General features: G+C 38.9%; 4 protein-coding genes and 1 long non-coding RNA gene across 11 annotated transcripts; 3 read left to right on the forward strand and 2 right to left on the reverse strand.

The window, feature by feature from the left end:
- Positions 1-1,993: 1,993 nt before the first annotated feature.
- On the forward strand, positions 1,994-17,484 carry cip2a (cellular inhibitor of PP2A). The gene is made up of 22 exons (XM_028004398.1): positions 1,994-2,139; positions 2,358-2,460; positions 3,069-3,216; positions 3,304-3,416; positions 3,975-4,069; positions 4,141-4,237; positions 6,037-6,159; positions 6,426-6,571; positions 6,639-6,714; positions 8,314-8,553; positions 9,006-9,168; positions 10,320-10,467; positions 10,623-10,722; positions 10,795-10,913; positions 11,432-11,609; positions 12,761-12,835; positions 12,937-13,047; positions 14,618-14,814; positions 15,786-15,899; positions 15,990-16,072; positions 16,481-16,620; positions 17,141-17,484. The coding sequence occupies exons 2-22, from the start codon at positions 2,359-2,361 to the stop codon at positions 17,285-17,287; spliced, it is 2,715 nt and encodes a 904-aa protein (XP_027860199.1). The 5' UTR covers positions 1,994-2,139; position 2,358; the 3' UTR covers positions 17,288-17,484.
- A 1,949-nt stretch (positions 17,485-19,433) lies between these two features.
- On the reverse strand, positions 19,434-27,487 carry LOC114136454 (beta-1,4-galactosyltransferase 2-like). Its single transcript, XM_028004462.1, has 3 exons — positions 27,434-27,487; positions 23,987-24,515; positions 19,434-20,493 (listed from the first exon to the last, which is right to left on the reverse strand). Exons 2-3 carry the CDS (start codon positions 24,413-24,415, stop codon positions 19,831-19,833), a joined length of 1,092 nt encoding a protein of 363 aa, XP_027860263.1. The 5' UTR covers positions 24,416-24,515; positions 27,434-27,487; the 3' UTR covers positions 19,434-19,830.
- On the forward strand, positions 27,439-37,960 carry chrnd (cholinergic receptor, nicotinic, delta (muscle)). 3 transcript variants are annotated; one of them, XM_028004428.1, is made up of 13 exons: positions 27,461-27,552; positions 28,938-29,102; positions 29,482-29,627; positions 30,751-30,795; positions 30,867-30,976; positions 31,443-31,598; positions 31,665-31,774; positions 32,689-32,889; positions 33,834-33,945; positions 35,242-35,356; positions 36,312-36,522; positions 36,615-36,733; positions 37,050-37,960. In XM_028004428.1, exons 1-13 carry the CDS (start codon positions 27,495-27,497, stop codon positions 37,233-37,235), a joined length of 1,734 nt encoding a protein of 577 aa, XP_027860229.1. In that variant the 5' UTR covers positions 27,461-27,494; the 3' UTR covers positions 37,236-37,960. The 3 variants fall into 3 exon arrangements, with proteins under 3 accessions (XP_027860230.1, XP_027860229.1, XP_027860231.1); XM_028004430.1 differs by having other exon boundaries at positions 36,972-37,060; XM_028004429.1 differs by lacking the exon at positions 28,938-29,102 and having other exon boundaries at positions 27,439-27,552.
- A 2,109-nt stretch (positions 37,961-40,069) lies between these two features.
- Positions 40,070-40,694, forward strand: LOC114136479 (uncharacterized). 5 transcript variants are annotated; one of them, XR_003593804.1, is made up of 3 exons: positions 40,070-40,294; positions 40,376-40,546; positions 40,583-40,694. It is a non-coding gene; the product is annotated as an uncharacterized LOC114136479 (long non-coding RNA). The 5 variants fall into 5 exon arrangements; XR_003593802.1 differs by having other exon boundaries at positions 40,376-40,582; positions 40,637-40,688; XR_003593801.1 differs by having other exon boundaries at positions 40,376-40,564; positions 40,637-40,686.
- A 16,185-nt stretch (positions 40,695-56,879) lies between these two features.
- On the reverse strand, positions 56,880-59,920 carry LOC114136456 (butyrophilin subfamily 1 member A1-like). The gene is made up of 5 exons (XM_028004465.1): positions 59,603-59,920; positions 58,377-58,685; positions 58,003-58,266; positions 57,374-57,661; positions 56,880-57,271 (listed from the first exon to the last, which is right to left on the reverse strand). The coding sequence occupies exons 1-5, from the start codon at positions 59,667-59,669 to the stop codon at positions 57,147-57,149; spliced, it is 1,053 nt and encodes a 350-aa protein (XP_027860266.1). The 5' UTR covers positions 59,670-59,920; the 3' UTR covers positions 56,880-57,146.
- Positions 59,921-70,690: the final 10,770 nt, after the last annotated feature.

Below are 70,690 nucleotides of genomic sequence, written 5' to 3' on the forward strand. Positions count from 1 at the left end.
GTTACAATCATGCAGCAAAGTGCATGAGAAGAGGCTGAAGTACCAGTGGACCAGAACATAACCACACATCCTGCCTGTTTTCACAACTCTTAGCTACGCTGCATTCAAGCCCCTTTTTTGTTTCTCACAGATCTTCTCTCAGCCGAATCAAAACGTCTGAAAACTAAGGCTTCAGTTTTACTGTTTAGATTGTTTTCAGGCTGCACATTTAAAGGCAATTAATATTTTATTCCTAATACAACAAGGGGAGAGGGGAACTCAAAGTTAAAATGAGAGAGGCTGTCAAACTGTAGATGTGGTTAAACCGCAGCTTTTTCAGTTTGATGTGTTCAGATGAACCAACAGCGATCGACTGACGGGGGATTTTATTTTCATTCTTCTCATTTTTAAAACGGGCATATTTACTGTTTTAGGTCAAATTAAACAACATACTATTTTCACATTATTAAGGGAAATATGTGCTTGCTTATTTTTATCAGCAAAACAAAAATGAGGAGGTTATCAGTATATATTGACACAACGGCATCAACTCATTTTAATAATTTAATTTATTTAATTTTTACTATTTTTTTCTAGGCCAGTTATGTTTAATCAGATGTTACAATGGAAATATGTTTAAAAATGTAGCAGATGTATTTTTTCAGATAGGTTTAATTTTATCTATAAATAATAAAAATAACCTTCTTTAACGTAATTATGTTGTGCTATTATGTGGACTTAGATACTTAGTGACAATAAGATAATTAATACATTTTATTTAAAATCTAAAATTGCAGAATATATGGTCATATTTTGTTTTATTTGTTTTAAATTGAATTAAGCATTTGGTTTATCTGATCAACCTTTGCTCTCATTTAATTTCATTAAAATTTTTAAGTTTTATTCTTCCTTACATAGATTCTCCTCAAAATATGAGGCAGATAATGAGAAATAAACAGAAGTTGGGAGTAACTTATAGTTACATTGAGTAACTTTTTGGAAAAACAAATCTATTAGGAGTTTCACTACACCATGATTTTTACTTTTACTTGGGTTATATTATTATGAAGTGTTGCTGCTCTTAAAAATAAAGTACAATTTGTGATTATATGCAAGTAACTTCTCTGAATGAAGAATAAACATGTTTCAACCAAACGTACACCAGACACAGAGACACACCGACGCTTTATGGTGAGTGAGACCTCCTGTTCGTACAAAAGATTTGTTGTTCTGATGTCATTTTCGATCTGCTCCAGCCCTTTAGATCATTTCGAGATCAAAAATATACAGTAAACATTACATATTGGCACTGGAATTACTTTACCCTGTTCTAAAATAAATGTCTTCATTTTAGTCTTTAAAATACAAGAATTTGCACGCAGTGTTATGTTTGAGTTTATCTCATTGTCTCAATGATCAGATATTTTGATCAGCTCTGTACCTATGTAATCTTTTTACCAAATACTTTTTAATTCTTACATGAATAATTTCTTGGATGGTAACTTTTACTTTTACTTATGTAAAGATTTGTTGAAGTAGAGCCACTCTTTTGCTGTATGATACAAGTGGACTCCAAAATGAGATATATGAAAAATTAACACTAAAGCAAGAGACGTTTCCCAGGCCTGTCAAAACAACGAGTGTACAAAATAAAATTTTACTTTTTGTACGACTTACCGTAATATAATTGAATTACTTGTACTTTTTCCGGTCATTTTAATTTGTAAATAAATTACATTTTTAATCATTTGCTTTTTGCTTAAGTTTGTTTTGTTTTATGCTTCATTCAAACTTTATTAAGTCATTTTAACGTCAGCGGCTGCTACACTTCCGCATGTTACGTACTTCCTTCCTACTGAACGACAGAAAAGAGAGGGGGGGCTCTGCCAAAAAACGGCTTTAGTTTAAAGGACAAAACTGTTTTTAGTCATTATAATAATTCAGATTTCAGTGGAATATAATATTGTTTGAATATAATTGGCTTTGATAACAAATAGAAGTAAAATTAGACTTTTAAGTGAAAATGAGTGAGCTCGGTCTCCCCCCCTTTTTCCCTACATGGTTCGTTCCTTCCCAGTTCGAAGCAGAAGCGGGAGGACGTTACTGCCGGGGAGACTGTTGATGTTTCCCGAAGACAGAAAAAAAAAACTGACAACCCAGGTACTCAGAAACAAGCACACAAAGATTTACTGTGACACGTAAACACATTAAATATAGTTATTATTTAACTACACTCCTCGTTTCGTCTTATGTTGTGAAAATGTAGGGTAATCCACAGACTGTTAGCAGCTTGAAGGATCAAAGATGGACGCTCGTTGAAACGAGTAGTAGAATTTTGGTTGTTAAATCGTTTTAACTGGCGGTTTTTCCTCCTACAGGATGGACATAGCGACATGTTTAAAGTCTCTGCTGGTGGCCATCCAGCAGTACAGAGACAGCAGGACCGTTCAGCACACTGCGCAGCTGCAGAAACAGGTGGAGGTGAGAGCTAAGGGGGATTGTTTTGGACTTTCTCTGAGTCAGATACCTACACACACTCTCACACACACGTCTCTTATCAAGGTAGAGAGAGAAAACAAATACGTTTTATAGCTTCATAGTTCTGGAAGTGTTCTGCTCATGGTCACAGCATGTTAAAGTAGATTTAAAGAGGAGCAGCAAAAGCAAAGGAGGTGGATTAGCAGAGCTGCCAGCCACTGATGGTGTCACCTAGGACATCTGTGACAGATGAACCAGTTACGGCTGTTCGTTTAAAGGTTATTGTAGTTTTTAATAATTCTGTCCTGCTGAATTTATGCAGGATCAACATAAAGTTTCAATGTTTATCAGTGCATTAGCTTATTTTTTATAACTACTGAGCAGCTTTTTGTTTGTTTCCTTTTCTATTTAGTGATGAGCTCCAGGTTTTCAAATGGACCTGATCTTCAGCTCCCTGCACAGATCAGATCAGTTTCAAACCAGGACTCTGTTTGTGTTGCTACAAAAATCTTAACTTGCTTCTAATCGCTGGCACCATGTTGGTGAAATGAGACCTGGCAGGAGGATGAAAACCTTTGGTTGTGATTTCTGAGCTGCTGTTTTTGTTTCAGGAGCTTTCCGGCCTGAAATGTGACGGCCTGCTGTCCTCGGGTCAGTTTTTACCCACAGAGTGTGTGAGTGGGCTGGTGGAGCTGGCAGGAAACCCGAGCACCAGTCCGGCCCTGACCAACGCCATCATCTCCCTGCTGGCCCAGCTGGGTGAGTTCTGCCACAGCCGGGTCGGGTCTGTTCGGGTCTGATTCCTGCTCTCTTTCTGCATCGCTGCGTTTCATTCTCCTCTCTCAGGGAGCGATGACGCCAGTCGGGAAGTTCTCCACAGCAGCTACAACCTGACCAGCACGCTGGCTGCTGTCATCCATCACCATGGCAACACCCCTGGAGATCCTCTGGTGCTGCAGGTAGAGACAAACGGCAGCAACATGGAGAAACTTTTAAAATAACATTTAAAATTCAACACTTCTTAAAGTATTAACATATTAACGAGAAAATAACCTGATTTTGTTTTTATTTTGACTCATGTTTTGGTTTTTACACCTTTAGATTTCATCATAAAGCAGGTTTAGCGTAAACAGAGTTTATTCTCGTTTTGCAAATCAAGAGGGACTCACAGTCAGCTCTGTAGAAGCTCCGTGTTAAAGTGGCCATTTTTTACCTTTTACCATTTTAACTTGTTTAAATTAGCATGTCAGCACGTTGAGCTCTGCTCTGCAGTCAAACTGCAGTAGATCTGCAGAGCTGTAAAGAAACCATCTGAGCCGCACTTTGGGGACCTCTGACCTAAACGGTTCACCAAAATAAGCTGGAATATTCCAAACCTGTTAAGTTCAAATGCATCGAGTTCTAATTTTATTTATTGTGTTTGTTTAACGTAGAGTCAGAGTGTCTCTGTTCTGCTGTCTCAGGCACTAACTCTCTCCATATGTTGTGATTTTAATGGTTTAAATTTTGTTTTTCAGTGTCTCCAGGTGCTGCAGAAACTGACGTACAACACTCGCACCTTCCAGTTCTCAAACTACATCCGCGAGCTCATCGGTTTTCTCCTGACCAACATGTAAGAGCCGTAATCTGACGATGAAACGTGAACAATAATCTTCTAATCTCGTCATCACCGTTTCCCCTCAGCCAGTCGCAGAAGGAGGACGTGGTCATGCCGTGCCTCGGCCTGCTGGCCAACCTCTGCCGGGACAACCCGTCAGTGCAGAGCCACATCAAGTCCATGGTGAGCTTTCAGCGCCGCTCAGCTTTCTGGATTAAAAATATTACAAAACTGTGAGAACAGCTGGCATAGAGCTTCACACGACAGATTAAAACAATCATTTCCGCTTCTTGAAAGTTCCTCTTCTGTTGTTTTAGACCACAGAATATTTTATCAACATGATTCTGGTGAACTTTGAGTCATTCAGCAGTAGTTCTGGCCTTTGAACACTCCCATGATAAAAAAAATAATATGTTTTCATTTAACCACTTAAATTCACACAAATTTCACAATAACAAATTTTTCTGGACAATAAATTGCCCCAGAAGTTATTGTGATAAACGATAATATTGTTGTTCTTAGACTATTTTCAACTGATATAATGGTAATAATGACATAATAATGCAAGAAAACATTCTAAAAGATTAATAAACTTTACATTCTGACAAACATTTCTCACTGGAACTGGAAGACATTTTAAATATCCAAAATAATTAAACAAAACAGATACAACAAATAAAATGAATTAAACAAAATTATCCTTTAAAAAATGTTGAGTTGAGACCAAAACCCCAGACTGAAAACTTTTATCATCCAGTTTTTGGTAGAAAGAGAAAAACAACACATTGTGCAAATGAAAATTATTGACCTGGACAGATTAATCGATTTATTGCTTATTGTGACAGACCAACACATACATTAAAATGCAAATAAGGAAATAAACATTTTATTGGCTAAAATGCAATAACAGCATTTCTTTAGTGAATGTTTGTTGCAAAGCAGCTAAAAAAAATCCTTGTAATACCAACATGTGAAAAAATCTCAGGCATTTCTGCTGGATTGAATGTAGGGATTATTTTTTGGATTAACAGATTAATTAATAATTTTATATAAAAATGTGATTAATAGAACATTTCTTTAGCGAAATGCCAAATACATGTGATGTGATGTAATAGTTCATAAGACTTAACAGGAAACAGAAAACTGAACTGATCGACTCATTTGACCCAAACAGACGATAAAGATTATAGATCTGATATTAATATCTGCATTGGCCCTGAAAACAATTTGGTGACAATATTTCTGATCCATCAGGGCAGATCTATTCAGTCTAATTCTATGCCCTGAGTGACGTCATGCTTTATTATTTATTTTACATTATATTTTTTATTCCTGGTTTTACTTTCTGAAGCATTAGAAAAGTTTGTTGAAGTTTATTTTTACATGTTTGACCAACGTGATCAACCTGTTGTTTTTGTCAGTTTGTTTCTTTATTATTTATTTTAAATTGGCTGTTTTATTCCTAATTGCTCTGATTGAACAAATTAAAGTTGTTTTTGCATATTTGACCGAACTTGTGAAGCTATTGGTGTTTCTAAATGTTCTGTACTGCTGCAGTAAATCATTAAATAAATGTGTAATTCAGTATTTACATATATGTCTGTGTTTAAAAAAAGAAACATTTTAAGTCAATTTATCGGCTGATACTAAACCTCAGATATCGGTGTCGGTACTGGAGGTGGAAAAAGTAGATCAGTGCCTCTCTAATGAAGATATCTAGAAGGGAGACCAGATTCAAACTTTCTGCTCTCCTACAGACTCCAAGCTCACAACAAGATGTTAAATGTTTTTATTTATGCTAAAAAAATGTTTTTCATGGAATTTAAGACGCATTTTGAGAAGATCATTGATGATTTAGCTGCAGTTAGTTTTATATTTATGTGTAAATCTGGAAGAAGAACTGGCCTCGCTGTTGTTTTTAGACGTTTGGTTTCCTCATGTGTGTAAAATGTGTATTTTTAAAACTTATTTTTACTGTAAAGGAGAACGTGAGGCAGCTGTACCGAACTCTGATCAACTTCCTGGCTCACAACAGCCTGACGGTGGTGATCTTCACGCTGTCCATCCTGGCCAGCCTGACTCTCAACGAGAAGGTTGGCCAGAAGGTGAGTAGAAATCCTTCTGATTTTCTAAGGTAAATAAAATCCAGTTTTACTCATTTTAAGGTATTTTTGGATCCTTTACTGTTTGGTTTATGATAAATGATGCAGCTGAAAGTCGTTTCTGGTTAAATGTTGTTCTATCTGAATGCGTGGAAATTGTCCCACTGTCTTATTTTTATTAGTTCAGCTTCCTGTTTCTGTTTCTTGTCTGCATCATAAAAAGCTTCTGGTTGTTTACACCTGGAACTTGTTATGTTTTTTGTCTGCAGCTTTTTGAGGCGAAGAACATCCATCAGACTTTCCAGCTGGTGTTCAACATCATCGTGAACGGCGGCGGCACGCTGACCAGGAAGTACTCCGTCGACCTCCTCGTCGACCTGCTGAAGAGCCCCAAAGTAGCCGACTACCTGAGCAGGTGGAGTTGATCTCTTCAGGCCCAGACGTTCCCCGCCGCCCTGTCTGACCCGCCTCTCTGCTTCCAGGTATCAGCACTTCTCAGCCTGCGTTTCTCAGGTTCTGGGGCTGCTGCACCTGAAAGACGCCGACTCGGCAGCCACGGTGAGACGGACAGACACTCTGAGTCCAGAAAGTTTATTTGTATAGCACATTTCAACAACAATTAATTTCAGTTTATATCAGAAAAATGCAAAAATACAAATTCATAGAAGGCACAGTCAGTTATTGAAGCGTTACATTTTGATGAGCGCCGTCGTTACATATGAAAATATTGATTAGTGTTTCATTTATTATGTTTCAAAACAAGTTCTTATCCTTGATTTAAAGGAACTCAGACTTTCAGCTGTTGTGCAGTTTTCAGGTAGTTTGCTCCAGATTCGTGATCATAGAAGCTGAATGCTGCTTCTCCGTGTTTGGTTCTGGGCCTGAGAGGTCTGGCAGGTTGATCCAGCAGCAGCAGATCTTCAATCCGTTCAGTGGTTTATAAAATACCGACCGGGTTGATGTTTCTGTCCTCCTGGTTTTAGTCAGAACGCCAGCAGCTGCGTTCTGGACAAGGCAGATCTGTGAATGACACTTTGTTCATCAGGCCTCTTATCTCAGCCTTTGCATCAGTTGACACTTTTTCTGCTCTCGTGGCTTTAATTTGATCAGACATGAATCATCAGAACAGGAAACAGTTTGTGGTGAATTGCTTCATTTAAAAAACAACAACTGATACATGCATCTAAAAACGGTCTAAAGCAATAAAACCATTCATATGTGTGCAGATATATTATCTTAAAACACTTGCTTATACTTTACCACCTTTACACATAAATATTAAGCATTGATAATTATTTACATAAAGTGATTATGTAAATAGTTAGTGAAACCTTTACGTTAAGTTTTCCTGATCAAACACGACTTTGTTTTTCTCCAGATGGATTCAGGTTGAATGAGAGTCGTTATGCAGCAGCGAATAATGTTTCCCACAAGAACTTAATACCTAGAAACAGTTGGTTGATTTATAGCAGAAAATTGAAGAAAGGAACTTTGTGGTCCAGATGTGAGGCTTATCACTCATTATGTTCTGTATGCATGTAATGTTTCAGGTTTTTATCATGTATAATCTTGTTTTATTGTGACTTTCTCCATCTGTAGATTCAACGAATGCAGAGGGAATTGTTTCTCTCAATTTTGATAATTCCAATAAACCCATTAATTTAGTTTCCTTTACAACCAAATCAAATATTTTAAAAAGCAGGAATGTGTGGCTGTGAGCAGTCAGGTTCATTTTCATAGAACATTTCAGCAACAAGGCAGCAACTACTTTTAATAATCAGTTATGAAACAAGCAGGAAATATGACATTTAGTCAAAAACCATCATCAAGCATATTGGTCAGTATTCCAGTTATGAATCAAAAGCAGCTCTAACCAGGTGGGATTTAAAGGAACTCAGTGTTTCAGCAGTTTTACAGTTTCCTAGAAGTTTGTTCCAGAAAACTGCTTCCGAAAGAGCAGGAGCTTCTTAAAGAGACAGAGGCCCAATTTTCAGGTGCTAAATCAGGAAGTCAGATTTCTTTTAGATCATATTTGATACATGAAACATTTTCATAATAACTAAAGTTAAAATATTTACTTGATTGTGCTATAAAATGGCTCCATGTGTCTGGAAAACATGATGCAGCCCCTTTAACGCAGCCTGTGTGTCGCTGCAGGTGCTGCAGCTCCTCCTGTCCATGTGCAGCGTCGCAGCTCTGCGCTCGCAGCTCTGCAAGGTTGTCTTCCGGCCGGCCGGCGCCAAACTCAGAGCCGCCGGCCACGGACAGACGGGCGAGGCGAACGGGGGCCGGAAAGCCGAGTGTGGGCTGGCTCTGGTGCAGTGGCTGACCTCGCCTGTGGAGGGCGCCGAGAAATGCTCACTGCAGACGCTACAGCTGCTGACCGAGCTGCTGGAGGTATCATGACTTTATTAATCTGATTTCACTCAGGAAACATAGAAAATTGATACTTCATAATAAAATTACTAAAATTAGTTGTTCAAGTAAATGTACCTGAGTAAATGTAACTGGTTACTACTAGTTATTTACTAGGATGTATGGATATATGTATGGAAATATGTTGTACTCTAAGGCCAGAATAGTTTAATGACAAACAGGATAAAAATTAAATGCGTTCAGCAGCTTTTTTAAAGTGGTACTCTGCCCCCTAGAGGACAAACTGCATATGCATAGGCACCCTCCAGTTTGTCTGAAGCTCTTACTTTAATCCACTGCTGTGTCTTCCTCAGTAAATGACCTGAAATCTGAATGTTGTTGATGCACAATAAAGATGTTCTTTGTCTGTGTGTGTGTGGACCTTTGAGTCGACCCGTCCTCTTCTGTCCTGATGGCCATTTCTGTGCATCCAGGAGTCGCTGGGAGCGGAGAGCGTGTCTGGATCCACGCTGAACTTCGTGGAAATGTTGCTTCCAGTCGCCTTGGGGCTGCTGAAGGGCCTTGATCCTGCAAAAGGAGACGCTCACCTCAGGAAACACTGCCACCGCATCACCCACGTCTGCACCCTGCTGCTCAATATCCTCACCCACCGGCCTGCATGCGTGTCTGTTAGCGCTGTGATGCTACCTGGGGGATTTAAAGCCTTAAAATTTTGCATTTTTTAAATTAATGTGTCTAAAGATGAACAGTCATGACAGAAAAAATATGGGGTTCATCTTCACCTTGTTATTCATTCAATAACTGTGACATTATGAATGTCACAGTTTTAAACTAAATATTTACTAAGAAAGCTCAATATTTAGTTTACAAAATATTGAGCTGCAACTTAAAAATTACTTACCAAAATAAACATTAATTAGTAAGCTAAATGTCAGGTCTAAATACCTATTAAAACAATTTAAACAAACATAGGAAAGACAAGAGAGTTAAATTCTTTTTGTACTCGCGAGGAGAGCAGACAGAGAGGTGCTTTCAGTTACAAATCTCCGACTGCTCTGAAAAACACATCTCCCGCTCCTCTGTTTTATTGATTTTAGGAACCCTGCCACACGGGGCGCTGCAACTCTAAAATGGTGGAGGGGAAAACAATTCACATAGTTGCAGCGCTAAATGATAATCACTAACTAAACACATGTTATCTACAATCTAAATCCTTCTTGCTCCAGGCACGGCGTCAAACAGGACACGTTGTATAGCTTCAAAGCAACGAAGAACAAAGCAGAGTTCTTTGCAGGACTGTAAAACTCAGCTGGGAACAACTAACACCTCCATCTTCCAAGGAACCCCGCAGAGTAACAAATCCTGAGAATAGCTGTCACCTCTCTCTCCCAAAGGAGGCCTTTAGGAAAGAATCAAACTTATTTACCACACAGAAACATCACTTAAAACAGAAGGAAAAGAGTAAAAGCATATAATTTAACATTATCTAAAGGTAACTACAAGGCTACATGATACAACGAATATTTAATAATTACTAAAATACAATTTATCCAACACTAAATATTTGGCTTCAGGCTAAATATTGAGTTGGTAAGTTAAATTAAATATTTAGTTAGCAAGCTAAATATCTATTTAGCAAAGTAAATATTCAACTCCAAGCTAACTGTTTAGTTTGCAAGCAGTTTCAAAACAAAAGTTATATATTGAGCTAGCAAGATTAAACAACTAACTAAAACCAACTTGAGCTAAATGGAGAGGAATCGGGTTGTTTCCTTCACCTGCTCCACCCCTCTGCTGCCAGGACGCCACCAGGTCTCTGGTGTCCTCTCAGGTGAGCGCTCAGCTCTGCCTCTCTCAGGTAGAAATTCTCCTCTCCTGTTGCCATAGCAACAGTCCCCTGACCTGCCTGCCTCCTGTCTCCGGTAGCAACCTCAGGTGAGTCAACAGAAAAACGCTTTAGGGAGATATTTATTATGAAATAATTTTATTTTCTAATCACTGCATCAGTTTGTGAATTAAAGCTGTAAATATTTTTATTGAAATCGATCCGTTCTGGAGCAGAAATCGTGACGTTGTGGTTTTCCTTCCAGCCAGTTGTGTGCAGAAGCTCTGCTGAAGGTTCTGGAGCTGATGAGCCGCCTGAGGCAGCAGGTGAAGGACATGGAGACGAGCTTCTACAGGATGCTGCAGGTGAACAACGACTCCCGCCAGGCCTCCTCACTTCCTGTTTAAATCTTCAGCGTCTCTCATTAAACCCTGCAGGACCAGAGGACGGTGACCCCCCTGTCTCTGGCTCTGACCTCACACCACAGGGAGCGCGTGCAGACCGGACTCACCCTGCTGCTGGAAGCCACGCCCCTTCCAGACTTCCCAGCACTGCTGTGAGTAGACCAGTCACAATAATGAACTTTACTGGACGATCAGTTGTTTCAGAAGTTATTGCAAAGATCAGTAATCTTTAAATGCTAATGAACATTTGACACTGGTACTGGAAGACTTTTTAAATATCCACAAATAAAACAGAAACAATAAATAAATAAAATAAATTATAAAGTTTCTCCAACCAAAGTTGTCCTTCAAAAAAATGTTTAGTTGAGACCAAAACACCAGACTGAAGAGTTTTATCATCTAGTTTTTGGTAGAAAGAGAAAAATCACTTTAGTTTATCATTTGATTAATTGATCTATTGCTTATTTCAACATTAATAAGAAACATGATGAAAATAATGTCTTCACGCAGTCGGGCTATAAACAGTAAAATCTCAGATTTCTTATTTACCAGATCGGATTTTAATCAGTTCTTATTTTTTAGAAATGACAGAAAATGTTCCCTGCCGTTTGGCTTCCTGTCAGAGTCCTGGAGGATCTGCTGCTGACTGAGTCTGTGTTTGTCCTGCCAGCCTGGGGGAAAGCATCGCCGCTAACAACGCGTACCGCCAGAGGGAGGCGGAGCTGACGGCGAAGCGTGTTGCTGTGCAGGAAGTCCCGCCTCCCTGGATGAACTCCAGCACGATGGACGCCTCCAGCGGCAACAAGAGCGTGAGCAGTCTGGTGGAGAAGCTGCAGACCGGCATGGAGGTAAAAACTCTGGAGGCGTTGCCACAGCAACGACCTTTCACCTGCATGGGATTTTATGTGACAAAATGGAGAAAAATGTCCTGATTTTCATGTTTTAACAAGTAAAATTATGAACAGTGTAGTGCAGACTTCTGTCCGGCTGTGGAGTTGCTTCTGTTTCTGCAGGTGTTTTCTGGTTCCTCTTCCAGCTTTGGAGGGAATCGGTTTTATTTAGGGGTGTCAAAGTGAAGGGGAGAGCAAATGCAAGGCACATCTCAAATCTTTAGCTGTCAAAAACATTAATTTTCCAGATTATTTTTAAAAATGGGATGAAATGAATTAATTATGGATGAATATTTGGACCGATATCCAACATCAATATTCCTCTTATGGCTGATAACCAATATTTGCCGATATTTTATGGATGTTTCTACCTTTTTGACACCTTTGGGAAAAAACGTCAGAGTATGAATGAAGGCACTTTAATCCTGAAATAAAGGAAAAACTTGTTCCTGTTTACTTTTCATTGTTCCTGATTTGGATTTTCTACCAAACTTAAAGTCTTCATGAATTAAAAACTTAATTTTTTCATTATATTAATCTGATTATCATCCAGGTTTGTTAATGAAGATAATTTAACTTCTTCAGAATCGGTTGTTTTACTGTCAGAGCGCTGAACTCTTATTGTCTGTATTATCTGACAAACAGACACTCAGTTAAAAACATGGCAGCAGAAAAAGTATTTCAGCTTTTTACACTGCAAAAACACAAAATATAACAAGTATTTTTAGTTTAGTTTCTAGTGCAAATATCTTAGTACAGTTGAAATAAGACAAAACAAAAACATAAGTAACTATTCAGTTACAGGTAGTTTGAAATCAAATGTCCCTAAAATTGCTAAAGTTCTTGTCATTGGTGGATTATTTCACTTTTGTGGGAAAATTACTTAGGATAATCTGCCAATGGAGGTGGCACTTCTTCGATATTAAGGAACTACTGACTTAAAACAAGATAATATTTCTTGCTGAAAAGTTACTTTCAAGTTAGTTTTATCTTATTTCAAACATACTAAGATTTTTGCTCTGGAAACTAGACCAAAAATACTTGGTAAGATTTTGTGTTTTTGCAGTGTATAATTTACTTGTTCTGTTTTTTTATTTATTTTTTTGTAGCTGCAGGAACCGACGAAGGACTCTCCTCTGTCTGAGATCATCGACGTTTACGAGCAGAAACTGGCTGGATTTGCTGTAAGTTTAACAAAACATCAGAATTAATGGTAAAATACGAAAAGCTGCTTTTAAATCTCCTGTTCAGTTCGTCTTCCAGCTGCTGGTTGTTTGTGTTTTAGTCGAAGGAGAGCCGCCTGCAGGACCTTCTGGAGGCCAAAGCTCTGGCTCTGTCTCAGGCCGACCGTCTCATCGCTCAGTATCGACTGCAGAGAGCTCAAGCTGAGGCCGAGGTAAACGAAATCATTCTGTTTCATAACGAACGTCCAGGTAAACGAAATCATTCTGTTCATAATGAACGTCCAGGTAAACGAAATCATTCTGTTTCATAACGAACGTCCAGGTAAACGAAATCATTCTGTTTCATAACGAACGTCCAGGTAAACGAAATCATTCTGTTCATAATGAACGTCCAGGTAAACGAAATCATTCTGTTTCATAACGAACGTCCAGGTAAACGAAATCATTCTGTTTCATAACGAACGTCCAGGTAAACGAAATCATTCTGTTCATAACGAACGTCCAGGTAAACGAAATCATTCTGTTTCATAACGAACGTCCAGGTAAACGAAATCATTCTGTTCATAATGAACGTCCAGGTAAACGAAATCATTCTGTTTCATAACGAACGTCCAGGTAAACGAAATCATTCTGTTTCATAACGAACGTCCAGGTAAACGAAATCATTCTGTTCATAATGAACGTCCAGGTAAACGAAATCATTCTGTTCATAATGAACGTCCAGGTAAACGAAATCATTCTGTTTCATAACGAACGTCCAGGTAAACGAAATCATTCTGTTCATAATGAACGTCCAGGTAAACGAAATCATTCTGTTCATAATGAACGTCCAGGTAAACGAAATCATTCTGTTTCATAACGAACGTCCAGGTAAACGAAATCATTCTGTTCATAACGAACGTCCAGGTAAACGAAATCATTCTGTTTCATAACGAACGTCCAGGTAAACGAAATCATTCTGTTTATAATGAACGTCCAGGTAAACGAAATCATTCTGTTTCATAACGAACGTCCAGGTAAACGAAATCATTCTGTTCATAATGAACGTCCAGGTAAACGAAATCATTCTGTTTCATAACGAACGTCCAGGTAAACGAAATCATTCTGTTTCATAACGAACATCCAGGTAAACGAAATCATTCTGTTTCATAACGAACATCCAGGTAAACGAAATCATTCTCAGTGAAGAGGAAACTCCTCAGATTCCCCACATAACAAAATAATCTGTAAAACTTTAACTCAGCTTCTCACACAAATACAATAAGTGATGATCTAGTTGAGATATTGAGCCTGGAAACCTTTAGGTTGTTCAAAGAGTAAGAAAGTAAATAAATGCTTCACAGTTTGAATGACCTATACAGTCATCAAACTCATCAGGTTAAGAAAATATTAACTCCAGCTGGTTCTGTTTGTTACACCATCAATGATTTACAGCAATAACTTGAGTTATTTAACTTGGGGTTTAACTTTCCAGTAATTTGTTACAGTTTCAAGAAATATTTAGCTACAAACCAGATATATAGTTAACGAGCTAAATATTTATCTTTCTAAATACATATTAAGTTTTAAACTGTTATAAACATTTATAGAATGAATATTAAGTTTCATTTTATAAATGAATTAATAACATGGTGAAAATATAAACTCTCCTCCTACACCAGACTAAATAACCTAAATTATTGCTGTTAAATTTTGACTGTAACTTTATAAACGGCGTCTCTTGGGTTGTCGGTAAAATCCTCCAGATCTGCAGTTTGTCTCTCGCTGGTTTCCCTCCTGCAGGCGCGGAAGCTGGCCTGCCTGCTGAAGGATGCGGAGCGTCGGCGGGAGGATCTGCAGGGCGAGCTGGGGAACCAGGTTCTGGAGGTGGAGCGGTCCAGAGCCGACATGGAGGAGCTGCTGCAGCACAACGCTCAGCTGCAGAGGGACTCTGAGGAACACCAGACTCTGAAAGGAGCTTACAACGCCCTGCTCAACAGGTCAGAGGCAAAATGACATCCTCATGCATCCTGAGGCACAAAACCTCACCAAGCAGCTGTGGCCTGGTTTCTACTAAAGCACTGGAATTAAGACTAAACTAACTTTGGGTAGTAACTAGTTTCATTTACTTGAATAACTCCACTGTACTTTTTGCTTTTATTTGAGTAATTTTATTGTAAAGTATTTCTACTCGAGTAAAATTTCTGGATTTTCTACCCAGTGCATGAAAAACAAACGTATTATAACCAAAACTTCCCCAGATTCAGACACACACCTGCAGTTTGTGTTAAAGTTTCATAAGATTTTTAATTAAAGAAACTGATTTGGAAAAATGTTCTGTTGCCTGTTTTTGTTATTTTTGTGTCACTGGTATAAATTATTGTGATTTTGATTCGTTAAAACACCAAAATTTCCACTTAGCTTGATATTTTGGTCCATCTGATGATGTAATTTTTGAATATTAATGATTGATAATTTGATCTGTTAGACTTTTTACCAAATACTCTTTTACTCTAATCTAGTCATTTCTTGGACGGATACTTTTTACTTTTACTTGCGTAAACGTTTCGGATGCTCTGCTTTCCTCTGCTTATCACTAACTTTTCAGCAATAAATAAGAGTTTGTTTTCAGTCAATAATTTCTTAATATTGATGAGAAAAAACTTATTCCATTGGAAATTTATTTCACTTTAAACATGTAAAAAATGTCTTGTTGTAAGTGAAATAATCTGCCAATGGAACTACAACCTTTTTTATATTGATATAAAAAGTAATTATTGACTTTAAACAAACTATCTTGCTGAAAAGTTACTTGTAAGTTACCGCAGTTTTGCCTTATTTCAAGTGAACTAAGATATTTGCTCTGGTAATTAGACCTGAACTACTTGGTAAGATTTAGTGCTTTTGCCATGTTAAAGACCAATGTTGTTTTCCCAGCAGTTGGAAATCAGACATGCTTTTATCTGCGCAGGTTTAATGAAACGGAGCGTTTGCTGAAAGAGCTGCAGGCGGCTCACATTTCTCTGAGCAAACAGAACGACACGCTGAGGAAGAACCACGAAGCTCTGCAGCTGCACAGGGACAAGTAGGAAGCCGACAGCTGGAGCTTTCAGCTGCTTTTTATTCTCTGCATTTGAACAAAGTAGAAGTTTGGTTTGGTTTCCGTCTGTTTCAGAATCACATCAGAGCTGCAGGAGAGAGAGGCGGAGATCAAATCCCTCCGGCTGGACGTAGAGAAGAAGAACAGCGACGTTGCAGGTCAGTTTGGCAGCGATCTGACCTCTGAACTAAACCTGTCACCATGACAAACTGATAAACGATAATATTGTTGTTTTGAGACAATGTAATAATAATAAAGGCATGAAAATGCCAGAACATGTTCTCAAAGATCAATGAACTTTAAATTCTGATGAACATTTAACAACGGAAGACATTTTAAATTTCTAAAATAAATAAAACAGAAACTACAAATGAAATGAATTATGAGTTGAGACCAAAACAGCAGATTGAAGATTTTTATCATCCAGTTTTTGATAGGAGAGAAACGATAAATCATGAAGATGGATGTTATTGAGCTCGTTTTTAATTATTATAGATTTATTGATTATTACGACGGGCTTACACTGCAGTTATTAGTTTTCAAATGTTTCTGCTGATTTGTTTTAGGTCTGCATGCGGACCTGCGGTCCAAAGAGGAGACGCTGAGGGAGAAGGACCAGGAGAGGAGAGACCTGGAGGAGACACTGGACGTCCTCAGGAAGGAGCTGAACAAAACGGAGCAAGCCAGGAAGGACGTTAGCATCAAGGTGAGCGGCTAGCAGCTGATAGCTGTTAGCTGTTAGCAGTCGGACAAAACAAGCACCCTTCTTTGTTTTGGGTTTATTTCCACAAATCTGCTAAAGATGGCTTCCTAAAATGGCCGCCTCCAGTAAACCAGAGTTTCTGTACAGAATCGCAAAGCATCAGAAAGTTCATTTCTCTACACAAATCAGTGGATAGACGGAAGAATCTCCAGTAGCAGTCAGTGTTCCAACGACTGAAGAGTCCTCTGACTGAAGACTTTCATCCATGACCATTTGCTGGAGTTTATTAAGTACTAGAGGAATTTATTATTTTATTATTGGCCAAATGATTGTTATTGATCCAAAGCTATGCTAATGATTACCAATAGTCCATCTATTATTATTCATTATTTGTTTGTTTATGGCCTCCTGCTCCTTGGTGGCCAATAGCTGTGAGGTTTCTGCAGGAGAAGCAGCTGCTGATAGAAAACCAATCTGCAGCTTAATGATGCTCGGTCTTCCTCTGACCTTTGACCTCTGGCAGGCGTCGTCTCTGGAGCTGCAGAAGAGCCAGCTGGAGAGCAAGTTAAAGCAGAAGGAAGACGAGCTGAACAAACACTCGGCCATGATCGCCATGATCCACAGCCTGAGCAGCGGGAAGTTGAAGAGCGATGTCAACCTGTCGCTCTGACCACAGCGCCCCCACCAGGACGGGAGAGGAGCTACACTTATGAACTCAAAGCTCCATTCGAAACATTAATTCACTCTTTTAGACTCAATAAAACACATGAATGAATATCTTTTTTTCTGAACTTGTACTTTTTATGTGTTTGTTTTTATTGTTTATATTTGAATGTAAATGTAGTCAATAAATTAATGTGTCAAGAACAAATCCCTTGCATCAAATTTTCTTTCTGTATAAATAATAAAAACTTTAATTCTACATGTGCACCGATTACAGTTTTCTGCCAATACCAATTTTTTATCTGTAATACTAAATGTAACAAGTATTTAATTTACTCTCAATATCATTAGCTCAAATAACTAAAGTTAACTAAAACTGATTACAGTTTTTTTCATCGAAGCTTTCAGCTGCAGATGAAACACTTTAAATAATTTATTATATCTGCAGGTCAGGTTTGGGTTTAGCTTGTAGCATTGAATTCAGCTTTCTAAGAAGAACAGTTTAATCAGTTTGTTATTTATTACTTTATCCGGGAGGTAAATGGAAGATGGCGCCGGCGCAGCTGGCTGCCTGCAGACGCAGCTCCCGTCGTGTGTGTTAATCTGTGTATATTTGCTGTAACCGATTAAGGATCCGTGCTTGAAGAACCCATGGATCATCAGTTAAGCTTTCCACAATGGCTGGATGTGGTTCTGTCGATGTTCTCCGTGTTCTTCTGCTACTTTTTATACTCTTAGTTGCGGAGAACCTCGCCGAGCGGAGTAGTGGCATTGTTTGCTCGCGCTGTGTAAGCCTCTGCTGCTGCCCGGAGACGGGCCTGTGGTCCCAGAGGAGCTATGAAGGAGACGACGGGGCTGTAGGTCTGGAGTTAAACGGAGGTAGAAGAGGAGATGGCGCAGGCCAGCGGTACCGGCGATTATTGTGGGGAACGTGAGTTCTTTAGGAAATAGGACAGACGAACTCATGGCGCTGGTTAGGACCCAGAAGGAGTACTGGGAGTGCAGTATCTTCTGCTTCACGGAAACCTGGCTACACTCGCTTATTCCGGACTACAGGGTGGAGGTCCCTGGATTTTCCTTGGTGCGCAGGGACAGGGACTTTTCCAAGAGTCTGAAGAAGAGGGGCGGCGGGTTGCACTTTATGTGAGTGAGAGGTGGTGTAATCCCGGTCATGATAACGTGAAGGAACAGATTGTAGCCCGGACATTGAACTTCTGGCTGTGGGAATGCAGCCGTGTTATTTACCGAGGGAGTTTACATCCGCCATTTTGATCGCTGTTTACATTCCCCCATCAGCTGATGCAGCGGTGGCCTGTGACGTCATCAGCTCTGACACAGCCAAACTCCAGAATCAACACCCGGACGTTGTTATTGTGTCTTGTCTCTATGCTGTAACTGCGAAGTAATTTCCCTGCTGGGATGAATAAAGTACTTCTATTCTATTCTATTCTAAACTTGGTTAGAATTTTTCCCCAGAATGAATGAAATTTCTGGGATTTTTCTGGGATTTCTCCCTTTCACTTGGATTCCTCTGGCTGATTTTTGACCAGCCAATCAGTGAACAGAAGAAGTTGTGAACTGTGACATGAAATTTCTGCTCTGTTTTAGAGTTATTTTCTGCCAGCAGCGGAGAAAGTGAAACATTAACATTAGAGCCCAGCCACTAAAGCAAATAGGAGTTGATTTTTAACCAGCCCCTATTACTGACTGGTTGGGAGCAAAAATGTTGCCAAGAATCACTGCAGTTGTGCTTTCTGTGCTCTTGTTGAGGTGGCATGACTGGAAGGGAATTTAGCTTGAAATTATCTTCTCAATTTAGGAAAATATCAAAAATGACAACAGTGGAGGAATTCCTACATTATATGGAGCTAAATCTGCGCCATAAAGTTATCTCAAAAAGAAACCCAAAAGATTTGAAACTGATTATTTTGAAACTGAAAAAAAAAAATTGGAACCTGCAGCCATTTTTTGAAAAAGGTTGTTATTTTTTCACAAGTTGTGGGATGGTGGAATAAAAACACACTATAACGGCAAAACATGCCAGAACATCAACATATTATTTGTGCATTTAAATTATCTCCTTATTCTCACATTGTTCTGCTGTTCTACCTACATTCTTTGCCTATTATAGTAAAACGGCTTCGAACTACAAAACACGTCATTAAAAACCACTTCTGTTTCGTAACATACCAAATGTGGAGCTTTCTTCTCGAGCTACTCACATCTTTATCAGTCAGACAGAATCTGACCACAAAAAATGTAACTCTACATGATCAGTATCTTATTTATGCATAAATATGTGTTATTGTGTTTGTAACCAGCATGAAAAACAACTTGTTGTTGGCTGAGAAAATCAGTTGGGTAAAAAGTATCTGTGCTTTCTGGTAACCAAAGTTCATACATTTAACTTGTGCTACCTTACACTTTCACATCTTGATTGTTATTTTCCAAGATAATGAACCCAGGCCTCGTTCAGGAAAACATACACACCTATCGGAACAAAGCCATAGCTGCCACCATTTCAAGTAAGATCCAGTGTTTAAATCACTGTCATGGAGCCTGAACGTCCACAGAGATTAAAGTGAACAAGACGTCCTTCAAAATCTCCTTCACTGTAAAGTTGAGTGAGTTTAGTCCATCAGTCTCGATATTCTGTGCGGTTTTTTGTGTTTTGACAGCGTTTTCTGGATTCACCTCATTGTGCAAGTCTCTTCCATGTTTGATCATTTTGTATTTTGCAATCCCAGCGTCCGGCCGAGTTATGGACATTCCTCTTACGATGATTCTGTTGTACAGGTCGTCGTCTTCGCCACCCCAGCCCCAGAAAGTGTTGGAGAAACCGTTGACTTTAAGGAACTGCTCCTCTGTCAGCAGGGAGACGCCACCGAAGGCTGTTACTGAGGATAAGATGTAGTTAAATTTATCGATAGCCACAGATAAATGTCTGGGATGGTCAGAACATCTGTAGAGGTTTCTGTCATCTATTGGTACCAGGTCTACGTCAGAAAAGACAAAACAGTCGTAATCGTATTCCTTCAGTGCTTCAACAAATCCGATGTTCATCAGCTTGGCCCGGTTGAACGCTCCGTCTCCGTCCTGGTTGATGACGTACACACCGTAGTCCAGCTGCTGACGCATCAGGACCGGATGGAGGTAGTAGAGCCAGTGGGTCAGGTGTTCATACCGGTTTCTGAACGGGATGATGACAGCCACCTAGAAGATGGACGCAGGGAGAGTTTGAACTGGTAGAGCCAGTGAGACATTATGGATCCTGTTACCATGTAACAGGATCCATAATGTCTCGAATGCACACAAGGCTGGAGGGTGCTCAGGTCCGGTCCGGTCAGGTCCGGTCCGGTCCTACAGAGCTACCATCCTGCAACTTTTAGATCCATCCTAACTCCAACAGACTGGGATCAAATGTCTGAATTTCCTCACCAGCAGTCATTCAGTTCTGAACAGGCCTGGCAATATAATTAAATATGTTACTAAAATAATACTTTAAAAAATACACTTTCAATGAATTTGTAAAAATTTATATTTTAAATGCACATTTAAAAAATATATTACAAATATATATAAACAATACTTTTCTGAAAGTGTACTTTTGGTAGTATTTTCAAATAGTATATTTTAGTAAACCTTAAATATAAATATAGCACATTTATATGGTATAAAAATAAGCATGTGATAGTACACTTCAAATTGTGATTTTCTATAATTTAATTACTATTAAAATACATTAAGTACAAAATTAGTTGTTCCACAATAACTCACTTCAAGTTAACTAACCTGAAATATACTGATGATTAGTCTAGCAACAAGCATGCTAACATTTAACATACTGGTATATTTATTTTTCACAAGGGCAGATTCATTAAATTATGTATATATATATATATATATATATATATCCATAAATACATCAGGGACAAAGCCTCAACAGACAATGTGCTCAGTGAATATCTCAGACAACAGGGAACGGAGGTTGAGGTGCCAGAGATACCATCATGGGAGGACAAGCCCCTACATGGGATGTACCACCAGCAAATAACCCAAGTGGCTGATATCAGTAAATCCTACCAATGGCTGGAAAAAGTTGGACTCAAGGACAGCACAGAGGCCCTCATCCTGGCAGCCCAGGAACAGGTCCTAAACACCAGAGCAATAGAGGCCCAGATCTACCACACCAGACAAGACCCAAGGTGTAGGTTGTGCAAGGAGGCCCCTGAGACAGTCCAGCACATAACAGCAGGGTGCAAGATACTGGCAGGGAAAGCGTACATGGAACGACATAACCAAGTTGCAGGCATAGTGTACAGAAACATCTGTGCAGAATATGGACTGGAAACCCTGAGATCAAAGTGGGAAACACCCCCAAAGGTGGCGGAGAACGCTAGAGCTAAGATCCTGTGGGACTTCCAGATCCAGACAGACAAAATGGTAATGGCGAACCAACCAGACATTGTCGTAGTGGATAAACAACAGAGGAAAGCCGTTGTGGTAGATGTAGCAATACCAAGCGACTGCAACATCAGGAAAAAGGAGCAGGAGAAACTAGAGAAATACCAGGGCCTCAGGGAGGAACTGGAGAGGGCCTGGAAGGTGAAGACCACAGTGGTGCCTGTGGTCATCGGGGCCCTCGGGGCAGTCACCCCCAAACTGGACCAATGGCTACAACAGATCCCAGGAACAACATCAGACATCTCAGTCCAGAAATGTGCAGTCCTTGGCACAGCCAAGATACTGCGCAGAACCCTCAAGCTCCCAGGCCTCTGGTAGAGGACCCGAGCTCAGAGGATAAGAACCACCCGCGGTGGGTGAGAAGGGAATTTTTAATATATATATATATAGGACAATGAAACTGAAACACCTGGTTTTAGACCACAAACTTATTAGTATGGTGTAGGGCCTCCTTTTGCGGCCAATACAGCGTCAATTCGTCTTGGGAATGACATATACAAGTCCTGCACAGTGGTCAGAGGGATTTTAAGCCATTCTTCTTGCAGGATAGTGGCCAGGTCACGACGTGATGCTGGTGGAGGAAAATGTTTCCTGACTCGCTCCTCCAAAACACCCCAAAGTGGCTCAATAATATTTAGATCTGGTGACTGTGCAGGCCATGGGAGATGTTCACCTTCACTTTCATGTTCATCAAACCAATCTTTCACCAGTCTTGCTGTGTGTATTGGTGCATCCTGATACACGGCACCTCCTTCAGGATACAATGTTTGAACCATTGGATGCACATGGTCCTCCAGAATGGTTCGGTAGTCCTTGGCAGTGACGCGCCCATCTAGCACAAGTATGGGGCCAAGGGAATGCCATGATATGGCAGCCCAAACCATCACTGATCCACCCCCATGCTTCACTCTGGGCATGCAACAGTCTGGGTGGTACGCTTCTTTGGGGCTTCTCCACACCGTAACTCTCCCAGTTGTGGGGAAAACAGTAAAGGTGGACTCATCAGAGAACAATACATGTTTCACATTGTCCACAGCCCAAGATTTGTGCTCCTTGCACCATTGAAACCGACGTTTGGCATTGGCACGAGTGACCAAAGGTTTGGCTATAGCAGCCCGGCCGTTTATATTGACCCTGTGGAGCTCCCGACGGACAGTTTTGGTGGAAACAGGAGAGTTGAGGTGCACATTTAATTCTGCCGTGATTTGGGCAGCCGTGGTTTTATGTTTTTTGGATACAATCCGGGTTAGCACCCGAACATCTCTTTCAGACAGCTTCCTCTTGCGTCCACAGTTAATCCTGTTGGATGTGGTTCGTCCTTCTTGGTGGTATGCTGACATTACCCTGGATACCGTGGCTCTTGATACATCACAAAGACTTGCTGTCTTGGTCACAGATGCGCCAGCAAGACGTGCACCAACAATTTGTCCTCTTTTGAACTCTGGTATGTCACCCATAATGTTGTGTGCATTGCAATATTTTGAGCAAAACTGGGCTCTTACCCTGCTAATTGGACCTTCACACTCTGCTCTTATTGGTTCAATGTGCAATTAATGAAGATTGGCCACCAGGCTGGTCCAATTTAGCCATGAAACCTCCCACACTAAAATGAGAGGTGTTTCAGTTTCATTGTCCAATATATATATATATATATATATATATATATATATATACACTGCTCAAAAAAATAAAGGGAACACTTAAACAACACAATATAACTCCACGTAAATCAAACTTCTGTGAAATCAAACTGTCCACTTAGGAAGCAACACTGATTGACAATCAATTTCACCTGCTGTTGTGCAAATGGAACTTTGTACAGAACAAAGTATTCAATGAGAATATTTCTTTCATTCAGATCTAGGATGTGTTATTTGAGTGTTCCCTTTATTTTTTTGAGCAGTATATATATATATATATATATATATATATATATATATATATATATATATATATATAATGAACATGATAATGTTTCATTATCTCAAACATCTCAGTTTTCCACGTTTTCATATTCAGGAAAGTTTAACAGAAGTAATTTTGGTTCCAAACGTAATTTAGAAACTTTAACTATCAACTGATGATTTTTTTTTTAAATGCCCCGAAAACCTGGAAAACTGAGATGTTTGGTTTCAAACGGTAAAACATTTTCTTCAACATGTTTTGAAATCGTGCATATATATTTATTATGAATGCATGTATTTATTTCCATGAACTTTCCCGTCTAAACGCGCCGCCTCACCTTCTGCCGTGCGGTGCAGTCCGGGGGTTTGTACCGGCCTCCCTGCTGCAGCACCGACCCCAGCTGGTTCCGGACCCACTGCAGACTGCGAATAGTTTCAAACTCAACCAGAACCGGACCCACCAGAGACGGAGGCGAGTCGGGACACGGATCCAGAGGCGGAGCCGGTTGAGCCGAGGTGGCTGCTGTTTCCCGGGAGACGCCTGGGATCTTCTTTACCCGAATATGATCCATCATCTTTCCAAAAACGCTCCTGCTTCCTTTCACCACCTGTTGTGGCAAGGAAGGAAAAACCAAAGAAGTGTCTTTGCTGTGGAGTAAAAAGACGGTGAAGCACGTCAGAGTGAATAACACAGAAAGCGCCAGAATGATGGTGATTTTCTTCTTCATCTCTCTGATGCTCAGATCTGAAGCCACTGACGTTCCCATCTCTGCAACCTGGAAGCTCCGTTCAGGTCGAGTTCCGCTTCCTTATTTGGCTCTCATGTTGGCCGACAGGTGACTTCATTTCTGTGTAGCGGAACTAAACCTGCAGACAAGATCAGAAATATTGGATACAATAAGATAATGGAATAATTCTGCAGAACATTTATTTCAGGGATGTCCAGTTTGTCCTGAGCCCAAAATTCAACAACTCAGCTTTTAGTCACAAATAAATCTTCTTAAAATATTTATTCATTTCGGTAGGAGACAAAGCATTTCTCTTTAATGAACATTGTTTAGCAATAAATTCCCGAAATGCTTGAAAATTTGATCTATTTAAACAACAGAAACTGCTTACATTTTGGTCCTTCTCTACAAATATTGGATTTCATTGCTTTATTAAAATATTGTCTATTTAGAATATTATAAAAGAGATAAAAATAGAAAAATCTGTAGAAATAAATGTGGCCCTTGAATGCTTTCAATTTGACATGTTAAAGAAGATGTTTGTCTTTAACAGGAGGCGACCTGGAGATGATCTTCATGCACATGAAAACATTTCAGGTCATCAAACTGTTCAAATGGACTTTAATAAAAAAATGATACAATGAAGATAAAATGCAGTGTTTAAATTAAATGAAGCTTTTTGTTATTAAGGAGGAAATCAGTTCAAACACACGACTGTGGAACAGAGATTGTCTAATAATTTGGTTATTGTCCTGGTTCTAACTGGGCCGTCTCACTGGTTCTAACTGGGCCGTCTCACTGGTTCTAACTGGGTCCAGGCTGGTTGATCAGCAGCAACTGCAGCTGCGTGTTTGCAGACTTGCTCTGAGTGTCTGACTGCACCATGCTGGGGTTCTCACCCACTTTGCTTTGCACAACTATTCTTATTCAGCCACATTTGGGGTTTTCCTGTTTGAACCGCCTGTAGACTCAATACATGCCAGACTTTGACTAGACCACAAGTCTGAGAAAGTCTTCTTGTTTTTCTCAGTCGGAGCTGAACTTCCTGGTGTGTTTTAAATTTATTCGGATTTAATAAAACAAAACATGAATTATCAGGTTGATTTTAATGAATCAATGATAGTTTCTTCTCTTAGACATAGTTTGTATAGAAAAAAAACCAAATAATGTATTTTTTATACTTTTGTGACAATAGACATGATAATAGATGGACATTTAAAAAATGTTTTACATGTGACATTTGCTGCTTGCAGAATTGGACCAGCAAACATTTTAATACAGTTTGCAGATTAAAAACTTGAAGATCTTCAAGGTCATGCAGCAGATGGTTCTGTCAGTACGAGACGTTACAGCTGAGATAAACCACAATGTTGCTGTTTTGAGACCATTTTCAAGGAATATAATAGAAACAGTCGCATAATAATGCAAGAACACGTTCTCAGAGATCAATAAACTTTAAATTCTAATCAACATTTACCACTGGAACTGGAAGACATGTTAAATATCCTCAATAAACAAACAAAACAACAGAAACAACAAATAAAATGAATCCTGAAACCTGTGAACGAAACACAGAGTCAACTTCAGAAAAAAGAAACTAGTTGAGACCAAAACAGCACAAAGACTTTTATCATCCAGACTTTGGTAGAAAGAGAAAAACGATAAATCATGCAAATGGAAATTATTGATCTAATTTTAATTCATCACGTGATTAATTGATTTATTGTTTATTGTGGCAGGTCTAGCAAATGTAGATTATATGGACATAACCATATATCCTGCTATTTTTCAGTTTTTCACACATCTCCTCTCATCCCCATCATTTCTTTGAAGACTAAACCATTAATTTTATCTTAGAGAAAGAGGAACTCATGAAAGGGGAACTGGAGAGACGCTCCGCAATAAAGTCTGACTGCGGTTCTTCCAGTTCGTGAGTCCAGACGCTTCATTAGCAGAACTCAATCAACGGTTTATTAGACAGTTTCAGCAAATAGATAATAAACACTAACTAGAAAATTCCAGAAGAAATTTAACCGGGGTCTGCCAAAGTGTGCCAGTCGGTTTGGACCCAGGGTTCTGATGCTAGAAATTAGCATCAATGCTAAAGAAAGCTGCAATGTAATTAATAGCATGAGAAGATTGACAAGAATGTTTACCAACATGGACTTGCACCATGGACTTGCAACATGGTGCAAGTCCATGCAACATGGACTTGCACCATGTGCTTATGCATTGTTATGGGCAGGCCCCAACGAAGGAAAACCAGACGTTAGACGGTTGAAAATGAAATATCTCGGTACAAACAGATCTGTGTTATGAAGTAACGGCTGTGAGTTGGAAGTAAAACGCTGCAGTTTAACACAAAGTCCAAACTTCTGACCAAATTCTTTAACATGTATTTCTTTGAATCGTGATAAAATGTAATCCTCTCATGAGAAAACGTGTGTGTGCATAACTCAGAGGAAAATAATTAGCTTAGCACTGCAGTTCAGTTTGAAAAGGCCTGTGGACCGTCTGGTTCTGGAGTCGCCTTGCAGACGCAGCTCTGTGTTTCCTCACAGAGGATCCAGTTTATTTGTGTCGCACATTTCAACAACAAGGGAGTTCAACGTGATTTATGTCCTAAAAACACAAAAATACAAGAGACACCACACAGTCAACAATTGAGAAATCTGACAAACATGACATTTTATGGAGCGTCAACGTGAAACATGTTGGTAAATGTTTCATTCAGCTCCTTCAGACTAGCCGGCAGCGATCCTGCAGCTGTTGCTCTTTCAGCAGCTGCCTTTTTAGAGAATCAATACTCCAGTTTTGTCGCAATAAATCAGATTAAATGTAAATATAATCAATTTCAGCAGTGTTGTAAACACAGTGGAGTCATATTTGTTTCAACACCCCAGTTCTGCAGGATAAATAAATCCTGGGAATGTTCTGCGTGTTTCCGGCTCGTCTCGTTCTGCTTCCCGTAAGGAGAAGAGGTGCCGGTCCGGCAGCCTGTTGTCGCTTTTCTATTTTCTGCCCTCTGTGTTTCTGCAGCTGCTGCTTGTCACTCACGGAGTTTCCTGCGTGAAGGTCGGCGGGCAGAGCGGGTTCTGGTCCAGTCAGGCGGTCCGCCATGGAGCTGCAGCGAGCTGCGCTGGTCGCCCTGCTGCTGCTGACGCTCTTCTCCTCAGGTCAGTTCACCTCCAGCTGTGATCTGCTTTCTATCAAACATTTATTTCTGCTTTAGTTCCAAAATGGCTCAGTGTTGCTTCTAAAGAAATCAAAACATTTCATTGGAAAAACACAAAATCTTACCGAGTTATAAGAGAAACAATCTGCCAATGGAACTAGAACGTTTTTAAAATCAATATTAAGGAAATATTGACTTACAACAAGCTCCTATGTGTTGCTGAAAAGTTACTTGTAATTTAGTTTTGTCTTATTTCAGCTGTAATAAGATATTTGCACCAGAAACTAAACCAAAAATACTTAGTAAGATTTTGTGTTTTTGCAGTGTTCTGCACATTTCCACCCAAACATTTTCTTCTGTTAAAAAAACTAAGAGAAAACAAAACCTTCATCAGTTTCACATTTTAAGGAGCTTTTATTTATAAACTTAATAGGATATTAGCAGAAAAAATTGGCCACAAAAATAAGCAAAAATATTTTTGCTTTTTCATAGAAAAAAAAAATCTATTAGTTTTCAGATGTTTTCAATAAAACTGAAACGTAAACAGCAGAAAAACTGATGAAAACTAAATGTTCCTAAACTAAAATACCAGCAAATGATCACAAAACCAGAACCAACCGGAACCAGTAGAACAAACAGAACCAACTGGAACCAGTAGAACCATCAGAACCAACCAGGAATGAACAGAATAAAATACTAAAATACCAGCAAATGATCATGTTTGTAGTAACTGAGGAGGAAAGAATATCCAAAAAATCACTGAACTAAGAGTAAAACGACTTTGATATATTTTACTGAAGTAAAAGCAAAAAACTTTCATCCAAGAAAATACTCAGGAGGAAAAAAGTATTTGGTAAAAAGTACTGAAGTACTGAAGTACTGAAGAACTGAAGTACTGATCAGATTATTAATCATTTAAAATGTACAGATTACATCATCAGACGGAGCAAAACATGAAGTTCAGTGGAAATTTTGGTATTTTTGGTTCTGTTCATACCGGTCGGTTCCTGCTGGTTCTGTTAGGTCCTGCTGGTTCCATTCGATTTTGTTGGTTCTGTTCATTCCTGGTTAGTTCTGGTTGGTTCTGCTGGTTCCGGTTGGTTCTGTTAGTTCTGCTGGTTCCGGTTGGTTCTGTTTGTTCTGCTGGTTCCAGTCGGTTCTGTTTGGTTTTGTTGGTTCTGTTCGTTCCTGGTTAGTTCTGGTTGGTTCTGTTAGTTCTGCTGGATGTTGTTGGTTCTGGTCGGTTCCATTTGGTTTTGTTGGTTCTGTCATTCCTGGTTGGTTCTGTTAGTTCTGCTGGTTCCAGTTGGTTCTGTTAGTTCTGCTGGTTCCAGTCGGTTCTGTTTGGTTTTGTTGGTTCTGTTCATTCCTGGTTGGTTCTGTTAGTTCTGCTGGTTCCGGTCGGTTCTGCTGGTATTGATCCCTGCTGTCTCAGCTTTGGCCTCCAGCCGCTGAAACCGGACCCGTTTCCCTCCTGCTGTGACGGACCGACGCTCCAAACGGTTCCTTTATGTTTTAACCAAAAGTCCAGCAGACAGAAACACACTGCAGGTTTTATTAAAGTTTTATAAGCTTTTATAATGTTTAAATATTAAATGATTAACAATTCGACCCGTTACTCAGTCCAGTAAACTTTTTACCAAATACTTTTTACTTTTACTGGAGTAAAAACATGTTGAAGTTTCTTTACTGCAGCACAGCTGCTAGTTCTCCTCTGGTTAGGATGATACGTTGATCATTAGTCGCCAAGCAGCATCACAGTGCAGAACTCTTTCAATATTTCTCCTTTCTGTTAGTGAAGGTCATTAAGGTCAAAGGTTCATGAATAACTTTTAAAAAGAAATAAAGTCTTAAGAGTTTCCCTCCAGTGTTTCTGCACAGTTAGCTTTATGATGCTAACGTTTTCGTCTTGAATCTGTTTCTGTGTCAGAGTGTTTGTGCCGCAACGAGGAGGAGCGTCTGATCAACCACCTGTTCGTGGAGAAAGGATACAACAAGGTGCTGCGACCCGTGAAGAAGCAGCAGGAGGTGGTGGACGTTTACCTGGCGCTGACGCTCTCCAACCTCATCTCTCTGGTAGAAAACCTGCCACTTCCTGGATTCTTTAGGCAAAAATCACATTTATCTGAAAGTGGATGAATCCTGATGAACCAGTTATTGATTCAGATTTGGTTCATCGTTTACTGGAGCATGCAGACTTTATAAATGGCTGAGAAAATAACACCCTCAGAGCAGCAATTAAGCCAAAGCTGTACAGTATATATATATACAATTAGCCTTTTAAATTAAAATGCCTTTGTCTGTAAGGTTTTACCCAGAATCCCTCAAGCAGCAGATTTATCTTCACCTGGTTCAGATTCAAACTCATTTTCATTTTCAGCCGTAATAAGATCATGAATATCTTTGTGGGCCAGGAAGATAAAGTGATAAAACCATTAACAAACTGTTCACCTATCAATAAATAGCGGTCTCTACATTCTTAAAAACACATATCAGGATTTAAAGATTGTTTTTCTGATTCTTTTTTGCAATTAAAATCACAGATTCAAAAATATTTGCTAGGAATTTTACATTGTTTGTGTTGATGTATAAATATAACTTCTTGTTACTCGGCATGTCGATCATGTCTGATGTCCAATAAGGCCGAGGCAGAAGGTGGTAAAAGTAAGAAACACTGCCACCTGCAGGCAGGAGTTAGCAGTCACTTAAACCCAAAGGTTTTGACCATTTTCCAGAAAATTTGCAATAAATTCCAAGTTATGAATTAGTGTAAAAAATGCAGAGATCTGTAAATTTTTTGTGACGTTGTGAAAAACTGGAGATTCTAGAGGGCCACATAAAAAACTGCTGAGGGCCAGACTTGGCCCTCGCGCCTTGAGTTTGACACATAATGGCGCTAAAGAAATTCTGTTATTGCAAAAAGAAATTGAATTATTTGTTTATTTGAATCTTTTAATGCATTTTTAATACTGGATAAAAAAGTTTAAGCGGTTAAACAAAAAATCTGTAAAACAGGCTGATTTTTACAAATCCGATTAATCAATTAATCATCAAAATAACCAATTACTAAAGGAACCGTTAGTCACAGCCCTATCTGAAAAGTGTGGCATGCATCTGTTCTCTCCCTCCTACAGCTGCAGCATGATGCTGCCACTACCGTGTTTCTTATATGATGTAGTTTTTGTCTCTTCTTCTCTAGAAAGAAGTAGACGAGACGCTGCTGACCAACGTGTGGATCGATCACGTACGTCAGAATGTTTTTTTATTTTTTAATCGAACCAAACCTCCGCTCTGATCTGCGTTTCTCTGACGCAGACATGGACCGACTACCGGCTGTCGTGGAACGCCAGCGAGTTCGACGGCATCGAGATGCTGCGCCTGCCGCCCAGCATGGTGTGGCTGCCGGAGATCGTCCTGGAAAACAAGTAAAACTTTATTTATACAAATCAGGTCAAATAAACCCATTAAACAAAGTTTGGTTGTTTGAAGATTGTTAATAATTTGAATTGTTAATAATAATTAATAATAATAATAATAATAGTTATTTTTTTCCCCAACGCACTCTCAGAGTGACGTCAGCACACACAAGGCGGCCATTTTGTTTGACAAACTAGTTTTACTATAGAATATTAGCAACAAAGTATAGATGAACATTATTTTTGTCAAGTTTCTAGTTCACTTGAGTTTAGACAAGTAAAATTTTATTTTATTTTTCATTTTATACCCTGAAGGTTAATTATTGTCAAGATGTTCTGTATGTTTCATAAGTGCCAAAACTGGTTGAATAAATAAATAGTACATATTTTTAATAGTGCGTGTTGTGGGACGGAGTATGAGTAGTTTATCTGATTGCAGTGATGTCATCGTGACGTCATCGTTCCCTGTGTTTAGTAACGACGCCCAGTTCCAGGTTGCCTACTACAGCAACGTCCTGGTGGATCCGTCTGGTCTCTGCTACTGGCTGCCTCCCGCCATCTTCCGCTCCTCCTGCTCCATCAACGTCAACTACTTCCCCTTCGACTGGCAGAACTGCACGCTCAAGTTCACGTAGGTGGCCATGAAACGGCGCCTCCTGCAGGTCAGGAGGGATAAACGCTCTGTGTGTTTCTGCAGCTCCCTGACCTACAACGCCAAAGAGATCAAGATGCTGCTGAAGAAAGACGGGAACGAAACTCACACGCACACCGTGGAGTGGATCATCATCGACCCGGCCAGCTTCACAGGCAACTGTTTTATCCTTTCAACCCGAGGCGTCCAAACTTTCTGCCCTGACGGTCAAAATTTTAGACTCAATCATAAACGCAGGCCAAACCCCCCCAACCTAAATCAGGCCCGATATTTATTGTAGATCCAAAACTTGAAAGTGATTTTTACGACGGTGTTTCAAGGCTTTTGTAGAAAGAAGAAAAGAAAATTTCCACCAAAAACTCAGAAATTTTGTGTTTAATCTCAGAAATCTTCCAGAAAAAATGTCAAAAGAAAATTTTCTACACTTTTTGTAGAAAATTTCAAAGGTTTTTGGCATAAATTTATTACGTACAACTGCTTTAATTCTGCATGTTGTATTAAAATAAATGTTTCTAGTTTTCAGTTTGTTTTGGGCTCTATTGAATACATTTATTTTCTGTTATAAGAACAGGATCTGGGCGACTTTGTTTCAAAGCATCTGCTACATTTAGCCAAGTTTAAGAAAGAATAAGAGCGGATTTGGTTCCTACAAAGTCGACTTTTCAGTAAAAGTTTCTGGATAAACTTGGTTTGGCTCTTTGGTAAAACCTGGTAATGAAAACATGAACATATTGAGTGGCAGAGGAAGGATCTGTGATAACGCTCCTTAGTGCACTGAGGATGCAACAGTTTGTCTCTGAAGAAACTCACATTCTAGAACACAAATTTCTCTGCTAAACATTTGAAAATCTTATCTGACACAATAACCAAAATATCTTCACATTTACATCCAGAGCTTTTTCTTTAACCTGATCGGTTAAATTAGAAATATTCTGTCACAGAGAAAGGCAAACAAAGTCATATGTAAACAATCAAAATGTAATTAAAATCCTTAGATTTATTAAAATGGAGATTAGATTGAGAATAATGTGTAAATTAGGAGCTGATGACGTAAAGTTTGTGCCTGCAGAGAACGGCGAGTGGGAGATCATCCACCGGCCGGCCAAGAGAAACAGCTACAAGCACATTCCCATGGAGAGCAACAAGCACCAGGACATCACCTTCTACCTGGTCATCAAACGCAAGCCGCTCTTCTACATCGTCAACATCATCATCCCCTGTGTGCTCATCTCCTTCCTGGCCTCGCTGGTCTACTACCTGCCTGCCGACAGTCAGTACTGAACCGCAGCTGCTTTACAAACTCTGAAGGTCACTCAGAGGTCACTCAGAGGTCACTCAGAGGAAAGACTCTTCTGCAAAGCTGGAAGATTTGCAGAAGATCTGTTGTTAGTAGCTAGATTAAACTTTATTGTGAAGGTCTGTAGGTAGACGGACATGACTTCCTGTCAGGAACAGGAAGTGTTGACTGTCATGGAGCTTCAGTCAATAAAAAAATTACATTTTAATGCAAAGTTGCTTTAAAACCTGCATTAAAAGCATCAACTTTGCATTATTTGGTAAATAATGATACTTTTAATACAAAGTTGACACATTAATGGATTTTAATGGAAGTTTTGAATTAAATGTCTTTATTTGCTGAATAAAGCAACACTGATACTTTTTAAATGGAAGTTTTCACTTAACATTGCATTAAAATAAGATTATTTACCATATAAAGCAAAGTCGATAGTTTTAATGGATTTTAATTTAACTTTTAATTCATTTTGCATGAAAATATTATTATAATTGACACTTTTGATGCACCTTTAATGCAAGTTTTAATACAACTTTGAAATTAAATGTCATTATTTACCAAATAAAGCAAAGTTGACACTTTTAATGAGTTTTAAATGAACTTTTAATGCAACTTTGCATTAAAATATTATTATAGTTGACACTTAGTGGATTTTAAGGCAACTTTCAACACAACTTTGCATTAAAATGTCATTATTTACCGAATGCCGTCCATGAAAACAGCTGGAAACATTCATGACGTCTCCTTCATGTGTTAACAGGATTATGCTAGTCTTAATTTAAACCCCTTCGTAATAAAGTGTTAGGACTTGTCAAACTTGTAAACGGTTTTGGTTCCATCTGGTTAAACTCAGAGCTGCAGATCTGAAGTTTAGTGTTTTGGTGTTTAGGTGAGGATGAAGTTTTGTGATTTTTCTTCAGGTGGGGAGAAGATGACGCTGTCCATCTCCGTCCTGCTGGCTCAGTCTGTCTTCTTGCTGCTGATTTCCCAGCGGCTGCCGGAGACGTCCATGTCCGTCCCCCTCATAGTCAAGTAGGAAAAAAGTCATTTTATTTTTCAATACCTACAAGAACAAACACTTTAGAGTTCCTGATTGTCCTTAAATAATTTTAAAAAAACATATTTTTAACTTACTTTCAGTCCAGGACTTCCTAAGCTTTCAGGATGAGCTGAAAGTGTTTTTGTTTATTTAAAATAATTTAAATAAAAGTTGTAACAAAGATTAAATTGGACCTAGAAATAAATTTGCATTTTTGGTTCTTTTGCTGGCTTCACTGCAAAAATACAAAATTTTACCAAGTATTTTTGGTTTAGATTTTACTGCAAAAAATGACTGAAACTGTCATGAAGTGGTTCGGTGAAGGTGGTGAGGCAGATGCAGCGGACCCAGGTATGATGAATAATGATGGTTTTAATGACGAAGCACAGTCCAAACAACGAACAGCAGGCACATGGACACACTGACGACGAATAGACTAGACAACGACATAGACGGCAACATAGAGGGTTACAACGACGAGGACCCGACGAGGAACAAGGAACACAGGTGGAGTTAAATACACGGGAGGGTAATCACAGAAACGAGACACACCTGGGAACAATCAAGGGGAGGACAGGACAACGAAGAGACTTAAGGACACAGAAAACTCTAAATAAACAAGGAAAAGCATAGACCATGACTGAAACTAACTTAAAAGTAACTTTTCAGCAAATATAGAGCTTTGTTTTAAGTCAATAACTCTTTAATAATAATGAAATTCACTAGCAGATTATTTCACTTCTGCATCAGAAACCTGGAAGAAACTGAAAATCAGCCGAAACACTGATCTCCTTTAAATCAAGGCTGAAAAACTGGTTGAGTTACTTTAGAACCATAAAAAATGAAACATTAACCGACATATTTAATGAGTGTTGATGGTTTTGATCAAACATTACATCAATATGTAACATTTCTTTCTTAATTAGTGACTGAATGATGTTTTTATGGATTTTAAAAATGTTTTTATGAAGTAAAGCACTTTGAACTGCCTTGTTGATGGATAACAAAACATTTTCCATCTTATAAGTGAAATAATTTAGCAGTGGAACTATAACTTTTGTTTTTTTTATCAATATTAAGGAAATATTTACTTAAAACAAACTTGTATATGTTGCTGAAAAGTCAACTGTAAGTCAGTTTTGTTTTATTTCAGCTGTTCTGATATTTGCAGTAGAAACGAGACAGAAATACTTGGTAAGGTTGAATGTTTGATGGAGCAGCTTTTATAGGTTTACTGATGTTCTTCTGTGTTTCAGCCTTTACCTTTCTCATTTGATGTTTTTCCTCAGATATTTGATGTTCATCATGGTTCTCGTTACCATCGTCGTGTTGAACTGTGTCGTCGTTCTCAACCTGCACTTCAGGACGCCCAGCACACACGTCATGTCTGAATGGACCAAGAAGGTGAAGAGCGGAAAAATCACAACATTTAATAGATTTGATGGTTCTGATTTCACACACACTGACGGACAAACTGGAACTGAACACAGGAAAGAGAAAAAGACAGGACAGAATAGAGAAGTTTAAGTTCATCAGAGAAAAATAGTCGGAGAATAAATGGAGGACAAGAAGTCAGGAAACCAAAAACTAAATCAATAAAGTTTATTTGATTTATATTAATGAAAAAACTAAACTTCTAGTTCTGCTGGTTGATTATTTAACGTATAAAATGTCTTGTTATCTATCAGTTTATTTGTGTTTCAGCTTTAATTGGTAAAAACACAAAAATAAAACGTCATAAAAACATCAGAGAGTCAGAAACAAACATTACATTTTGATGATTGTCGTCATCAAAGTCATCAATAAATGTTGATAAATGTTTCATTTATTACGGTTCTAAAGTAACTCAACCCGTTTTTCAGCCTTGATTTAAAGGAGATCAGTGTTTCGGCTGATTTTCAGTTTCTTCCAGTTTCTGTGATGCATAAGTGAAATAATCTGCTAGTGGATTTCATTATTATTAAATAATTATTGACTAAAAACAAACCTCTATATCTTGCTGAAAAGTTTCTTTTAGACTAAGTTATTTTCACTAAAAATGATTTTGTGTTTTTGCAGTGTACAGCTTGTTTGACCTGCATAACCATGACAACCTGCACATTTATTTAAGCTTCATTACATATTTTAAAAATATAGGATTATTTTTGTGCTACAATAATAACACTAATTCATCCTAAAAGTTTAGGATGAACAAACTGGACTGGAGTTTGTTCCAGATTTATGGTGCATAGAAGCTGAATGCGTCTCCATGTTTGGTTCTGGTTCTTTAAGTCCAGTGATTAGAAACTAACTGCAGGATTTTAAAGTCTCTTCATTTGGATTTTAACATTAAATGAATATTAATCAACTTTTTGTCCAGTTTTTCCTGGAGCGGTTGCCCCGGATCCTCCACATGGCCCAGCCAGCGGACGACGAGCCGGCGTGGGACGGAGCGTTGCCACGGCGATCCAGCTCGGTGGGATACATCGCTGCAGCCGAGGAATATTACAGCATCAAGTCCCGCAGCGAGCTGATGTTTGAGAGGCAGTCAGAGAGACACGGACTGTCCAAACGGCCCACGCCGGCCTCAGGTACGTCCAGACAGAACCAGACAGAACCGAACAGAACCAGGCAGAACCGGGAGGTGGGTCAGCAGGGGCACTGACAGGCTGTGTGTGTTCAGTGTTGAAGCCGGTGGAAAGCGACGGAGCGATGGATCAGCTGTACGGGGAGATGAAGCCGGCGGTGGACGGAGCGAACTACATCGTCCAACACATGAGAGACAAGAACGACTACAACGAGGTGAGAGGAGACGAACACCAGGAGACAGAAACCAAATCAGCAAAACTCCAACATCTTTATTCAACTGGAAGTTACAAAACAGCTGAGTAAACTAGAGTTTTAGCATTTATCTGGAAAAATGACTAAAATAAAATTTTCAAAGTTATGAAAAATACTAAAAATGAGTTTAGCTGCAGCAGAAGTTTAATTTCTTTTAATTTCAGTTTAATCATGTTTCTTTCTCCTGCTGCTGCTGCAGGAGCTGAGGTGATCTAGGATCATAGATCTATGCCCGCCGCAGCAGTAGAGTCTAGATCCAGATGTTCTGTGTTCGCAGGAGAAGGACAACTGGAGCGGCATCGCCCGAACGGTGGACCGGCTCTGCCTCTTCCTCATCACCCCGGTGATGACCTTCGGCACCGTCATCATCTTCCTCATGGGGATCTGTAACCACCCCCCCCGCCTGCCCTTCCAGGGAGACCCGCACGACTACAGCGAGGACAACCTGCGCCTGCTGGAGTAGAGCCGGAACCGGCAGCCCGGTTCCGGTTCTACTCATTTATCCACTTCATGTTTGAATCGTCTGAGTTTTCTGAGGTTGAAGTGAATATTTTGGTTCTGGTTTTCTTTACTTTGTGTCTCCAAAACATCAGTTTGGTTTAAATTACCTAGAAGTATTGCACAGCGAGACAAGTTTTATTTTTTAATGAATGCCATCATTTACTTTTGCATTCACCAAACATAACAATATAAATGTCATTTTATTATTTATTAAAAAAATACTTTAGAAAATTGAGAATTATTTTTTTGGCTGCCAAAAAATGGCTTCTGATAAAATTGTAAGATTTTTTCTGAATTTTCATTTTGCCAGCTTTAATAAATGAACTTTATTTTATGTTTTCAATAAAAAACAAAAACTTCAAAAGTCTTCAAAAAATGGCAAAAAAAACGTGATGCTGATTTTCTCTGTTTGCTTTAAAAATGACATGAAAAATTAAATGAAAAACAAAAATGTAATTATCACCAAAAATACTTGATATGACTTCAGATGTTCTTCAATTTCTTTCAACACAGATTCATAAATGTGACGGTTCAGGGAATCAGATGGTTATTAATAATAATCACTCACAATAAAACCACAGGGGAATAAAATTACTGCATGTTTGTTGCTTTAAGTGTCTAATATTCTAATTTATCCTTTATTTTGTAAAGAGCAATAAAACCAAATAAAAACATGAAGCCATTGTTTATTTTCTTGTTTTTAATTTTCTAAACTGATTTTTATTCAATTGGTTTGATTGGTTATTAATAATAATCAGAATATTTCCACAGAAAAATAAAACTACTGGATATTTTTGCTTTTAAATGCATAATAAAGTTAATTGGAGCCTGTAATATAATTTTGTAGATCAATAAAAACAGATTGAAACATTTTTAATGGATTTTTCTTTTATTGTTCTGATTGAAAAGTTAGAATTATAAGTTTTTAAGGTTTTTTTTATATTAAGGCTGAGAAAAGAAAACATTTTCACATAACACGAGAATTGAAGGTCTAACAGTTTCAGGCCTAAATTAGTTAGTTAGTTAGTTAGTTAGTTAGTTAGTTAGTTAGATAAAGGGCTAAAGCGTCTAATTCCACATCTTAATGCAGAATAACTGTAATGATACATGCATGTATGAGTTCAGCTTCTTATTTACTACAAAGAAAAGACTATGAATCAGGAGGAAACAGCGCCACCTGCCGTGGACGCCATGTCATATCAGATTAATTATTCCGGACTTTTCTGGCTGTATTTAATTCCACATATGAAAACAATATTCTGTTTTATCCAGATGTTTGGAAGTTTAATGATTATAAAAAAGAAGCCATCTTGTTCTAAAGGAACTAAAAAAAAGAAAGAAAAAATACCAAAAACCTTCTCTATTGTCCCATTTTAACGAGTATTAATGAACATTTCCATCTATAGGCATATTAGCTTGATGTTAAAATGTCATACAAAATGTGAAATGTATCAAACAGCCATACAATCCTTTAAAACGGACAGACAACTTCTGCTTTGGCAACGTTTGAGCAGCTGATGTTATTCTCAGGAAACGTCAGCAAACAAATTGAGTAAAAATATATTTTGAAAAACTACAAAAACTCATGAAGAACATGGAACATATTTCTGTTCACATCTAGAAAAAGATGATGCAGCAGATTAAGGCTGAACAAATGTTCATATGCAAACGTTATATCGTTAATAATGTTCCTACGTGACATCATAGTTTAACACCACAAAGGTTTAGTTTCATGGTAACATTGAGTTAGTGCAATTCAATTTCCTGAGGGAGTCTTCCCAAAGGATCAATACAGTACAAGTCTAAGTCAGAGCCTAAGAAAACCTTTAGAAAAGCTGGAGAAACACAAGGCGACCTTTATCTAAGGTCACTGTAGATAGAAGAAAAAAAGTTTCTGCCAAAAAACTCAGAAGTTTTAAATCTAAAGTCACACTGAACCAGCAGGTTCAGAAATGTCCTCCAATCTGATCAAACATTTTACCGGATAGATTTATCCCTTTCATGCATGAATTATGATCCTTTGTGTCAGAATGTTTTTTTCCATTTTTTAAAATTTTTTTCTTAAGGCATAAAAAAGGTAGGACATTTTTTTTGTAAAAATAATTTTTTATATTTTTTTGTGATCAATTGTAATTTTGTCCAAATACAAAGTTGTTATTTGAAAAATACATCAGTAGTATTGTTCCTTAGGGGTTATCTGATGTCACAATATTTTTTTTACTTGCAAGACTCGTCTACAGTAGAAGGAGGGACCGGGTCGGTTCTCATGCTTCTTTGTCTGTCGGCCATATTGTATTTAACAAAAATAATTTCTTGCATTTGCAGCTGATGGCCAGTAGTTGATGGTATATTTTATGATGCATTAGTGTCCACTTCAGTGGTCTGTGTGCATTTATAACATAAAAATCCACAGGAAGCACAAGAAAATGGCTTTTAGAAAGCTGTCCACTGTAGTGACCACCATGCATGAAAGGGTTAATTTGAAGGTTTAGTATTTGGCCCAGAATCCGGACTGATGATCCTGTAAGTGGGATGTTCTTGTCTTTTCTACATAACTGAAATACTTTGTGGATCTTATTGTAATTTAGTCAAAATTATGAGCTTTAATAAAAATCCTGGTGACCTTTGGGTCAGGGAAACGTTTTCTTGTGTTGCTCATATTTTAGTTGCAGCTCTCTTGTTTAAGGCGGTTTAGTTCAGTTTAACGAAGCTGTTCTGCAGAGAAGCTTCTTCTTGGTGGAGGTCATGATGTTCAGTCTGCAGATGGAGACACTTTGCTTTTAAACTGTGGCGTGAGCCTTTCAGAGTAAAACCCAACAAGATGTTTCAGGTTAGACCAGCAGAAATATCCCGACACGTTTCTGTGTGATCAAATATTCGTTAAGGGTTTTAAATTTTCCACAAATTGGCTGCAAGCTTCAGATTTTTGGTGAAACTGTGAGACTAAAACAGACCAGAAGGTTGAACTCTGACCTCACCCCACCTGCAGGCGGGTCGCAGCGTCTCTAACTCAGTCTGGAGGTTCTGGAGGTTCTGGATGCTCTCCAGATTCTGGACGTTCTCCAGGTTCTGAACGTTCTCCAGGTTCTGGACGTTCTCCAGGTTCTGGATGCTCTCCAGGTTCTGGACGTTCTCCAGGTTCTGGACGTTCTCCAGATTCTGGACGTTCTCCAGGTTCTGGACATTCTCCAGGTTCTGGAGGTTCTGGATGCTCTCCAGAACCTGGACGCTCTCCAGAACCTGGACGCTCTCCAGAACCTGGACGTTCTCCAGGTTCTGGATGCTCTCCAGGTTCTGGATGCTCTCCAGGTTCTGGACATTCTGGACGTTCTCCAGGTTCTGGACGTTCTCCAGGTTCTCGAGATTCTGGACGTTCTCCAGGTTCTGGACGTTCTCCAGGTTCTGGAGGTTCTGGTTGTTTCTGGATCAGACACATGTGGGTCAGAACAGGAAGCAGCGACTCCAACCAGCAGCTGAATTGTGAATGTTTCTCACCTTCTTATAGACCATCAGGGAGGCTATGAGCAGCGCAGCTAATATGATGATTGTCAGCACACAGAAGACGATTACTGCGACTCTGCTGTGACCTCCTGAAACACAAACAGTCAAAACAAACCTTCAGTATCATTAAAACTCCTCCTATCACTCTAACTCCTCTGGGAAAACTGGGATTAGGAGGATACTTATGGGAATAGTTAACCATTCTTGAGGTCAGACACTGATGTTGGATGAGAAGGCCAAGCGAGGTCCGCAGTCAGATCAGTAACAAACTGATTTATGGCCACGTTCAGACAGCAGGTGATGATCGGTTCAAAGCCACACAGCGGCGCTCTGTTTGTGTAAGGAGACGTTTATGGATCATTTTTAAAGTTTATTTATCAACAGATCAAACAAAGAAGAAGGAAGCAGATAAGAGGAAAGTCCAGCTAACAGCGACGGCCTTTAGCAGAGCATTAGCTGCAGCTTCTGTAGAGAAGTCTGATTGGAGGTGGAGTCAGAAATAAGAGTGGTGGTGATGCGTTCACTGACTGCTTCATTATTTCATAATTATAGTTTTCACATATTGTTTACATCCTGATTCATGACCCATGTCTCACTCTAACGATGTAAAAGTCTGAGAAAATGTGATATGATGGTTCAGACTGCAGACGGTTTGAAACTAACAGATTTAGCTCCACATATGGAAGCGGCGAAAAGGTTGGATTTCTGTCGCATCCTCCTGCTACATGAACGTAGCCCAAGTCTGGAACAGGAAGGAGCCGTTTCCATGGCGTCTCAGCTGAGTTCAGAGTGAATTTATCCAAAATGTGGAACAGCTGCTACAGAACAGCGCCAAAAAGATCTTCCCTCCACCTAACTTTCCACTTTGACACCCATCCAACCCAGACTCCTCCATCAGATCACCAGACCCAGAGGCGTGATTCGTCCTTCCAGAGAACTTTCCTCCACCGCTGTAGAGCCCAGAGGTGTTTGCAGCAGCAGCAGAAACCCTCACCGTTTTTTTACTCACCTTCACCTGTTCAGGTAAATCTGTGTGAGACACAAAGTCTCTTTTCCACGTCTGACCTGTTTTAGACATCAGTGCGTCAGAAACTGCAGTCAAAATAAAATGATTCAAACAACAAATGAGATGAAAATGATAGAAAATGTTTAAATTGGTTTTCTTCCTTCACAGTTCAGGACAGGGGTGTCCAAAGTGTGGCTCAGGGGCCATGTGTGGCCCTCGGGGTAATTTCATGTGGCCCTGACTGCAGTCTATGAATGATGCAAATGAAAATGAAGCTGATTTTTAATGTTTTAGGATTAAATGAAAAATGTTTGTTAAAACACAAAGTATTTTTTCTGTGACTTTAATTTCACTGAAGTCAGGCCACAAACATTCAGCCATTTTTTACTCAACAGATTTTTGGCTCCTAGTTGTTAAATTTGGCTAAAAACAAAGAGTTTTAGAAGAAAGTTCAGTTTTGTTGTTGAGTTTAAAAACATTTTCTAAAATAGAAAACATTCGACTAAAAAAAGTTGGAAACTTTTCTTCTGATAAAGGAAACATCAGTTTTCAAAACCTGCAATAAATTATTATTCTCTAATTTGCTTCATGAAAATATTCCAGGATTAAATCACAAAATGATCAATTTGCAATAAAATGATTGATCATTTTTAATTATGTTGGTGATTTTGTCCCAGAAGGTTTGGACTCCAGATTCAGTTTGAGTCAGAGCGTCTCGAACAAAAACAGAAAAATGAAGCTGATTCATGTTTTTCTCCACTTTAATCTTCAAACCGAATAATTTTATGGTTTATGGAGAGAATTTGATCTGACCTTCGCGCGTCGTCAGCAGGACGTCGGTGATGAGCGTCTGCTCTTCATCGCTGAGCTCACAGCTGTAAACTCCGTCCTGACTGGAGGACAAGCCGCTCAGCGTGAGGCTGCCGGACTCGGAGACGCCCTCCACCCGCTTCCTCCACCCGTCTGAAGCTGTGAAGGCGGAGCCGGCTGCCAGGGTGGCGACGGCCTGGCTGTGGTTGAACCTCCAGGTGAGAGAGAAGTTCTGGAGGGAAGAGACTGGAGCCCAGCAGGGGATCGTTGAAACGCCGCCCGAAACACTGACAGCTGGAGTCAGACAGGAAAAACATACTGGGAATATCTGAAAAGTGTGGCATGCATTTATGTTCAGCCTCATTGAATAAATATTTTATAGAACCACCTCTAGCAGATTTACATGTTTCTGCTCAGTCCTCTTAGTAGAACAGCTGAAATTCACTCTGATTGGAGAGAAACTGTATGGAAATCTAATTTCAGGTCCTGCTGCAGAATCAGAAGGTAGAGGAATGTTTATCCAACCATCTTCTTCTTCTTCAGGTGAAATTCTCATTTATTTATGTCTCTTGTTACAGCTTCAATTGATTCTTTGTACAGAATGCCATCCTGATGAATCTAAAGTCCAAAGAACGTAGAACAGCAAATATTCTGCAGTCAGTCAGCCAAGCCCATCATGGCTGCCGGCTCAGCGAAGTCAGCAGTGGTTCCGTCACTTTCTGCTCATCCAGAAAATCCCGCCGCCGTTTCCCCGGCGTCGCTTTGCAGAGGCAGAATCAGGAAAAACTAAATGCTCATTCTTTGCTGCTGCAGCCAGAAAAGCCCAGCAGTTCAGACCCGACGCACACAGCAGAACTAAAACCCGACTGGCTCAGCAAACGTAGGTTTCAGGCTCGCATTGATGTTTTTATCAATGATGCATTGTGGGAAAGTGGAGCTCTCCAATCTCTGTCTCTGCTTTAAAGATAAACGGTTTTAGTTTACTGAAGAGAAGCTGGAAATCAGAGGAAACAGAAATAAAAACCACTAAATCTTACCAAGTATTTTAGTTTCTACTGTAAATATTTTAGCAAACTTTAAATAAGACAAAACTAAATTACAATTAACAATTCAACAGGATATCAGAGCTTGTTTAAAGTCAACAATTATTACATTTTGATGAAAAGTTAAAGAAGCTTTTACTCAACTAAATGTAACGTTTCTCAATCAGTGACTGATGTTTTATTTTGGTGTTTTAATGATTTAAAGCATTTTGAACTTCCTTGTTCAAATGTGCTACAAAAATAAACTTGATTGATTGGCAAATTATTTCACTTACCATTCAGCTTCTATGCAACACAAATCTGGAACAAACAAACATGGAGTTCCTTTAAATCAGGACTAAAATCCACCTGGTTGGAACTGCTTAATATTTAATAATAAATGAAACATTGACCAGCAGATTAGATGAGTATAAAACTCATCTAAATGTAATGTTTATTCAATTGTTGACTGTAAAACTTTGTAATTTGTGTTTTTATGATATAAACACCTTGAACCATCTGGCTGCTCACACAAATAAACTTGATTGATAACATTGGAAAAACTAAAATAATCTTCCAGTTGATCTAATACTTTTTTAGCAACATTGATAAATTATTGAGTTAAAACAGGAACCTATAAATTTTGCTGAAAAGTTACTTGCATGTTATTTTTTTTTTTTAGATATTTCATAAATACTTGGTAATATTTTGTGTTTTTGCAGTGAATTTTACTCACATAGTTTCCTGAACGTTGCTCTCCTCTGGTTCCTCCTGGTTCTGATGGTGCAGCTGTAGATCCGATCAGAACCGTCTGGAACCGTCAGAGAGCTGCTGATGTCATAAAGCTTCTCCTCAGTCTGATGGACTGTGGTTCTGTTCTGCAGAGTCGTGTTGGATGGAGGCTCAGTGGACCAGGTGAGTTCAGGTTGAGGGTAGATCCCCTCTGAGCTGCAGGTGATCCTGTTTCCATCCTGATGGATTCTGATTGTAGAGACTGGAGCTGAAAACACAGAAAAATAATTTAAAATGCTCTCAGAATAAGGGAAGAACTTTGGTTTCTCTGTTCGTACCGTTTACTGAAAGGCTCATGAAGGTTTCCCTGTTCTGATGGACGGTGCTGGTGTAGCACTTGTAGATTCCTTCATCCTGAACTTTGACCCCTGTCAGCAGCAGCGAGGCGTTTCCTCTGGAGATCTGATCCTGAAACAGAGAAGTCCTGCCTCTGAAGTTCTGGTCCTGGTGACCCAGCTGGTCCTGGTTGTCGTAATAAGAGTGAAGTCTGAGTTCTGCTCCGTTGCGGTGAAACCAGTGGATGACATCATCGCCGTGGCTCTGGAAGCTGCAGGGTAAGACGCAGCGCCGCAGGAAGACGCAGGAAACTTCTGGCAAGCAGAAACACATGTTGGTGTCAGTCCTGTTGGCCTCCTGCCCAGGGCGGCATGGCCTGGGGGCGCCACGATGCAAAATAAATCACTGAGAGAGTTTTCTATAGCTGTGGAAATCTTAAATCTGTTTTTTAGACACACAAAGAGAACATTTTAATATTTTACATTTAAATAGGAGCTGCACAGTGGTGCAGTTGGTAGCATTGTTGCCTTGCAGCAAGAAAGTCCTGGGTTTGATTCCCAGCCGGGGTCTTTCTGCATGGAGTTTGCATGTTCTCCCTGTGCATGGTGGGTTCTCTCCGGGTACTCCGGCTTCCTCCCACAGTCCAAAAACATGACTGTCAGGTTAATAGGTTTCTCTCTCTAAATTCTCCGTGGGTGTGTGAGTGTGTGTGTGTATGGTTGTTTGTCCTGTATGTCTCTGTGTTGCCCTGCGACAGACTGGCGACCTGTCCAGGGTGAACCCCGCCTCTCGCCAGGAACGTAGCTGGAGATTGGCACCGGCAACCCTCCCGACCCCATTAGGGACAAGGGTGAACAGAAAATGGATGGATGGACATAAAAAATAAGTTAAAATCCCCCAGAGTTTATTAAACCAAAGACTAAATAATAATCAGTGAAGGTAAAAGATGTTTGTTTTTCTTTATTCAAACACCTGAATGAGCTGCTGTCAACAGGGTTGCTAGGCAACAGGATTCACTTTATAGGAACGAACATGAAGCTCATCTGATGATGAGTTCAATTGAATCAGTTAATTCAGCATCTTTATTTCCTGTTTGGTACATTTCTATTATATCTATGAAAAATCTACAAATGTGTAACAAAATCTCTCGTTCTTCTAAATTCTTGCTGCTGTTCTCCAGTGGTTTAGTTCCCACCCTGCAGATCAGATCGGTGGTTCCTTTGTTTGGTGAATCAGTGAAACTGTTAGTTTGACTAAAGGATTAAATCCAGGAGGGAAACTCGGGGCTTTTCTCTGTATTTACCCCTAGCAACAAGAAATAGCAACAAAAACACAACAAAACAAACAAACACGTACAAAACAACAACAAACAAAGAAACAAAAAGAAAGAAAGGAAGAAAAATTGCAGCAATAAGAGTCTGAGTCCAAATGACTCAGCGTTCTTCACCTAAATCTCTCTGTTTTATTTCAGGATGACCAGCTGATATTCTGGATTTTGGATCATTTGAATGTTTTCGTGGTTTGTTTCTGTTCTGGTCCAAACAGATCCACTGGATGTGAACTCACCCTGAACATCTGCAGCCACGGATCTCAGGAAAACCAGCAGAAAAGTCCAGAAGATTCTCATCTCCGGTTCCGATTAATCCACCATCCTGGTTTCGGTTGTATTCCCGTTTCATCAGCCCGGTTCGGTCCATGAGAAACCGAACCGGAAGTAAAGAGAAAAGGGGTGTGGCTGGGTCATAACGGAACGGAACCGACTGGATCTTTTTGTTTTAAATGTTGAAATGACGCAGCGGTGAGAAAAAAATCCCATTTATTTCACCCAACATGAACGATATAATTATTAAAATTACCTTCAGAAAGAAATTCAGTTTTAGGTTTTTAATATTTTTCCATTTGAAAAGAAAAGATTCATGGATTGTACAGTGAAATCCGTCCACTAGAGGGCAGCAGCCTCCATCTATTATTGTTTAGAAATCAGTAATACAGATACAGACAAAACAAATAAAATGGTGAAAAAGTAAAAATTTTTTGTCTCTCATTTCAGAAAGTGAAACTCACATTTTATGGCAGCAGATTCAGTATCTTTGTAATTCCTGAAGGACTCAGAAAAGTGAAAAACGCTTTAAAAACCGAGAATTTAAATAAGAAATCAGAAAAAACGCAAATACAGAAAAATAAAGATCCAAAATCTCTCATTGCGATCTCTTGTCCTTCTTTTCAGCAAAACAAAACGGCTCAGAGAAACACAGAAACCCTGCAGAGGGTTTTTCTACGATGCTAATTTATTATTTGCTAATAAGAAAATGTCCTAAATGACCTCCTAGTTCCTCAGGGCTCAGTCCTCGGCCCCAGGTTGTTCCTCTCATACATCAGCCCCCTTGCTGAGGTTATCAATATCTTTAATAAAAGGTTCTTATTATTTGTCAACTATTCAGAAGAACAGAAGTTATCTGATCTAGTAAACTCTGTAGAAACATAGAGAACAGTAAAGTCTGGGCAACTGATGCAGAAAATAAACAATGTTTAAAAAACAGAAAAAGATCAAACCAAAGTTGTTGTTACATTTTTTTATTGGAACAGGATAGAGCAAAAACAAACAAACAAAAAAAAACAAAAAAAAGCTTTAACCATTTGGATTATCATGGCCAATATTTATTTAATATTTATTTAGGTAAAAATTAAATATAATGTCACTGTTACTTATATTTTGTGGTTCAGTAAATATGCAGATAATAAAGTTTAATTCAAAAAGTGGGGAAAACAAATTAAATACAGTTAAACTGTATTATTTCATCATCATCATCATCATCATCATCTTCTTCTTCTTCTCTTTATTCCAAACACATAAGAAGGTCAAAAGTACAATAATTAAATATACAACATAACAATGTTTATTGAATCACATATAAATGTTGAGGTAAAGCTGGTTGTACTGCAGGATTTACTAAAACTGCAACTATATTAATGCATGACACAGATAATCTATACAAGTATTTATTATGTCATAATGCTTGTTTTTTTAAATAGATTGGTTTCCTTTAAAGTAAGCAAACTTTATTTATACAGCAACGTTTAAAATATCAGAGCTTTACAGATCTAAAAAATACAGATGATAAAATAAATAAATCAGCTAAAACAATAAAAAAAACAATTAAAAGCCAAACTGAACAAATGGGTTCAATCATCTCTTTAAAACTGATCTGTTTAATGCAGCATGCTAAGGCTAATCTGCAGCTAAAAAAAAAAACATTTTTAAATAAAAAATACTCACAAAATTGATAAGGCAGCCAATAAAACAAGTCTCATATTAATAAATATTGACAAAAACTTGAACAGTAACTGATTTAGCCTGAAGAAGTAATGCAGTGATCCATTAGCTCAGGGGCCTCAAACTCCAGGCCTGCAGTCGCTGTCCAGTTTTTAGATGAGCCACAAACCACTGGAATGAAACGGCTTCATCACCTCCTCCTGGTGTAGATCGGTTCTCCAGAGCCTTAATGACCTCATTATTCTATTCAGGTGCAGCAGAGGCTCATCTAAAAGTTGCAGGACTGGAGTTTGACTCCTGTGCATTAGCTGCAGCGGTTCACCAGCTGGTTTCCAATCTGTTGGAAACTAAGAGCTTCATGGATTAAATGTGAGCAGATGAAGGTTTTCTGGAGCAGGAGTTTCATTATGTCTGAAATATGTTCTGAATAGTTCATGAAAACCAGGATGGAGGATGAGGAGCTCACAGATAGTTTTACTCAGAAATATTATGATGTAATTATTATTACTGTATAATCACTATAACTATTAGCTGAATTAAACAGTGGAGTTTCACCCTCAGGATCAAGCATCCTGCATGCTGAGGTCAGTAAAGCATAAAGTTATTTAATCAGCTGAGCAGATTCCAAACTGTTTATGTAAATTTTGCCTATTTGTGTTTTTTTCCAGAGTTTTTCTAAAATAACTGATATAAAATGCAGGTTGGGAGGCTGAAGGTGCATTGCTAATTAGCATGCTAACGTGTAGTCTCCTCATATAGCTGTAATCCTGTAAGGTAGAGAAATATCTGCGTCATAAAAATCATAATACACAGCTGGTTAAAAAAGTTTAGCTTTGAATCAATAAGAAAAGTGTTTTGACCTTTTTGGTTCCTGGAGCGGCGGATCAGAACCACACAAAGGATTACTGCTGCTGCTGCTACAACAACCATGGGAACGCCTGGATGGCGTTTCGTTCCTCCTGGGTAAAAACAGATGAACTGAGACGTTACATTCTCCTGATTTTAATTTGAAAGTAAAACATTTCTTTTCTTTTTCACCTCGGTCCTCCTCCACCTTCAGGAAGATGCTGGTTACCAAGGTTTCTTCCTCGTTGCTGAGCTCACAGGTGTAAATCCCTCCCTGCTGTGGAGATAAATCCTGCAGACTGAGGCCGCCGGACTCTGAGACGCTCTTCACATGAAGTTTCCACTCCTCTGTGACCGTGGCTCTGCTCTGACTGCTGCGGCTCACGATGACCTGACTGTGGTTAAACCTCCAGAGAAGCTTTGATACTGAACCGTTTGAGGCGGAGCAGGAGAGAGACGTCTGTCTGCTGGAGACGATCACACCTGGAATTACATCACAGGAGGTTTAGTTAATAAAAACTAATAACATTTATTTAATAAAAACCTCCCAATCCTACTTTTGTAGATTTAAATCCCTTCCTCATCAACGTTCAGGGTTTTAACTGTTTCTTAGTTTGGATCAGACGGCTGAGGCGTCAAAACACCAGGATGAAAAACATCAGCAATGAGCTTAAAGAAGCAGCAGCTGCTTCCTGTCGCTCTGTGATTAGTAATAAGAACATCTACAAACTATTTGAACAGGGACTATTAAAGGAAATTTACACAACTGGAAAACATCTAAAGGTGAACCAGTAAGAATGCTGATCCCAGTAAATTTACGTCCCACGGTATCAAAACAACAAAAATCACCAGCACAGCATTAGATAAGAGGCGCGTATCAAATTCTGTGGTTCAGCATTTTTAGTTTCCTGCTAAAATCAGCTTTGACTTTCTATGAACCAGAATAAACCGGAGCTACGTGTGAAATGTTCATTTCTAAATTAAAATGTGTTTTATTGTTGTTTTCACTTTTCTTCAGCACTGCTGATCCTTTGTGTGAAGTTTTCTTTCTTTTGAAAACATATCAACTAGATTACTTTAGTTATTCACTTTTACTAGTTTAAAATTATTTACATTTTGTTGTTGCAGTTTGATTGAATGACTTACTTTTCTGTCTCAGTATTGCTCTCCTCTGGTTCCTCCTGGTTCTGATGGTGCAGCTGTAGATCGGATCAGAACCGTCTGGAACCGTCAGAGAGCTGCTGATGTCATAAAGCTTCTCCTCAGTCTGATGGACTGTGGTTCTGTTCTGCAGAGTCGTGTTGGATGGAGGCTCAGTGGACCAGGTGAGTTCAGGTTGAGGGTAGATCCCCTCTGAGCTGCAGGTGATCCCGTTTCCATCCTGATGGATTCTGAATGTAGAGACTGGAGCTGCAGGAGAAACATTGTAATTACTTAACATTCATTCACATTATATTTCTGGAAAATAGAGCCACATTTTGACACTTTGTGGTTCAAATGCAGACGTGCAGAAGGAAAGGTAATAAATGCAAATGCAGAATTTATTATATAACAGCTTGTCTTAAAGAAAAGGTCCAAATATGAGGGAATGTGATGAAAGAAGGAGCTACAAACAAAAACAACAAGAAGTTACAGGAAGTAAAACATGCACTGTAAAACATTTGAAGATGGTTAAACTTAAAAATGAAACTTACACATTTAAGTTTAAAATCTAAAACTCGCTGAATTTCTTTTACTGAAAGAGAAGAAGATAGTAGACCCAACTAAATGCAGCTCAAATGTTTTACAGTGCAAAGGTCAGAATGTGGCTGCAGACCACAGTAACAGACACAGAGACAGGAAACACATCAGTTGTTCTCACCGTCCACAATGAGCTGAAGAAATGTCTCCTTGTTTCCGCTGATGGTGCTGCAGTAACAGCGGTATATGTTCTGATCTTCGACCTTCACTCCAGTCAGCAGCAGGGAGGCATTTCCTTTGGACAGCTGATCCTGGAACAGGGATGTTCGGTTCTTAAAGTTCTGGTTCTGGAGACCAAGTTGGTCCATATTATTATAGTATGAGTGGACATGAAGTGATTCAGTTTTTTCCTGAAACCAGTGGATGAACACATCAGAGCTGCCTTGGAAGCTGCACGGTAAAATGCAGCGCTGCATGAAAATGCAGAAGATCTCAGTTTCTGCAGGAATATTAAAGAAAAAATTAATATCTCAGATTATCTCACAGAAATATCAACTGTTTTTCAATTTTGTACTTTTATTAGGCTGGATTTTATAAAATAAAAGCCTGAACAAATGACATTTGTCATATGTACCTTTTCATACCTACTGTCTTATTGCATTTCTTAGTATTTTATCTGGTTTTACACTGCATTGCTTTATTTTAGTTTCTATATCTCCTTGTAATTTTTCAGCGCTTCATTTGAAGCCACTTTCTAAATAAAGTTATTATTATTATTAACATGCTAAAAGGAAGAGGAGATTTATCTTCTGCATTAAACAAAATGATTGCTGAGCTCCAGTTATTCTAGTATTTTGCAGAAAGGTTTTATTTTAATAAATAGATCATACAAACAAAGTCTTGCCATTTAGCAAGTCTCTAAATATGGTTGTGCTGCATGATGTCAAACCACAGTAGAGATATTTAGACACATCCTGTTGATCTATATGTTGTTATTTTTGTTGATGTGTGTGTTCGCTCTGGGGGTTTACAGAAAAACTGGTTCAGACGCTTCATTAGTGTTTTTATTGCACAGATCAGACATTTTCTGCCATCCTGCACCTTCCAGGCGCTTCGCTGCTCCAACACACCTGAATCAGGTGAATGGCTCGGTAGCAGGCCTGTTCAGAGCTGAACCCGGTCTGTTGGAGTGAAGATGCATCTAAAAGCTCTCCAGGACCGGACCTGAGCAGCGCTGTGTCAGCAGAATGCTGCTGCTTCGAAATACTCACTGAAACTTTTTGCTCCAGGCTGAGCATTTATTGTTTTGTTGTTTATCTTTGAGAGAAAGCATCTGATGGATTTATTAACGACATTAGTATGGTTTTGGTAGTTATTGTTTCCCATAGAAAACATTCCTTCCCAATCAGAGTTAGTCCAACATGCTGAGCCCGGTTCTGGTTCTGATGGAGGCTCCTTCCTGCTGTTTGTGTTTAATAGCTTTGACTTCCAGTGGCTTCCAGTTTTGTAATCTTGATTTGTGTTTCTAGATTTTGTCCGACAGCTTTAGAAGTTACCCGTATTGTGTTTGTTTTTTATTTGTTTGGTTTTTGTACTGGGCAGCAAGCTAACGCTAAATAAACAAGATGAGCAAAAATGAAACAAAAGAACTTCTACAAATAATTAAGAGTTTCTAATGTAATGAAAAAAGGTTCATCATTTTTATCATTTAATGTTTATTTTGACTTCATCACATTTTCATGAAACTTTGCATTAAATGATTTGTAAATAATTTCATCTGCTGTTCTATTTCAGTGAAAGTTGAAACAGGTTCGGACTTCTCTTTCGTTTTTATTTTTGTTCCCTGATCAGCAGGGTAGCAGGAACTTTCTCATCTTCATTTAAAAACCGGAGCTGCAGCAGTTTTTCTCTCTGACTGAAGGTTCTGCTCCGTTATCAAGTTCACATTCAAAGCAGATATTGATCCACCAAAACATTCTAAAGAACTTCCTGCTTCCTTCTGCTGATTTCACTTTGCAGTTGGACTCAGGACCGACTCACAATGCTAAAGGAACCAACAGCTGGCTGGAAAATGGACAAAAAGATGAACGATGAAGACCTGAAGGCAGATATTGAAACTACCTGGACTGGTCTCCTCCATGCTCTGCTGCATTAATGCAGTAATTCAAGCAAAAGGAGCCCAGACCAGGAGCTGAGAGCAGATACTCTACAATGCAAAGCTTCCAGTTGGCCCATGGTTCTGTAGGGACAATCTGGTTTTGTTGTAAATCATTTCTGAGGATTGTTTTTCGGAGGTTTATTGGAAGCTGGAAGCCATGATGATTAAAATAAACTGGATCATTTTTAACAGCAAACATTTGAAGTTCAACCAGTTCTCAGTGTCTGCTGTGGCTTTAACTGGAGAAGAATCTGCTGAGTGCAACATAAAATGAAACTGCCTCTGGCAGACTGGTGGAGGAACAGATTATTTGCATAAGCAAATCTGAACGATATTCAAATTTCAAACACAGCTGTGATGTTGAAACTAAAAACAAGCAGCATTTATGCAGCAGATCGTTAAAAATAGGGAGAAGTTTCTGGTTCAAATCCTGGATTTAAGTGAAGTTTTCATTTTCTCAAGGCTGTTGAGTCGGTTCTGTGGTTTCACATCAGAACCAGTTTGGTTAACTGGTTGTTTTACTTCCCTTATACTTTTGAAAGTGAGCATAACTGAGGATCTACGCTTTGCTCTAAAAACTAAAAATCTTCTCTGATCGTCTCTACTATTCATAAAAAAATCTCAGTACTGAGATAATTAAAATGATTGTTAATGTTTTAAGGACAAGGTTACAAAATGGTTCATTTATGGTCTAAAATGAAAGTAAGAAGAGGCCAAACGGAGGGAGAGAACTGGATCAATTCAACAATAAACCAGCTGCTGCATGAAAGCAGCTTTTGTTCTTTTGTTTCATTCAGTCATGCAGCTGCTGTTGTTAAAGAGAAACACGACTGACCTTCAGTCCCTCTTGATCAACAGAAACATTTAATTCACACTGAAACTGCATCGCTATATATATTTATAATGCAGAAGAAAAAAATATTTTCATTTAGAAACCTACATTTCCTGTTCTGTTAGATACCAGTTCACCACACAAAGGTCCAAATCATCATGACATTTCAAAAAGAGGACAGAAGCAGCTTCCTCCTCCAAACTCACCTGCTTTAACCTGAACCGTCGAACAAATCACAAAAACAAACGTTAAAATCAGAGAGAAGTTAAATCCTGACATCCTCTGTGTGTCTGTAGAGAAAATCTGTAACCGGAGAAGAAACTGGGTTAAGTTTCACAACCTGAGATGTAGAAAACATGGAATAACACTCTAACTTTGTTAATGAAATGTTAAACGCTCCACAGCTTTAGCTTTAAAGGTCATTTTATTTATAGAGCAGATTTTCAGCAACAAGGCAATACAAAGTGCTTTACAAGAATTAAAAGGAAATACAAATAAAATAAGAAACCAAAGGAAAGAGGAAAAAAAGAAAAACAATCTAATGTTGACCAAAAGTATGTAAACCAGGATCTCCTGTTCAGGGTTGCTAAGTATCATCTGGGCTAATTCCTGTTCTGGGTTGGAAGAACAGGAGTCTAAAAAGTTGTCTAATAATGTTGATCCAAACTATATAAACTAGATAAACTAGATACTCCTGTTCAGGGTTGGTAGATAAGTATAAGTAAGTATCTTACTTATAATTCCTTTCTGGTTTGGAAGAACAGGAGTCGAAAACCTAGTTGCTAAGGTAGTTTTTCTGGATTATAAGTTAGTTCTAATCCCTGATCTGTGTTGCTAAATAAGTGTAAGTAAGTTAGTATTCTCTGGACTTTCTAATTGCTCTAAATTTGTAAAAGTAATGAGTGCGCCACTATTTCTGAGAAATAATAAAAACTAAGAGTTCCTGTTCTGGAAGATTTTTTTATGGATTCCAAGTTTGTTCTAGTTCCTGTTCTGGGTTAAAAGTGAGTACTCCACAGTTTCTAACAAAATAAAATAAAAAAGAGGAAAGGACACATTAGGGTACATGGCAACATTCAGACAAAACAAAGGGCAAAGCAAAGGCCTGGGTGAAGGCGGTGACATCACAGGGCCATGAAACCACGTTGCTCAGCCTCCCGGCAGAAGTCCGATAAGATGTTGTTATCTAGGCATGTCCTTGGGAGCGCTCAGCTCCACAGCTGCATCGATAACAGGAGGACGGAAGGAGCGTTATGTTTACATATCTTCAAGGAGATTGGAAATATTCAGCCCTTCCAAGGCAACATGGTGAAAGCCAATTCAGATCCAGAATGTTTTAGGTCAGTTAGATTATAAATTTCAATCTTCCATAAAGTCTCTCCATCTCAGTTCCCAATTATCCAGATTAGTTTGGACGTTCCACAGAACCGAAACTGGCAACGTCTCCAAGATCGATTCTGTTAGTGAGTTTTGAGTCCTCAGCTGGGCTGAGAGTCTCAGCAAGACTCAGATCCAACTTGTGTTGCTGTCCAACCAGCAGTCCGAGTGTTCGCTAGTTCAGCCAAGTCTGTCACAAATTTGTCAATAAGCCAGGAATCCACAAGCAGGACAGGAGGGCTCTCCTGTGCTCAGTCTTCTTGTCGAGAAAATTTGATCAATTGCGTTAACAGACCGGTTGACCAGATCCATAATTAGTAGTTTTTAACGTTTGTTTCTGTGATTTGTTCGACGGTTCAGGTTAAAGCAGGTGAGTTTGGAGGAGGAAGCTGCTTCTGTCCTCTTTTTGAAATGTCATGATGATTTGGACCTTTGTGTGGTGAACTGGTATCTAACAGAACAGGAAATGTAGGTTTCTAAATTTGAATATTTTTTTCTCCTGCAATATAAATATATATAGCGATGCAGTTTCAGTGTGAATCAAATGTTTCTGATTCGGAGGATGTGCAAAGAAAGGCTCCAAAAATATAGAAAAAGACAAAAACAGAGCAAGCAGGGCAGGAGGGAGATGAGGAAAAAAGCATCTGCCTTCACAGAGAGCAAGAGGGGAAAAAAAGCTTTGGGCTGTTGAGTCACTTTTATTTAAATGTTAAATTATATCAATAAATAAACTTTACTTACTGTGGTGGTGGATCATAATCTCTAACCTCTGTCCTCATCAGCTCGGATATGATGGATCCTCCATGTAGAAACAGTCAGTAAAACAGATCATCCTGCAGCGCGCTCTCTGTTTGGGTCATGAAGATGAACTGAAAGGAGAAGCAGGAAGGTGTTGAGTTTCATTAACCACCGTTGCTAGGAGACGGTTGAGGCTCTGCAGGTGGAAACAATCCAACCAGCCGTTAAAATAAAAACCGTTCTCCCCCCAGAACCGACGCTGTGGTTCAGAGGGAATTTCCTGAGACTTTTATAATAGCAGGTCCAATTTCTGTGAGCAAGTTTCCAAAAATATTAAAAAACTTCTGTCAAAGAAACAACAAATGAGGGAAATATATTAAAAAAAGACCTTTAATTAAGCATTTCATACATGAATTATGATCCTTTGTGTCAGGATTATTAAATTTTTTTATTAATTTTTTCTTAAGGCTTAAAAAAAAGGAAGAAAAAAATTTAGTAAAAAAAAAAAGAGAAGGTTTTTATTTAATTTTTTTTAGGTGATCGATTGTAATTTTCTCCAAATACAAAGTTGTTATTTGAAAAATACTTCAGTAGTATTGTTCTTTAGGGGTTTTCTGATGTCACAATATTTTTTACCTGTAAAAGTCGCCTACAGTAGAAGGAGGAACCGGGTCGGTCGGCCATATTGGATTTAACAAAAATAATTTGCAGCTGATGGCCAATAGTTAAATGTGTATTTTATGATGCATTAAAATACATTTGTGTCCATTTCAGTGGTTTGTCGCATTTATAAGATAAAAATCCACAAGAAAATGGCTTTAGATAACTGTCCACTGCAGTGACCACCATGCATGAAAGGGTTAAAGCAGGTTTACTGTCAACTGAGTGTAATAATTGTTCTTCACAACATAAAACATAATAAAACAGTTTATTTCAACATCAATATTGAAATAAAGAAATATTGTAATTTTATGCATCACAAATATATTAATATTGATGTTAATCTGTTAAGATAAATTTGTGTTTATTTCTCAGAGTGAGACGTGTTGGTGATTAAATTATCACTAAAATATGAGACCAGAGATCACATGGTTATTATTTTAACTTTTCATTACTATTCAAAATTTCTTTATTATTAGTTATTATTAAAGTTTTATGTTGATTACAAACTAAATCATGCTGCATTTTGTAGGATTTCATTTTCAGTTACATTGTTGGAAAAATGAGACATTTTAATATTTAGTTGGTTTATTGAAGAACAAAGAATTTATGCAACAAAAGAAACAATGGAAAAAAAATCTTCAGAGATAAACATTTTATTGATCCATTTATGAGAAACTGGTAGAATATAAAGAATATATTTAGCTGCGCCCCCTGCTGGACAGGAGATGAAATCATCAAAAAAATAAAAACAGAAATGTCTCCAAACATGAGAATCACCTGAAGAATATGAAGAGCTGATCATTTTGTGAAACTACATCAAAGCTTATGAATCATCTTGACGGGTAAAATGTGAGAATGGCATTAAAACAAAATCACTCTCTGAATGTGAATGAAAGGGTTAAAGCTGCAGAGCTTCACTTTCCTCCATTTTCTTCTTGTAGAACATTATGAATCCAGCTGCTGCTGCTGCAATCACAACACAAACCACCGTCCGTCTGATGAGTTCAGGAACCACCAGATTCTCTGGAACCAAACAAGTTCAGGAGTTTAGCTTAAAGACTCATTTGTAGTTTAGAATATGAGATTTTTACCATCTAATGAACCTTAAATCCTGAATCCTGTTACCTCCAGTCCTCCTCAGATAGAGGTGAGTTATAATCGTCTCCTCATCACCACTGAGCTCACAGCTGTAAACTCCCTCCTGATCTGAGGTCACATCCTGTAAGGTGAGGCTGCCGGACGCTGAAACATTCCTCACATGTTTCCTCCACTCCTCTGAGATGTTGGAGATGTTTCTGTCAGTCTTGGTCAGGATGATCTGACTGTGGTTGAACCTCCAGACCAAACTGGTTCCATAATAATCTGAAGAGTTGCAGCAGATTGTAACTTCAGCTCCTGAGAAATCCACAGAGGCTGAAATGGAAAACAAAAAGGTCAAAGTTACTGAGTTATTTTAGACTTAAAGTTTGAAACTTTAACAGCTTTTAGAGAGAAATTATCAGTGAAATCTTTAATAAATAAAATGTTGCACAAACATCAACAATAAAATCATCTGTAGAGCCATTAACTACAAATTTGATATAAACCAGGAACAATTTAAAAATGTTTCCATCAATAAATAATATTGAAAGATATTAAAGTATGATTTCATGAAGCAGCTTTTTGTAAATATTGCAGTAATCTGCATGTTTCATGTTGAGGTTTCAATTAAAAGTCAAATTAAGTTTATTAAATGGTATCAGAACTTTCTGGACCTGGAATATTTAAAGTTGCTCTCCTCTGGTTCCTCCTGGTTCTGATGGTGCAGCTGTAGATCCGATCAGAACCGTCTGGAACCGTCAGAGAGCTGCTGATGTCATAAAGCTTCTCCTCAGTCTGATGGACTGTGGTTCTGTTCTGCAGAGTCGTGTTGGATGGAGGCTCAGTGGACCAGGTGAGTTCAGGTTGAGGGTAGATCCCCTCTGAGCTGCAGGTGATCCTGTTTCCATCCTGATGGATTCTGATGTCAGAGACTGGAGCTGCAGACAATATGAGAAAATGAAGAATTATTAAGCAGAAGAAGGAACCAAAAAATAAAAACTCTCAAAATATGATTTCAATAAAATGTTTTTAAATAAAGGTGTTCTACCTTCTACTGCAAGGTCAACATAATATCTATCATAGATGCCAATTATGTTTGCATAACACCTATATTCTCCCTCATCATCAACCTTCACTCCTCTCAGCAGCAGGTCGCCGTTTCCTCTGGAGATCTGATCCTCAAACAGTGACGCTCTGGATCTGAAGCTCTCAGAGTATCTGGAGCCACTTTGGTTATATGATACAATCAGAGACGATGTTTTATATAGAAACCATCTCATGTCAGTAACCCCGTTCTCGAACCGACATGGTAAAATGCAGTCCTGGTTGAGAACACAGGACTTGCTGGTCTCAGACTCTGAAATAATAAAAACAGATGAAAGTTGAGTTGAATGGTGCTGAGGAGGAAACCCAGATCCCTCTGAAGGATCATAGAAAAACCTGCCTGGAAACAAGATCTCAGCAAATAGTCTCCATGATCCAGATTATGTTCACTGAACCAAAAGTTCTGGTTCTGATAGGAAAACAGGGAGGAATCACTCTGATGTAGAAGGAGAATCATTTTTAAAAATCTGGTTTATTTATATTTCTGCTTAACAGTATAATGTAAAAATACTATATAACATTTCCAATGATTAATGAAAACATATTTCTTGACATTCCATCAATAAAACTCTTATTGATCAGTTTTCTGTTGCTCCTGCTGGTATTGATTATTTATCTTTAGTGATGAAATCCAAACCTCGGAGGCTCTTTGCCATCACCCTAATCTTTAGCTCCTTCATTTATCACCTTCTAGTTTGGATTATTGCTGCTCTGCTATAAAATATAAATATTACTGTGAGATAGAAAAAACTTGTTTGTAGAAATAAAATATTAGTTTTAACCTCAATCTATTATTAGTAATTCTGGATTTATCTGTGAAAGCACCAAATAAAAAAGTCTCATTTCTTGAATATGGCAAAAGAAAAAAAAATATAAAAATGTTTTTACTAAAATAGATTTCTGTGTTTTAATTTTCTAAACTTTCTCACAAACAACAAAATCATAATTTTCTGATTATTTGTCAGAGGGAGACATGTTGGTGAGTAAATTATCACTAAAATATGAGAGCAGAGATCACAGAGTTACTACTCTAACTTTCAATCAGGTTTCAACATTTCTTTATTATTAATATTTTCACTTCATTTCCTGTTTCATCCTCACTTTGAAAGCAATAATCTGTTAACATCTGAATGATAATAAAATAAAGGCAGCAATAAATGTTTTACTCACCTTCTTTAATATCAGCCCACACAAACGGTAAAAATAATAAAAACAAGAATCTCCTGGTTCTGATCATTTTACTGCTAATTATCAAACATTTGCTGCAAAACTATGAAGAAACAAATTATTGTTGAAACACTGAACTATATATAGATCCTGCTCCTCAGTTTTATTAATAATGTAAATTATTGTTAGAAAATGTCTTTAATCCAAAATAACTCTGATGACATGTAGCTTCATTAATCTCAGAGTTTCTTCTGGTTGGAAGGAGGAAGTTTGTTCTGATAAATGTACTGATCAGCTTTCATGATAAAACCTCTGGAGGAGGAAGAAATGTTTTAGATTAGTTAGAGATGATGAGGAGTTTTCAACTGTCAGATCATTTCAGTAAATATTCATTAATAATCTGCATTATTTATCCTTCTGCACTGACTTAATCCACAGTTATATAATCTTTCTGATTTCATCTTTTCACCTCCAAATTAAGTTAATACTTTTTCAAACATTTTTATTTCTCTACAAATCTTGAAACTATAAGACCTGAAAAACATCCACCCAGTTACTTTTTCCAAATTTACCATAAAATATATTTTAAAACTAGTATAAAATTTGTGTCATGTTAACTACAGGGTCTGTAATTTGTTTATCATATTGAATTGAAAACCATAAATTGGCAAAATAAGCAACATTTTCCATCCAAAACCTTCTTGTTGCTAAATCAGTGAATGAATAAACATAGACATTAAGTAAAAAAATTGCTGAAATGCTTATTTTAGGGACAGGCTAATGCTAATGCTAATGCGGCGCAAGGCATTGCACCAGTCAGAGGCAATGCACTGCTAATGTTCACTGCTCCCCAGTGTAATGTCCCCAATGTTAGTGTAAGAATAATGAGGCTTTAATTTTGAAATGTTCAGTAAGCTTCATTTTAAAGGGCCACGCTCATACCATGTGTAACAGTGATTGGGTTAAAGCAGTTATATAAAACCCAAAACAGCAAATACCTGCTATGAAAAATGTGAAGGTTTTATTTTGTAGTGTATGTGTCGCTCTTATTTTGACAGTCCAATGTGATTGTTGGGCTGCACAGTGGAGCAGTTGGTAGAGCTGTTGCCTTGCAGCAAGAAGGTCCTGGGTTCGATTTCTGCATAGAGTTTGCATGTTCTCCCTGTGCATGGTGGGTTAACAATTAGTCCAAAAACATGACTGTTACTTGGTCTCTAAATTCTCCCTAGGTGAGAGTGTGTGTGTGTGTGTGTGTGTGTATGTGTGGGGTGTGTGTGTGTGTGTGTGTATGTGTGGGGTGTGTGTGTGTGTGTGTGTGTGCGTGTGTGTGTGTGTGTGTGTGTGTGTGTGTGTGTGTGTGTGTGTGTGGGTGTGTCCTGTCTGTCTCTGTGTTGCCTGGCGACAGACTGGCGTCCTGTCCAGAGTGTACAGAAAACCGTCATGTGAGAGAGGCACACAGGACACGCTGCGGATCAGGCCACAGTAACGGCACTAGGTGCCTTGCAAACAAGTTTTAACAAACTTTTAAAAGTTAGCAAACTCAAAAAAACCATCAGCCACTTTTCCTCTTCAGTCACGTTGTTCTCCAGACATAAACATTGAAGCTTTGTCTGTTCTCCATTTTTATGATTCTTTTTCTTTTTCCATGTTTTGTTGGTTGTGACGATCCCCTCCTATCCAGTAGGTGTCTCTAGTCCACTATTTGTTTTCTTTGTTCTTTTCAGGAAGCAGGTAGATGGTCTGTTAATTGAACGCACCGGGTGGCTGATAAATACTGACATCCTGTCAGTCACTGGGTCTGCTTGGTTGGCCTCCGGATCAGACCGGGACAAGCAGCATTGGTCCGCGCCTCTCTCGGAATGGCTGAGCAGTTCTCGCAGAGCATATTTTGGATAAAATAAATTATTGTGTCTATGGATCCGCTCGTCTGTCTCCCATTTTTGTCAATCCCTATGAGTGGGGCGTGACAAATGGGGGCTCGTCCGGGAGCCCCCACATGGTTGGTTTGTTGACAGTCTGACACATTACTGTCAACAAATAATTACTCCCAGCCTTAGAACGAGGCAAAGGACCAACACAATCAATAATGAGATGTTCAAAGGGTTGCATAATTACCGGAATTGGATACAAGGGAACCGGCTTAATGTTCTGGTTTGGCTTTCCTGTCATCTGACATGTATGGCAGGTTTTGATATACTCAGACACATCCTTTTATAACCGAGGCCAAAAAAAATAACGCAGGATATAATTATAAGTTTTGTGGACCCCCAAATGTCCTGATTGATTATGGGAAGCCCGCAACACTTCACTGCGAAATTTAGAGGGAACAACAGTCTGCCAGAGTGGACCACCAACAAAATCTTCCCCATGTACCAACCATTTCTGTACCAGCAATCCATCCTTCAACACGTACCCACTGGCCACACTCTCTTCCTCAGTAACAACATGATCTAACAGATGATGAAGAGAAGAATCTGCTCTCCGCTCCGCCATCAGGTCACTATGAGAAACAGACAAAAGAGAAACAGGGACATATACAGAGAAAAAATCACTCTCCTCTGCTCCCCCATCTTCATGGTCAGGGATCGATGCAGATTCAGCACGGCACATAGCTCGTGTCACTGCACAAGCTGTAAAAACCCCAGGGAAACACTGAGCACTCTCATCCAACTTACCTAAAACAGGTGAAGAAGTTACTATGGGTGCAAGTAGCGGACAATCAGTCCACACCCGTCCACCAACAAGATCATTGCCCAAGATTACATCCACTCCCTCTAGAGGAAGTGCAGGGCGGACTCCCATAATAACCTCTCCCTGAACCAATCCACAAGTCAACGTCAGTTTATGCAGTGGAACTGGTTCCACCAAAAGCCCCATGCCCCGCATCAAAACATGGTCTCCAGTGTTGGTTTCCTCAGAAAAGGGTAATACAGAGCTCACAATATATGAATTAAAAGCCCCAGTATCCCTCAAAATTTTTACCGGCACTGTAGCATCACTCCCCACTATGCACACATGGCCATCAGAAACAAAAGGAGAAAAATCCCCCTGGTCCAAGGTGTACTTCCGTCCTACTTCCACCTGCTTAGAGGAAACAAAACCAGCACGTTTTTCAGAGGCAGCAAAAGCAGCAGATTTCACTTGAGCACCCCGTTTAGGGCATTCACGCTTCCAATGGCCCCTGGCTTTGCAATAATGACATATATCAGTCGGATCCAAATAAACAAGCCCACCTGAAATCCGTTCTGACTTACTGTTCAGATCAGGACCAACACCTTCCTCCTTCGCATGACTCCCCACAAAAGATTGACTGCCGCTCCTGTAACCAAAATCATTGCAAGTTTGATAACCACGGCCACCCCTGTGTATAAGAACATACTCATCTGCTAGCTTAGCAGCTTCAGCAGCTGTCTTCACAATATGTTCACTGATGTATACAGCAATATGACATGGAACAGAGTTTTTAAACTGTTCCAGGACAACCAAATGACAGAGGTCAACAAAAGTGCTAATTTTTAAGGAAGCACATCACCTATTGAAATGGATTCCCAGCTCCCTGGCAAACTCAACATGGGTTTGTTTCCCACCCTTCTGCCATGTCCGATACCAGTGTTGTATAGTAACGAAGTAAAAATACTTCACTACTTTACTTAAGTATATTTTGGAGTACTTCATACTTTCCTCGAGTATGAAAATTTTTGATGACTTTCACTTTTACTTCACTATATTTCCGAACTTAATTGCGTACTTTTACTCCGATAAATTTTCAATGTGTGGTTTAGTTACTCGTTACAAAAAAGCGAGAGAGAGAAACGCAGGTGTTTTGATCCCACCTACTGATTAGCAAGTAGCAAGCAGGCTACCGAACAAAGTCGGTAGCCTACTTGCCTGGGCTTGTTCATCACCTCCAATAGGATACACCTGTTTCGCTTCTCCCATTAAACACAAAGCAAGTCTCGCAATCAGCAGCAGCCACATGGAGGAGGAGACGGAAACCACAACCACTGCAACTACGTCGGACACGGCTCCAGGGGAACCACCAGCTGGTGATGAGAGCCCATGGCCTTATTTAAACACAATATACTCTTTTGTGGGTGTTAAAGATTCATCGTACCGCATGCAGTTTATGTTATTCCTGCCCGAAGATGTGGAAATTCTATCTTACAAAAACTCCCCGTCCAACTTGAAGAAACACATCGAGGTAACTTCTTATGAAATGGTTATAATCCTCCTGTTTCAGTAACTATAGCTTGGTCACTAGACACTACTGTATTGTGAAATCTTAACCATAAATGAACTTTATTTGGCATTGTTTCAGTTCCACACGTGGTGTATTTAGCTGAGGCCTAATGTTGACTGTAGCAAGCTACCTAGACTCCTCTGTTCAAGGGGGGACAGAAGCCATAGCGATAGCAATTTAGACTAAATTTAACGAATATAGAAAAGGCATGCAAGTTCAAAACCACAAACCATTAACATGTGCTACTCTTTAAAACTGGAACAATTTATTAGCAGGTTTAATTTTGCCTGCACTTGGTTGTGTACATTATTTTAAGTGTATTTGACAAGTTTACCAAAATATAAAAAATGTCATTCAAACTGCATTTGCCTTGTTTTACTTTTTACTTGTACTTTTCATGACATTACTTGAGTACATCCATTTTTACAGCAATTTCCATACTTAAGTACAAGAAGTTTCAGATACTTTAAGACTTTAACTCAAGTAACATTTCAGTCAGTGACTTGGACTTTTACCAAAGTCATATTTTGGAGAGGTACTTATACTTTTACTTGACTCTGAGATTTCAGTACTTTATACAACACTGCCAAAACCTCTGTCTGCAAGCCTCTGGCACTAACTCATAAGCTGTTAAAACAGCCTTCTTCACAGTGGCATAAACTTTACTGTCATCCACTGTGAGAGCAGAGTATGCTTCTTGAGCCTTGCCTGTGAACACACACTGTAAAAGCAGAGTTCGGTCCAGATCAGACCAACCTCTACTATCAGCAACACGCTCAAACAGGGAGAAAAATGTATCTGGATCCCATTCAGAAAACTGAGGAACTAAACGCAGATTATTGCCAACATCAAACGAGCTAGAAGTTCCCCTACCGGAAGCATCGAGGGGGGTGTGGCCATCAGTAGTCGAACTCAATCTACGTCCTTCCAACTCCAGTTTTTTCACATCCAATCTTTTCTGTTCTATCGCAGCCTGCAACAAAAGCAGCTCCTGCTTAATTAAACATTAAATAAATTATTGTGTTTATGGATCCGCTCGTCTGTCTCCCATTTTTGTCGTTGCCTATGAGTGGGGCGTGACCATTTTTTTTTTTTACAAAATAAAAACCCCCATCAGCCACTTTCCTTCACATTGTCCTCCAGACAGAAACATTGAAGCTTTGTCTGTTCTCCATTTTTATGATTCTTTTTCTTTTTCCATGTTTTGTTGGTGAAAATGTCAAAGCTTCCAACTTCTGTATAAAGATTAAAACATCACTGATAAATAGCTAAACTATTCAGTCTAGAAGTTTCTCTGAGCTTTAAGCTGTTTTAAGCAGCTAAATATGTTTTATTAATCAACAATAAACTTTATAGAACTGCAGTTTGAGAGGAATGGAGTTGGAGAGCAATAAGTAACTCTATCTTTGTATAATTTTTCTCTTGTTAAAGGATAAATTTTAACAACCTGCAGCTCTGACTTCCTGCTGAAACCTCAAAGTTTTACAGATTCAGATCAGAGGAGTTTGGACCGCCTCTAATGATGCTGGTTCTACTGATAAACTGTCCTAACCCACAAATTGAACAGATTAAAGGAGCTTTTAGCTTTATATGAATTTGGTTGATATGAAAGTAAAACTTTCTGGGTAAAAGAAGAAATAAAGTTTCTATTTTTCCTGACATTTTGATGATTCATGTTTTCAGCAGCAGATAAAATCTGACATGAAGTTCTGAGTGTTTCTGATCCGTCTGATGGAGGAGATAAAAACTTTTACTGCTTTATCTGTTTCTTTTCTGAGTTTATTTCTATCTGTTGTTTTTCTCAGTTTATGATGTTTTATTCACATGTTAAAGAAAATGTTACATTTTGTGTTAGTTTTAGCCAATAAGTTTTCTGTTGATTAAGGTGCAAAACAAATCATGCTGCATTTAGCATGATTTCATTTTTCACATGTTGCTTTTTACTTTAACTGGATCTCAGTAAAAACAAGAAGAAGATGGAGAGCTGCATGTTACTCTGTCAGTTCCTGTTTGACTCTGAATTGATCATCAATGGATCAAAGTTTCAGAAACTCTTCATTCTGAGCTCAGCAGAACCAGAACTTTAAGAACCGAACTGCTCCAGCATCAGGGCCCTTGTGCATAAAGTGTGATACGCACAGATAACATGCAGCGCCGTATTTTACACACAAGCTGACAAGAATAAAAATGAACGTGGCGTCAAAGTTTGTGAACAGGTGTTAACTTTTTACCTGTCGTCAAGATGAGCTGCAGCCACGCAAACATTTTTATGGATATTAACAAACAAACTACAAAGTGCAAAATCTCACCTAAAAGCACTGAAAGCTGAGTCCATTCAGTCCAACCGAACCAGATGTTTTTCATGATTTTAACCTTTTGTTTAAACGCAAACGATGAAAATGAATAACATCTGTCCTCAGACAATAACATAACACACAAAATAAAATAAAAAAGATGTGAAAACCTCACTTGTAGGTGAATAGTACATTTCCTGAGTTTTGGCCACATAAAGATGTAACTGTGCATCGGTTTGTGCACCGAAGCTCATGGGATGGATTTATTCTCACTGAAAAATAATCCGGATCAGCAGATTAACTCCAAACAGGTTTGATTATTGATCAGGTGTGGAGACAATCCCAGGTTTATCAGTAGCTGCATCAAGGTGAGCTGCTACCTGAGGAGCTTTGGCTCTGATGGAGAACATGGAGCCATTGATCAGAGATCATATTGATCTGAAATGATGATGACGGTTTATTAACGTTTAGATCGCCTGGACTGATCATCATGCAGCTGGATGAATGAGCCTTTCTGAAAAGAAATCACATCCATTCTGTAAATATGTAAACTTATACACATGATTCCTCTATTAGAATAAACCTCCACATTCTCACCGTAGAGGATCTGGATCTTTCTTTAAATCCAGACTGAACTCTGCTGATCAAACAAGCATTTGCTCTAAATCTTAGTTTTGTTTACAGACAAAAATGAGAAGTTGTCTTTATTGTGTTAAGGAAATATGAATATTGTTGAGTGTTTAATATGGCTAATCTCATGCCATGTGCGTTTAAGAGATAAACATTCCTATTTGGACAAATGTTAAGCAGAGATAAACATTCTCCTGGCAGGGCTGTAACTTAGAGCAGCCACAAAACACTATTCTCTTGAAAGGCTTTAAATTAGCAGGCCATAAATAATATCTTCCCCTGCCGAGAGGTCGGAGGTTGGGGGTTTCCCAGGGGCTCTGAGCTGCATCTGGAGTTGAGCACAGATTTCGAATCTGGGAAACATCTATGTTTAATTTCGGATATACCTTTTAAATATTGTTCGTGATAAGGCAAAGATTCAAATCTTGGGAGATGCTGAGTCCAAAAGAGTAAAATAGGTTTTGTGAAAGTTAACTTATAACTTTAACAACTAAAATGACTCTTGAGTTTGGTCATTAAAACTTAGGGGAAGGTTGACGTTTTTCCAAGGTGGTTCTCTGATTGGTTGAACAACAGAACGCCTTCTTTGCATATATTAAAGTGAGGAAACGCCTACTCACTATAAAGTACATGTAACGCTAATATACAGAGAGTTTTTGCCATCTTTTTTCTCTCCACGTTGGGCGCCTTTGTCTGTCTGTGTGTTTCGTGTTTGTTTTTGTCTCTCCTTGTGTGTTGTTATTTTATGAGAAATGCATATCTCTGTATCTCTGCAGCTTTGTTGTTCATTGCTTTGTATGACTTAAACTCTGTGATCTGGGACGTCAGCACGCTTTGTTTAGTTTCGTTTTACAGCTGGCCGCCGCTCGCCGAGAAGAACCCGGCTGTGTTGAGGAAGAGACGAGCCAAACGTTTTGTTCAAAGTTTTAATACATTCTTCCTCAATAATTGCTAAAACCTGAAGCTAATATATGAGCCACAGTATAAATCATTTTAGATAAATGATGAAAATAAACACATTTTCAATGGAGAGAATTATTCAAAAATGAGGATCATAATGAAATCAGCAGCATAATATTTACTGTCACCCCTAAAAACAGCTCAAAATACATTTAGCTGGAAAATTTTCCACTTGAATTTTACTTTTCTGAGCCAATTAGAAAGTTTATTAAACGTTAAAAGGTTATTGTTGAATTGTTTGCTGACGGAGAAACAACACAGTGTTATTGTAATAACTGACCAGAACTCGGTTTATATCATCACCAATAACTTTTATCAACATAAGTGACAATAATAAAGAACCAGCTAATATTTCCAGCTATACATACATTTAGGAAATGTTGGTTTTAGTCATTTTTGTCATGGAATAATTGCCTTGAATTTCCACAACAGAACTAAAAACAGCAACATGTTTTCATCTAAAGTTTTGATTAAAAAAATAGTTTTAATTTATATTTTTTCTCAAAATATCCATAAAATCCGATTGGAGAAAATGTATCCTGTCGAGAAAACTGGTAGGGGGTTTGAGATCTATCTAGAAACAGGTGCATGAAAGCCTGAGAGAAATAAAGCAATCTTGTGTTTTGATTTATAATGATTGAGTGTTTTAATAATGATTAAGTTGAACATGTATGAATACAATAGGTAAAATGACTGTATGTAAGTAATCACTGAATGATTCTGAAGTGTACGAATCATGATCTGTAATAACATGACAACAATGAAATGATTAAGGTTTGATGATTTATAATAAGTGAAAGAGGTGATTAATGCTTATGATTAATGCTTAATGGAAATCAGCACATAGTTTTTAATATTTGACTGTGTTTAAAAGTTAATCAGAGAAAAGCACATAGTTTTTAATGTTAAAAGAAAAAGGGGAAAAAGGAGAAGGGGAACTTGTGAGTTCCTGCTGTCGCAAGCAGTTCTGAACAGATGGCCAGACGCACAGGATGGGTGGGGCGGTATGGTTGGCTAAGAACAACACGCTGAGGAAAGGACGGTACTTTCCATCCCAGCCAGCAGACAGGAGGGGCCGACGGGGGTTTCCGTGACATCAGCAGATGTTCAGGAAACCACGTAAACTAACACTCCCCATACACATACATGGCAGAGAACTGTATATAAGCAGACGGAAAAGGAGAAGTTCTTGTTCTTTGTCTGCGGCACCGAAGTAGAGCTAACACGAAGAAGCAGATCGAGGAAACAACAGCAGACCACACCCTGGAGCCACGGGAAAAGCTGAAGCTTCGTGCCGCCAAAGGGAGACAAGTTCCAATCGTCCAACCCGGGTTTCTGATTCGATCGTCGGTCTTACCTCAATCCAAACATTTTCGGACGTTCCTGTTGCTAAAGATCCACCACCAACTGGGTATGAGTTGAACTTGCTTCCTATAAAGCTATCTCAGAATCTGCGACATAGGTTAGGGAAAGAGACAGGAGGGTATGATTGTACATGTTGATTATATTACACTGCTCTTGAATTATATACAATTGATTATTGATTTGTATGTCACATATCCCTGCTTAAGCTTGCTTAATAAATTCATACTCTAAAATTCTAATGAGGTTGGTGGACATTGGAATTAATTGAGTCATTTATTCATTTTTCAGTTCTTTTAATAAGGGTAAAACTAATGTACATGGTTCTAGAAAAGAGGAGGCTTCATAATTTCCTTTGGCGAGAGTAAAATAACGACCCAGGGACTTACCTCCGAGTCACTAAATTTAATCTAGCCGGTTCCAAGAGCTAGTTATATTTTAGAAAGCGAGCTACCGTTAACAGGAGTGGTTATTGGAATTATGCAGCTGTGAGGGCTACTCAGCTGACTGTTTCTTAACTGAAAAGGGTCGTAACTTCTGGATTGGAGGTAGTTAGAGCTAGACGAATCGCTTTCGACACCAGTTTGAATAGATTATCTCTTATAGATCTCATTTAGGGTAATACCCAGGTCTTAGAGATTTTCCGGACCTGTTAGACAGAGAACTGGTCAGTAGTCAGCCCCGGAGGGTTGTGATGAAGTGGGCGGGGCTAGCTATTGCAGGATAACGGACATGGCGCCCAACGTGGGGCGGAGCCAAGTAGGCGGGCCCTAATAAACCAAGTCAGTAAAAACAGAAGTGTGATTCTGAATAGCTCACTTGGATGGTTAACTCTGAGGGAATAGAGTTAACGGTGACTGATAAGGCCGTCAGTCACAACCCTTGCAGTAACTGTATAGCATGCAGGTGAGGGAAAGCTTCTACTGAGGATAAGTGATAGTATCCAGACAGTGAAGCCAGTAGCCAACACAGCCTGGACCCATCCCTACTCAAGAGCGCAAAGAGAGGCTTTGGGGGATAGGCAACTCGAAGACAAAGACAACTATGAATGAAGAAGAAAGAGGGGAACTGGATCCCCTGCAAGAGCCAGCAAAGGGACAAGGGGTAAGCAACATCAGCCAAGACGGGGAAGATCATCAAACCCGTCTTTCCCAAACTACTATATCACAACTTCCTGTAATGTTGATATTACTCGGTGATGGATTGGATTCCTGGACTGGGCCGCTGAAAAGGACTTTTTTCGAATCTCATTATAGTACCCACGAGAACAAAGTTCGGGATATAATGAACTACATGATACAGACCCAGATATACTACTGCTCCCGACTTAACGATGGCCACCGACTGGGGGTCGTCAAATGCCCAGTGAAAGTTGCTAAGAAGTTGGAGATTAAAGAGTGGCTAGAATGGTTCGCCGAGCTCCTTGAGGGATGGACCGCTGGTGAGCTGCGGATTGTCTACAGCCCCTCTGGAAAGTATGACGGAGTAGTGAAGACAGCCACAAAGGCAGCGGGCATCGACGGAATCCTGACAGAACAGCTAGCTAGAGGGGTAAGCCAGTACAAAGAGTGTAAAGAAGCCCTGCAGAGACTGTCAACCTACAAA

The sequence above is a fragment of the Xiphophorus couchianus genome, chromosome 21, assembly GCF_001444195.1.
Source record: "Xiphophorus couchianus chromosome 21, X_couchianus-1.0, whole genome shotgun sequence".
In the NCBI taxonomy this organism is placed as follows: Eukaryota; Metazoa; Chordata; class Actinopteri; order Cyprinodontiformes; family Poeciliidae; genus Xiphophorus; species Xiphophorus couchianus.

Excerpts from the sequence above, each read along its gene's own strand:
- cip2a (XM_028004398.1), top strand. The coding sequence starts at position 2,359 with ATGGACATAGCGACATGTTTAAAGTCTCTGCTGGTGGCCATCCAGCAG. Across the intron at positions 4,238-6,036 it reads AGAGCCACATCAAGTCCATG|GAGAACGTGAGGCAGCTGTA; the intron begins GTGAGCTTTCAG and ends TTTACTGTAAAG. Across the intron at positions 12,836-12,936 it reads AGAAACTGGCTGGATTTGCT|TCGAAGGAGAGCCGCCTGCA; the intron begins GTAAGTTTAACA and ends TTTGTGTTTTAG.
- LOC114136454 (XM_028004462.1), bottom strand. The coding sequence starts at position 24,415 with ATGGGAACGTCAGTGGCTTCAGATCTGAGCATCAGAGAGATGAAGAAG. Across the intron at positions 20,494-23,986 it reads ACTGCACCGCACGGCAGAAG|GTGGCTGTCATCATCCCGTT; the intron begins GTGAGGCGGCGC and ends TCCATCTTCTAG.
- chrnd (XM_028004428.1), top strand. The coding sequence starts at position 27,495 with ATGGAGCTGCAGCGAGCTGCGCTGGTCGCCCTGCTGCTGCTGACGCTC. Across the intron at positions 29,628-30,750 it reads TCTCCAACCTCATCTCTCTG|AAAGAAGTAGACGAGACGCT; the intron begins GTAGAAAACCTG and ends CTTCTTCTCTAG. Across the intron at positions 31,599-31,664 it reads AACTGCACGCTCAAGTTCAC|CTCCCTGACCTACAACGCCA; the intron begins GTAGGTGGCCAT and ends GTGTTTCTGCAG.
- LOC114136456 (XM_028004465.1), bottom strand. The coding sequence starts at position 59,669 with ATGATCAGAACCAGGAGATTCTTGTTTTTATTATTTTTACCGTTTGTG. Across the intron at positions 58,686-59,602 it reads GTGGGCTGATATTAAAGAAG|AGTCTGAGACCAGCAAGTCC; the intron begins GTGAGTAAAACA and ends TTATTATTTCAG. Across the intron at positions 57,272-57,373 it reads CTATCTGAGGAGGACTGGAG|AGAATCTGGTGGTTCCTGAA; the intron begins GTAACAGGATTC and ends GTTTGGTTCCAG.